The sequence below is a fragment of the Artibeus jamaicensis genome, unplaced genomic scaffold (assembly GCF_021234435.1).
Source record: "Artibeus jamaicensis isolate MK-2021 breed Jamaican fruit bat unplaced genomic scaffold, CSHL_Jam_final contig_685, whole genome shotgun sequence".
NCBI classification, from domain to species: domain Eukaryota; kingdom Metazoa; phylum Chordata; class Mammalia; order Chiroptera; family Phyllostomidae; genus Artibeus; species Artibeus jamaicensis.
In genome coordinates this window covers 14496675-14566526 of record NW_026521924.1, presented here as the reverse complement: position 1 = coordinate 14566526, position 69852 = coordinate 14496675, and the positions used below count along the sequence as shown (strand labels likewise).

General features: G+C 51.0%; 2 protein-coding genes across 4 annotated transcripts; one reads left to right on the top strand and one right to left on the bottom strand.

Moving 5' to 3' along the window:
• Window positions 1-11008: 11008 nt before the first annotated feature.
• Window positions 11009-35891, bottom strand: SLC52A3 (solute carrier family 52 member 3). 2 transcript variants are annotated; one of them, XM_053671001.1, is made up of 5 exons: window positions 35869-35891; window positions 24175-24799; window positions 17790-18292; window positions 15978-16101; window positions 11009-15532 (listed from the first exon to the last, which is right to left on the bottom strand). In XM_053671001.1, exons 2-5 carry the CDS (start codon window positions 24739-24741, stop codon window positions 15320-15322), a joined length of 1407 nt encoding a protein of 468 aa, XP_053526976.1. In that variant the 5' UTR covers window positions 24742-24799; window positions 35869-35891; the 3' UTR covers window positions 11009-15319. The 2 variants fall into 2 exon arrangements, with proteins under 2 accessions (XP_053526976.1, XP_036999052.2); XM_037143157.2 differs by lacking the exon at window positions 35869-35891 and adding an exon at window positions 35651-35704.
• Window positions 35892-55881: 19990 nt separating this feature from the next.
• On the top strand, window positions 55882-67529 carry FAM110A (family with sequence similarity 110 member A). Of its 2 annotated transcripts, none has more exons than XM_037143156.2 (2): window positions 55882-56051; window positions 65978-67529. In XM_037143156.2, exon 2 carries the CDS (start codon window positions 66075-66077, stop codon window positions 66957-66959), a length of 885 nt encoding a protein of 294 aa, XP_036999051.2. In that variant the 5' UTR covers window positions 55882-56051; window positions 65978-66074; the 3' UTR covers window positions 66960-67529. The 2 variants fall into 2 exon arrangements, with proteins under 2 accessions (XP_036999051.2, XP_053527323.1); XM_053671348.1 differs by lacking the exon at window positions 55882-56051 and adding an exon at window positions 62360-62425.
• Window positions 67530-69852: the final 2323 nt, after the last annotated feature.

Here is a 69852-nt window from a genome sequence, read left to right as displayed (position 1 = left end):
AATTTTTTAAAAAGATTTTATTAATTAATTTTTTTAGAGAGGTGAAGGGAGGGAGAAAGAGCAGGAGAGAAGCATCAATATGTGGTTGCCTCTCGTGCACCCTACTGGGGACCTGGCCCACCACCCAGGCGTGTGCCCTGGTGGGGAAGGGAACCACGGCCCTTTGATTCGCAGGCTGGTCCAGCTCAACCACTGAGCTACACCAGCCAGGGCGCTGCTTTAAATTTTTTTAGTGGCTCCCCATCACCATCAGGGCAAAGTGCAGACTCTGAGCTGTTCCGGGCTTATCCCAGCTGTGCCCCTCCAGGCAGCGTCCTCTCTGGCTACTTGTCACCTACTTGCAGACAGCTCAGTACCCAGGCTCTCTCTGTAGTGACTATGCTGTTCCCTCAGCCACTCCTTTCCCGTAAGGCTTAGCTGCTTGGTGAAGCCCTCACCAGTCCCAAGTCTGAGTTGGTTTCCCACCAACCCCTCCCCCACGCTTTTGTGGTCCCCCTTGCAATGTGCCCTCTCCTCTTCCTCATCTGTCCAGACCACCATGTTTACTGATACTCCTGTGAGCTGGACTCCAGGGACCGGGGAGGTGGATGGGAGCCATCCATCCTTAGGGATAACTCCATATCCGTTCCTGGCCCTGTGTGATGTGTTCAAGTCCTGACCCCTGGTACCTGTGAATGTGACCTGCTTTGGAAACAGGGTCTTTGCAGATGTAATCAAGTCTGAAGTCATCCAGGGAGGGCCCTGACCCAGTGACTGGTGACAAGAAGAGGGAAATTTGGACACGGTCACAGGCACAGGAAGGAAGAACGCCATGGAATGACAGAGCTGGACTGGAGTGACGCTCCTGCAAGCCAAGGAGCCCAAGGACGGCAGGCGATGCCTAAAAGCCAGGAAGAGGCAAGGAGCATCCTTTCCACCGCCTTTAAAGAGACCGTGGCCTGCTGACACCACGGTGTTGGGCTTCTGGCCTCCAGATTGTGAGACCAGTTTCCATTGCCTTTAACCTCCAGCCTGAAGTAATTTGTAACTTCAGCCCTGGGAAACTAACGCACACACGACCAGTCAACCCCTCAGACAGTTCTAGGTAGTGACAAGTGCTTTGAAAAGTAAAACAAAGTGTGAAACAGGGCATGAGATAAATAGAGAGTGACTGGGAACGTTTTCCTATTAGCCAGGGTGGTCAGGGAAGGCCTCTTGGAGGAGGCGATGTTCCAGTGGAGACCTGCAGAATGAGGAGCCTGCTACAGGGAGCATCGGGCAGAGGTGCTGCCGGCAGGGGGACGGATGGGCTTGTCAGTTTCAAAAGCTACCGCATGCAGCTCTGACAATGGAAGACATGTAGCTGGCATCTTTGGGGAAGTTGCCAGGAGTGAACCAGGATGGGACTGATCTCCCTTTGCCTCTGTTAGGTCTCAGAACCTGCTGCATGTCTGATGCTGGTCGCCCCTCGGCCTGGGCCGGCTGGCAGCCGATGGCGGAGGCCAGCTTTCCAGCTGACACTCTGAGCTGTAATTGTGATTAACTACCCGGTCCTCTTCCCTGCTTGGGCCTGAGGCCGTGGGTGTGACAGCTGCAGAGTGAAGCAACCAGGCCAGGAAGGGGTTAATGGGCTGCCCCTCCATCTGAGCCCTTCAGACAATGAGAGGAGGTGCAGAGGCCTCTGGTGGGGGGGTGTGTGGCATCAGCTGGGGGAATGAATGGAGGGGACAGAGGCCTGATCCCCAGGGACTGGGCGTGAGTGCTCCGCGGGAGAGGGGTCAGAACCCTCCCCCCTGCTATTATTTTCACCCACCCCCATCAGCTTCTGCCTCACCCCCAACCCCCGCCCAGCCAGCACATCCCAGACAACTGCCCTCTTGGCTCCAAAGTGGGCAGCATCTTCAGCCTCATGGAATTCTGAGGCAGAGCCCGAACGCCAAGGAAGTGCTGCATCGTGAAATGTCACAGCTTTGGGGAAGCTCGTCGATTCCTGTCAGTTTCAAACTTTTTTTGCTTCCTTATTAGCAGTGGAAACCAGAAGCCCCACCCCCCACCTTATTTTCTCCTCAAATAATAAATAGTGTGTGAATTACTTTGAGAACAGACCGGGATCCAGTCTACCTCATTCATCCCCAGTTCTGCCCCTCAAAGCTGGGGCACCTCGGGGGACTCATGACAAATGCGTGAGCTATGTAACCACCACGACAATTGTTATGTAGGATATTCCCTACACCCCAAACAGCTCCCCCGTGCCCTTGGTAGTCAGTATCCAGCGTCCTAACCCCTGGTGTAGTAGACTGAATAATGGTCCCCTAAATACATCAAGTTCTAATCCCTGAATTTTGTAAATGTGATTTCATTTAGACAGAGGATTTTTGCAGTTGCGATAAAATTAAGGACCTTGAGATGAAGATTACCGGGCTATCCAGGTGAACCCTAAATGCCATCACGAGTGTCTTTGTAAGTGAGAGGCACATATGCAGAGGAAGAGGCCATGTTACCCCAGGTGGTTGAGATTGGAGTGGTGTGGCCCCAGGCTGAGGAACGCCTGGGGCCACCAGAAGGTGGAAGGGGCAAGCAACAGCCTCTGTCCTGGGGCTTTCGGAGGGAGAGTGGTCCTGCGGACAGCTTCATTTCAGACTCCTGGCTTTGGAACCGTGGCAGTAAATTTCAAATTTCGGTTGTTTTAAGCTACCCAGCTTGCGGTAGGTACTTCGTTACAGTAGCTCTAGGAAATGGATACACCTGGCAGCCATGACCCCTTGTGTGTCTGCTAGTTTTGCTTTTGCAAGAAGGTTAGGTAAATGGAATCTGACACTTTGTAGCCTTTTGAGTGGTTTCTTTCACCCCGCATTTGAGATTCATTTGAGATTCATCTATGTTGGTCTGCGGATCAGAAGTCTCTTCCTTTTTATTGCTGAGTAGTATTCCAGTGTCTGGTGCATTTATCAGTTGAAAGGTATTTGGGTCGTTTCCAATTTTTGACGATTATATAAATAGTGCTGCTGTGAACGTGTTTGTACAGGTCTTGGTGGGGACACAGTTGCATTTTTCTAGGGTAGATTCCCAGGAGTGCAATTCCTGGGCCGTGCTGTAGCCGTTTTTGTAATTCTGTAAGAAGCTGGCAACGCGTTTTCCAATGTGACTGTGCCATTTTGCGAGCCCACCAGCACTGAGTATTGTCAGTTTTTCTTAAAAAAAGTAGTCTTTTTACTAAGGAAGTAGTGATCATAGGGTCATGGGGTTTTATTGGAAGGATTAAATAAACACATTGCTGAGAACAATGCGTACCTAGCACATCAGCGTGTGGTCCCCGCCTCAGAAGTGTCAGCTCCCCCTTTCGTTGTCACTAGGGGTGGCCAGGATATAACCAGCGGTGGAAAACGCAAATTTCAGGTGGGTGGGGCGGGCTGGGCAGGAGCCTGGGGGGCCGGCAAGCACTTGTGCTTCTTGAGGGTCCTGGTCCCTGGGAACAGACCACAAGATGGAGATTTGGGTGCAAGTGGTTTTCCTGGGAATGCTCTTGACCTCTGCAGGGAGTGAGGAAAGCAGGGTTCGGCAGCTGCAACAGAGGCCTCGGGCAGTCCCACCAGCAGCTCAGGCGCTGGGACAGCCTTCGGAGGTGTCACCATCTGAGACAGGCAGGCAGGCCTCTGCACTGCTCAGGGGCCTGTCTTTGGAATGACTGCCTTGGAATGACCGGGTGTATAACTGCACAATCTTGGGTAAAGCAGCGCCTTGCAGAGCCGTCAGCAGCCGGCACTGAAGGCACATGGGTGCCGGGGCCTGGCCCGGGCGACACCCAGCAGGTGGGGAAGCAGGCCCTAGTGCTCGGAGCTTTCGTGATTTAAGAGCAGCGGTGAAGTTTCATTCTGACGTTGTCCGCCACTTTCTTAAATGCTAGGAACAGCCCGGATTGGTGTGGCTCCGTGGGTTGGGTGTCGTCCCGCAAAGTGAAAGGTCGTCAGTTCGATTCCTGGTCAGGATACATGCCTGGGTTGCGGGTTTGGTCCCCGTCGGGGTGTGTACAAGAAGCAACTGATCAATGTTTCTCATCCTCTCTTTCTCCCTCCCTTCCCCTCTTTCTAAAAAAAAAGATATTAAAAATATAAAATGCTGGGAACTCTTTCAGACTTTTAGACCATGTTGTGAGGAACTGATATACCAGACCCCAGGGCTGGACAGGGCCTGGGGCTGCCCGCCGATGTCCCTGACAGAACAGCTGCTGCTGTCACCATCTGACACCAAGTTAGTGTCTGACTAAGGAGTAAGCTCCGTGGGGCTCTGTGAGGCAGGGACCTTTGGGTTTTGCCCCCCTGGGCACCCCCAGCATGTGGGTCAGGGCTTGGCATGGACTGAGGGAGAGTGAAAGAAGGCAGAAGAACAGAACGCAAACAACCCCGTGAACAAGACTGCAAAGGACTTGAATGGACGTGTCTCCGAAGATGTGCAAAGGGTCAGTGAGCACATGGAAAGACGCCTGGTACTACTCATCATTAGGAGAGTATGCATCAAAATCACAATCACTGAGGTACCACTTCATACCCATTAGGATGGTTATTATTGAAAAAAACAAGCAGAAAAGAACATGTTGGCAGGGGCGTGGAGAGACTGGAACCCGCGCGCCAGGCCGGTGGGAACCGCATGGCCCAGCTGCCGTGGGAAGCAGTGCGGTGGCCCCTGGAACGCGAAACGTAGATTCACCGCGTGACTCAGCAGTCACACTTGCGGGGGTATAACTGCGAGAACCGAAAGCGGGATCTCGAACAGATGGAGTCAGCCCAAGTGCCCATCAACAGATGAACGGATAAACAAAACGTGGTGTACACACACAACGGAACGTCACGCAGCCTGAGAAAGAATTTCTGAAGCTGTGATGCAGATGAATGTCGAAGACGTTATGCTCAGGGAAATAAATCACGCCAAAGGACAAATATTGTGAGGTTTCATCTTTATGAGGGTCCCTCAGTAATCACATGCATAGACACGGAAAGTAGAAGGTGGTTGCCAGGAGCTCGGGGGGAGGGGAGCTGGGGGACTGCTGTTCAGCAGGTACCGAGTCTCGGTTTTGCAGGAGGAGAAAGTTCTGGAGGTGGATGGTGGCGGTGGCTGCCCAGCAGTCCGAGTGCACGTTCTGCTGCAGAGCTTACAGTTCAAAATCTTTAAAACGGTAACTTTTATGCTATGTGTATTTTACCACGATGAAAAAATAAGACAAAAAAAAAAGGAAGGAGAAATTGTTCCCCTATGTGGCAGAGCTCCGAGGCGGCTGCAGTGCCCGCGCCCCCTGCCATCTGTGCCCTGAAGAATCCCCTCGGTCCCCGAACAGGGCTTCCTTGTGGGACAGGCAAGATAATGTAGAAAGGAGACAATGTGACTTCCAAGGCTGGGTCATACAGGACACTGCGGCCTCGGTCTTGCCCAGTCTCAGGGGTCAGGCAGCCACCAAGTTGGGCGGACACTCCAGTAGCCCACAGAGAGGAACTGAGGCTCTTTGATAATGACCAGCCTGGGAGGGAGCTGCCCCGGAAGTGAGCCCTCCAGCCCCACCCGGGTTGGACTTCACAAAACATTCGGGCCAGAGCCACCCAGCTACCCCACCCCTGAGTTCCTGACCCGCAGAAACGGTTTGTTTGAGACATAAATGCTTATTGTCCTCTTAAGCCACAGTTTCGAGTTCATTTGTTATGCAGCACTTGATAACTAATAAGCTTATTACAGAATTATGTAATAATTCATACCTCACTATCCACGGACGATTGGTTCCCAAATCCACAGATGCTCAAGTCTCCCATGTAAAATGACGTCGAATGGTGCGTACAGCTGGCCTGCGTTCACAGATTCCCAAATGTGGACTGAAAAAACTGCGGATACAGAGGGCCACCCGTAGTTCTTGAAAAAATGCCATGTATAAGTGGACCTGTGCAGTTCCAACCTGTGCTGTTCTAGGGTCAACTGTATATTTTATTACACAGGACAATCTCCCTCACACCCACAGCAAATTAATCAAATGTTAGCTTATCTCGGCACAGGGGAGGGAGGCTGCCAGAGGCTTTAAGGAGGAAGCTCCCTTGGGGAAATGGGAGTGTTTAGTAGGGGACTTCTGAAGGGAGCCCCCCCCACCCCAGAGGAGTGGTTCCTGAGGCGGCCAGAGAGGGTGGTGTCAGGGCCGGGTGAGGAGTGTGCTGTGACTCTGTTCACTTCGTAGCACCCAGGGGACCTCACACCGAACAGTTTGGAGCGGCCCTGGCTGACTGTGGTTTAGAGCAGAGACTTGGGAGTTAAAACCCTAGCTCTCGTGCTTTGGCTGTGTGGTCCTGGGCAAGTCGCCCGAACTTGCAGTGCCTTCACTTGCTCTTCTGTTACGTGAGCCTACAAATGTTCATACCTCATAGCACTGTTCTGAGGATTTAAAGAGTTAATGTGTTCAGAAGGCCTGGGGACAGTATTAGCACACGCAGGAATTACATAAGGGTTGGCTGTTGATGATATTATGGGCATAGATCAAATCCAGGCTCTGCTATGGTGCAGTCACTTTGCCTTTTTGGGCTCAGTTTTCTCACCTGTAAAATGGGATTGGCACTATCCACAGCGCAGTATGAGGATTTAAGGAGCTTGTGTATGGGAAGGGCTTGTTCTGGTTTGAGCTTGGCCCTTGGTTATGCAAGCCTCTGTGTCTACATATGTAGGCATGGGAGGCACTCCTATGCCCTGATTCCACCTTCCCTCTGATTGCTGTCTCTCCTCCCTTGAAGGATCCCAGCACAACAACCTTCCAGGCACACACCCCTTTCTCCGCCTCCTTTTCCTGCTTCTGGGGCCGCAGCGCCACCTGCTGGCGCAAAGCTATATGGCACCCAAAGCCGCCTGCATAACTAGGTTAGTGGGAAGGGAATGTACACTTGAGTGCCTCCCGGAGACTGTACATGTTTTATACACATATAAAAATTTCTCTCTATTTTATGAAGATTGAGCCTTAGGGAGGTTACTCAAGGCTAGATGAAATTTAAACCCATCTTCCTTTCCTCCCACTCCAGACACCCTTCTAGGGTGAGTTCAAGTTCTGGGTTGAACTTGCCCTTCCCTCTAGAAAGGAGCCAAGAGCTGAGGTCAGGGGTCCTGGGGAGAATATCAGGATTTTCCCCTGGGGCCCAGATTGCAGAAGAAAGAGCGCTGGACTGGGAGTCCCCAGGCTGGGGTCTCCCTCTGGCCCACCCAGCCACCAGCTGAACAACTTTTGCAAAATGCTTACCCATTTATTCTAACATTTATCACTCGGAAATATAGACACTGTGGGGAGAGCATTTAACATGGGCATTGGGCTCTAATATGAGGAGGAATTATAAAAAGAAACAATTTTTTAAAAGCTCCCCAAAACCTTTTCACTTGCTCATTAAGTGCGGTACGGGCGGCTTTCTGCACATCGTTCCTGGCAGCAGTAAGTGCGCTAACAGGAAGAAAGTGGGCGCGCAGTGGCTGCACGAATTGTCAGACTGTAAGCTTGGGTTCGGCTTTCTCTCAGACGTGTGGCATTGCCACTGTGGGTCCAGGCCCCACTCCCTGCATCTTGCTCACAGTTGGCTGCTGTCCACACATTGCCAACTACACATTCACACTGTATATTGTTCCCGCCTCTCTCTCTCTCTTCCTGGGCACACACAGTTGCCTTTCTGAAATTACGTAATAAAAACAGCTACTATTCCTTGAGCACTTACTACGTACCAGGCACTGTTCTGAGCCCTCTCAAGTTGCACTGATTTGTCTCATCCTCCTAACAGTGCTATGAGATAGGCACTATTATCACAGATGAGGAGACTGAGGCACTGAGAGGTTAAGCAACTAACCTAAGGTCACACAGCCAGTAAATAATAGAGCCTGGGCTTGACACTGGAAAGTCTGAGACCAGAACCCACGCTCTTAACCAAAATGCTACCCATTCAAATGGAAGCCCCATGGGGACCGTTTATATTTCTCTCTGTATTTGTTCTCAGCCCACAAGCTCTGTTACGCAGGCCAGAACCTGGTCTGGGTCACCTTTGCTTCCCAAATACCGGTCCTTCCCATCCAGGGCCCACCCGGGGTGTGTGCTCAGTAACTGAGTGTTGAAACGATGTGTAAGGCTTTCGGAGCCCCCGCTCCTCCATCTGAAACACAGGAATCATACTCAGCACTTCAGATCACCCTAGTGGGAAAGCTCTTGTTAAAGACCCTTTGTTCGCCCTTGCCCACCTCCTGTTCACCTTTCCTTGGGCTTCAGCCTGCCCAGTTTAGTGGCCTGCACCAGCCCAGGGGAGCTGACTGTGTATATCTTTTCCCAACTTTGCACTCAGTACCATTATATTTGTAGCTTGAAATCAGCAACAGTGAGAGTGTTTACACCATGGAAATTGGCAATAGAAGCAGGAGGTATTTTCCCCTTTGGGGATGTTAAAACATTTACCACTGCCGGGAGAAAATGGGTCCTCGAACCATCACCTTCAGGCAGCAGCACAGAGCAGTCATCGTGCCAAGTGGCTCTGGGGCCAGACTTCTGGGGTTCAAGCTCCACCTCTGTCACTTACGGGCTTTGTGACCTGGTTCAGTTACTTAACCTCTCTGAGCCTCATTAGACTCATTCATGAGATGATTACCACCCAAAACCTGTATCATTTTGTTAACCAGTGTCACTCTAATAAATTCAATAAAAAGGGAAAAAGGGATGATTACCTATTTCATTAGGGATTCAATGCAATTATTCATATAAATGTTCTCTCAGTACTTATTAGTATGTATCAGGCCAGGGAATGGGGGAGGGCCTTTCTTGTTCCCGCATGCCAGGAAATGGGGTGATAGGCAGGCAATCTGCAATGTCAAAGAGGAACCTTGAGAAGAACAGTGTGTAACTCAAGGCCAAGGCCCTACTGAAGGACGTCTAGAGCACTGCAGGCCAGATCTTAGGAGTCAGGGCCCGTGCGCGGCCATGATGGCTGGGGGTAAGGGGCCTCCTCCGGTTCCTGGGATGGAAGGCTGCTGTTATCTGGCTCTGGAGCCCGGAACAGGTTTTGGAGGAAGCAGGCGATCTAACTGGTGGTGCCTGCTGCCCCCCCGCTCCCGCCCTTCGTGCGGTGAGCACTCCCGGAGGAGTGTTGTGGGGTTTGTCACCTGCGCTGCAACACGCATCGCAGGAACCGCACGAACAGAGAGGAGAACGAATAGAACTGTATAGGAGTGACATTTCTAATCTCACTGTAATTAAGTTAGTATAATGCAGACTGTAATTAAGTCTGAAGTAGATTCTGATCAGTGAAGATGTATATGGTACGTGTAGAGCATTCATTTAAAAAAGTGAAAAAAAACCTATTAAATAATTAAAATGTTACCCTAGAAAATGCTCATTTAATGTGAAAGAAATCTGCAAAGGGAAAATAGAGGAACAAAAAAGACACAAAATATGTAGAAAATACAGAATAACGTGGCAGACACAAATCCTACTCTATTAATAATAGCATTAAGTGTGATGGGAACCAATAAAAAGGCAGAACTTTTCTGAATTGATTTAAAAATCAAGCTTCCACTGTCATCCTTAAGAGACACTCTAGATTCAAAGACAGAAATAGGTTGAGAGCTAAAGAGTGGGGAGAAATATTTTCTACAAACAGGAATCATGAAAAAGCTGGATTGGCCATGTTAATATCAAAAAAGTCTGATATTTAACACAAAATATCTTACAAAATATAAAGGAGGACATTTTCTGATGTTAAAAGGGTAGCCCATCAGGATGAGATAAAAAATAAACATATGTGTGCCTAACGACGGAGCCCCAAAGCAGTTGAAGCGAAAATGGACAGAATTGAAAGGAGACCTGGACAAGGTGGACGCGTCAATACCCTGATTTCAGTAACAGGTAGAACAACCAGCAGAAGGTTGTGGAGGAGACGGAAGGTTTGAACAACCCTGTAATCAACCGAACCTCGAAGACAAACCCGTAGTACACCCCACCCCGCCCCAGCAGAATCCCCATTCTTCTCAATGCACACGGAAAATTCTCTATGGCGCACACTGTGTGTTAGGCCACAGAATGAATCTCAATAGATTTTAAAAGACTGAAATCAAAGAAGTATCTTCTCCAGCCACTACTTCTAAGAAGTCTGTGGAAGGGCTCCAGGTGAAGATTTAGCCAGAGGGATTTCACGCGGACAGTCTGATAGCCGGAAGCTTCTAGAAAACCTTCAGGACATCTGCCATCCTGAAGGAGCATCCCAGATGTTGGGAGCATTAATGTAGTTAACTCATGGGAAACACTTAGAAAAGTGCCTGGCATGCAGCAAGCACACGATGAATTTCATTTGTTCTTATCCTTATAATAATTTCACGGGGCAAGTTTCATTATTTCTCCTGTTTTCCAGGTGAGGAGACAGAGAGTTGGAGATGCACAGTTAAGTTGAGGTCACATGGATTAAAACCCACGGTTGTTAGACTTCAAAGCCTTGGACAAGTGCAGACAGGCTGGTCTGAGGACTTTCATTATCACATTTTTTTTTGGTACTTAAGATCGGAAACAGCATAGATTTCCATCAACAGGCACCATTCAGTAAAGCCCATTTAGAAGGTGCTTTGTGTTGGTTACAAGAAACAAGGTCGGCCTATACACAGGGGCATGGAGCCATCCTCAAGACATTTTGTTCAGTAAAAAGAACACCTCAAAAAAGTTCTATAACCCACAGGAAACAAAGCCAGATATCCCATGAGATCTAAGTGTGTATGTGTGATCTTCGGAGGCTCGTATGAAGCAAATGAAGGTGATTTAAACAATAGGATCTATTTATAGGAACCTTGCTTTCTTTAGACTTTCTTTTATTGAGTTTTGAAATAACATACACTCAAAGAAAAAAGTCAGAGTACAGCCAAATGTCAAGAAGGGAAAAAAACCCACAGAAATCTCTTCCTCCAGATGAACTAGGCTAACATTTTGATATATATCTTCCCAGGTCTCCTTCTGTGTGATTGTGAATATGTGTGTGAGTTGTGTGTGCATATATATATATGTGTGTGTGTGTGTGTGTATAGAGAGAAATGTACATTTACCAATATGAGAATTTTGCTGTTATGTTAAAAAGTCCCCCACACTATAGAAACTTAACCCAGAGGCTTCTCTGTCACATTAAATCTGAGTCCCAGTAGGAATGGTAGCTCCACAATCATAACCATTTCAAGCTCCTTCTGTATTTTTCCTGCATTATTCTCAGCCTCTGGCTTCCTCCTCATGGTCTAAGACAGTGATCCAGCCATCACGTCTGCCTTCCCACCAGCAGGAAGGGGTGAATGGAAAGTGGAGTCCTGCCTTTGCCTTTTGAGTACTCAAACCCAAAATTGTACACATTATCCTTGGTAACATTTGTCTGAATGTAATCACGTGGCCATGCTTTAGCCTCAAGGAAGCCTGGGAAATGTGTGCTTTTCTCTGGGTAACCGTGTACATGCCCAGCTAAAAGTCAGTGGTTCTGTGACTATGAAAGAAACAGGAAAATGGACATTGTAGCGACTAGCAGGCCATTTGCTGCTTATCTTCATTTTCTCAATAATATCTTTCCTCCTCCAGAGAGAGGGTGCTCTATCTTATCTTACAATCTAACCACTGAGCCCTGTGAGCCGGCCTCCGCCTAGGCCAAATTACAGGTCGCAATAGAGCAACTTTCTGAGGGCACACCCAGAAGCCAGCTGCTTAACCAGCAATTTCCAAACAGGAGGCAGAGTCCTGGCAATGCCAGTACTTGCCATGGCATTTCCCCCAGATTTGACCTCTATAAATAGCACTGAGACTCAGAAAAGGCCATCCTGTTGCAAAACAAGACCTGCAAGATAAGGCTCGCAAGGAACCTTCTCTGGCGAGTTTCAGCCCCTCTGCTAGTCACTCTTAAAGGGATACCGTCGACTGTGTATGGAATCTCATCCCGCCTATGAAAGCACTCATCTCTCCTTTCTTCTTTTCACTTCCAGTGAAATTTAAGTGTGTGTGTGTGTGTGTGTGTGTGTGTGATGGAGTAGAGACCATGGAACTGGATTGAAGTTGTCTATTTCTATTTGAAACCAGAAGACAATGAGCCAAGGGGTACTTCATCTCCGTCTGAAGCTGAGGTTTTCTCCATGGTTTCACATGCTTTGAGACTCACGTCTCTGACACAGAAATAGCATGTGACATAGAGCCTAGGTGACCTGGTTCTGCCGCTCACTGGCTGTGTGATCTCAGCCAAGATGCTTAACCTCTCTGTGCCTCAGTTTGTTCTTTCGAAAAATAGAACTGGTAACAACAGGAAGTTTTTACAGGGCTTCTGTGAGAATTAAATCTGTCAAATCTCAGGAAGAATCCAAGGCATGGGGTGACCCTCTGCAGATGGCTCAAGGCATCTGGTCAACCAGGAAGGGTGGCAGTGGGAAGGCTCTTTAGAGCTATAAAGGTCATGGTCGCCGTGGTGGACATTCGTGACGATGGACAGGGTAGATGCTCCCTTGGGCATTCCAGTGCTGGCCAACCTCAGGGAAGCATGAGGGTGTGACCCTACCAATTCTCTTTCAGAGGCCTTTGTGGGTCTCACCTTAAAGTCCTGGCCTGATTTTATGTATCCAAGTTACTGGGGCCACCTTCCCCCAGAATCACTGTGGAGTGCGGAACCTCGGTGTTTGTGCCAACAGCTCATTAGAAAGAACCCTGGACTCAGAGGTGGGGTCTGTGTCCTGACTTTGTGGCCCATTTCTTGGGGGGCCTCTGGCTGAATCATTCCCTGTCTGGACTACCGCTGGCACCACTTACAGGGCCTGGGACACACACAGAGGCTCCCGCCATATATCTGGAGCATTGAAAGGTGTTAACTCAAAGAAGAACAGGCCTTACAAAGTGTGTGTGTGTGTGGGGTGCTTCTATTATCCCCATTGTACAGAGGAGGCTGCGGAGCCTGATTCACGGTACTAACTTAAAGGTTGCCAATGGCATCAAGACCCCCAAGGATGGCGAGTGAAAGTAAAGCCACAGAGAGGGGCATGGATGAAGGTGCCGTTTCCAAACACCAAGTCGGTCGCCTCTCCCCGTGTCCTTGGCGGAACACGCGAGGGTGACCAGCTCTGTGCTGTGCACACTCTTCTGCGTCTCCTGTCCGTGTGTGTAATTAATCTTGGAGCATCTTCCTGCGTCAGCAAAGATCTTCTTGCCTGTTATTGACTTCAACATTCTTTCTGAGAGGGAATGGCCAGAAGCCACCCATATGACCTTTCAGAGGCAAATACAAATAAAAAGAATTTCTCCTTGTGTCAGGAAGGGAGACATCTCCTCTCCTTACAGCATTTACTTTAGAGAACTTGTAGACTCCTCTGCTCCTTTCAGATGTTTGTCTTTTAAAAAGCTGAATGGGCCTCTGGCCAGCTTTATCACCCAGGAGTGTTTTTCTCAAGGACCCTCCAGCGGTCTCTTTGTAATGTGAATATCAACAAAACCGGGACCCCTAGGCCCAGTCTCGGGGGAGGGTAGGCGCCTACTGCCAGGGCTACGCTCCAAGCTGCACAGCAGCCACCTCTCACAAAGATAGAAGTTTCCTTCCCCTGCGGGTATGGGCAGTTGGCTAACACAGACAGCCACCCCAGTGACCTGGTGAGGGCGGGATGAACCTTGTGACAGGCGGTACGTCTGGTCCTCCCACCCGAGGACTGACTAGCTAACCTTTGAGAGCACAGATGTAATTGGCTGCGTCTGCTTGTGCATAAAAGGGCAGGGCTCCGCATCTCATTACTGGACTGCCTGCCATGTGCCCCACACCCTGGTTTAATGCTTACTCAGTAATACAGCTGTTTTCTTTCTCGTCTACTTTTGGGGAGAGGCTTTCTGGGTTAGTGGGAGATTTTGTTTTTAATTTTGTCTTCAGCACCATCAAACGTCTTTCTGCAGAGGGCTGGTTATAGGAACGTGGCACCTCCGCACAGCGGAATACTATGCAGTCATGACGAAGAACAAGAGCTCTCCCTTCATTTTCATTGTTGAGTCAAAGTGCAAGGTCCACCATCGTTTAGGTCTTTTCTGTAAAAAGACTATATTTGTACTTTCTTACACTGGCTCAATCTCTGGAAGAATAACAAGGGACTCATAAAAAATGCTCACGTGTGTTAAGAGGAACTGGGTAGAAGGGGGAGAGAAGAGGGAGGGAATTTTTTTTGCGGAACACCATTTTATATTTTCTGATTTTTAAAACATGGTGACTGTATTATCTACTCAAAATCAATGAAAAAGAAGGGGTGGTAGCCAGTGGAGAAAAAAAACCACTGAAGAAAAGAAATCTCAGGTCCAGACAGTCTCTAAGCACTTGATTCTGTTTCATTTCTGAGCTCAGTCTTGACCTTGGAACCAACTGAAAACTAATTATGGTGATATGTTTTTTGGGTTCATGGTTGATTTTTTTCTTGGAAGGTTAATCAATGTCTTTATTTTTTAAAAAACGACATAAAGTAAAACAAAAAAAATTAGGTAAAACAAAACTACCAGTAATTAATATACTCCTCCCCCTTCTGGTCCTCCTGCTGCCCAGGGTTGCCTGTGTCGTTTCCAGCCTTAGTGAGTTTTGCAGGGGCCGAGTCATTTTCAGGGGCTCCGTGGAGCCCTTCCTCCATCATCTCTCTCTGCCTCCCAGGAGCTCAGGAGGGGTGGAGGGAAGGGGAGTATGGGACATGATGTCCCACCAAACTGAGGATCAGGGAGCCTCCATGCCCCAAATGCACCCCCTCAGCCTCTGTCTTCTAGAAGCGCCTCTGTGACGAGAGTGGAGAAAAGGGTATGCGGCAGGGGTCACCTCTCAAGCCCGCTGGCCACTTTAGTCTGTGCTGACTGTCACTCTTGTTGTTACTCTGGGGGAAGTGGCCCAGGCGGTCTTGCCACATGCTGGGTGTATCTCCCTTGTGTCCCTGTGTCAAGTCTATGAGGTAGGTGCTATTTGTTATAACCCTCGTTTTATGGATGAGGAAACATAAGCACAGAGACATCAAGCCACTTCGCCAAGGTCACACAGCTTCTAAGAGCCCGCCTGCTCTCTCAGCTGTTTCCCTTCCGGCACCTTAGCCTGCCTCCAGCTGGATGCTCTGTGGTCAGCTCACTCTCAAACGTGTTGGAAGTTTTGAAAGAGTGGAATTGCAAGCACTAGGACTCAGGGTTGGGGTAGGGCTGTGCTTTGGATTTCCAGGACCCACGGGTGGCATTGCTCACTTTAGGGAGGGGAGTTTCTGTTGATGGTTCAAGTCCTCAGGCTTGTGCCTCTGAGACCCCCAACACTTGCCCGGTGATCTTGGACCATTGTCCTGTCTCTCTGGGTCCCAGTTTTCAGTCTGCTTATGTGGAACACTGAAGGCTGCAGGAATCTGCGGATTTGAAGACCTGCCACACGTTGACCAGTGGGAACATGAGCACAGCTCCAAGCAGTGAACCCAGCTGCATCGCTGCCCCGCACCACAAGAGGGCGCTGCGGCTATGGTCGCGCAGGATCACGCCCAGCATCACCTTGACATAGCTCAGACAGCCAGTGAAAAGCACCCACGAGGCCACCTGCGGGGATAGGGTGGGAGAGATGCAGAATGCAGGGCGCTTTGGGGTGACTCCTAGGAACTAAGGGTGTGGGGCGACCTCACGGGGCTAAGGGAACCCCATGAGTTGACCCCTCCCCAAGGGCGAAGGAGAGCCCAGTGGTGTTTCTGTCTCCCATGATCAAGTTAAGGGCCTTGGGAAGAAGGCCACTGCCGCCGTAGACACAGTGGGAAGAGTGTGGCTTTCCACGTACAGGCTGTACCGTCACCTCAGACCAGCCACCTCACCTTTCTGAGCCTCCACTCCCAGATGACAAGCGACCCCGCCCTTACCCCCCCCCCCCCCGCCGCCACCTGGGCCTTCCTGAGGCAGCCACCACCCAGACTTGGTCCACAGAAAGGGCTCTACCCCAGGTCTCCCCAGACCTCGGCGGGGTAGGGGAGCACCTGTGGGAGCAGATACTTACGATGAGGACTTCTCCACTCCAGTGCCCCTGCATGAGGGGGCAGGGGCTCATCACCGCCATGGCCATGTTGTAGGCACCAAAGCCGGTCCCCAACCCTGTGAGGATCCCCAGGAACAGCAGAGATCTAGGACAGAGTGGGGGAGATGGATGGATTGGGGAGAAGCTGACCCCTGCCTTCCCCACTCTGGGAACCAGGGTGGGCAGCATCTCCAGGCTCAGAGGTTAGAACCACGTGGAAACTTCCAGGCCGTCGGGCACAAGTGGGTCAGTGAGGCTCCCGAGCAGTGACGCAGGGCCCGGCACTCCAGCAGCACAACCAGAGTGACTCTGGAGCTGCACAGACCCGGCTCAAGTCCCCGTTCCACCACGGAGGCTTCGGGACTGTTCCCTGTGCCTCAGTTTCCTCACCTGTGAAATGAGGCTGGCAGGACTGTGGGGGCAGAGTGTGCAGGGTCTGGCCTGCTGCCACTTCCTCCTGCAACATGCCCAGACTCGGACGGGCAGCGGGGCTGGAGAGAAGGTGGCTCCGATCCCAGCACTGGCTCTGCTGTGTGTGGTGTGCGGCCTCGGGGGGGGGGGGCGGCCTCCAGTGGGGAGGCTTCCTTCTCGCCTCAGCCGTCCCTGTGCACAGCATGAGGTCTGCATGGTCTGGGGGCCCTGGTGGCCAGCTTGGAGGTGCTCGTCTGGTGGCCTGCTACGTAGAATCCAGGTCTGACGACTGAGGACAGTCCTTCATTTGAAGTTCTGCCCCTGGGGTCCCTCTACCCTATCTTCAGAATACCAAGGCTGGCCTGCATGCTGGGCAAGAGCAGAAGGTCCGCCCCTGCCTCTAAGGACTCTTTCTGCCCTAAGATTCTTGGAGTCCTTGACTCTCGGGCTCTGTCTTTCTAACAGGTCCCACAGGTCTGGGGTCTCTGGTCCTGCTTCCCTGGGAATCTCCAGCCTCCAACCAGTTTTTAAGCCCCAGGGGAGAAAAACAGCTTTCTGGCAAATTGACATTTCCTGTCTAACTCTGAGAACCCTTTCTTCCACCTCCTGGGGATGGGGGAGGTGGGTGGGCAGGGCTGGGGAGGTGGGTGTGGCAGGTGGGTGCAGCAGGGCCGGGGGAGGCACGTGCTGGTTAGAGAGGCCAGAGGGGGCACGTGAGGCGGGGGGGTAGATGGGGTGCTATGGGACCGAAGTTTCAAGACCCCAAGGTGAGTTTTCTCCCATGGGGGGGTCTGAAACCCTTGAGTTAGAACCACGCCAAGTTGCTTATTAAGACTTGAAATCCCAGGTCCCAGTCTAGGCTGGCGCAGTCTGCATTTGCCCAGCCATTGTTTAGAATCACGGCTGTAAGGGAGCCAGCCTGGGCTGGGGGCAGGAGGGCAGGGCTGGAGTCCTGGATATCAGAGCAGGGCCAGCCCTTTCTCTGAGCCTCAGAGTTTCGGGAACCCAGGTCCTGCCTGGGTGCTGCTCCTCACGGGCCAGCGGCTGTGACGGCAGACACTTTGGACCTGCCCTGCCCCGGGCACCGCTCTGGAGACTCTCCCACATTCGCCCCTCTAATGCGCCCACCCACCTGATGGGGTAGAACAGTGACTATCCCCAGTTTTCCGATAGGTATCCCTGAGGCACAGAGAGGTGGACTGACACATCCAACATTGCAGAGGGAGTAAGTGGCAGAGCTGGGATTTTAACCCAGGTAGTCCAGCCCCAGGAAACTGTCTTTTTAACTATTAAACATGCAGCCTGATGGTGGAGTTTGGGATTCTGGCTTTTGCAGTGAAGTGCACCCCCACCAGAGCTCCCCAGGGCCGGCTGGAGGCTGACCTGTTAGACAGGAACATGGAGAAGAAGCAGGCCAGAGGGTTGGCTATGGAGCTGAGGGTGGCGGACAGGTGGTAGGCAACGGGCCCGTAGGGCAGGCAGGAGTAGGTCTGCACGGAGGGCAGCACACCGTTGGTGAGGGTGTTCACAAAGGCCACCAGGACGTAGATGAAGAGCAGGCGGGCCGGGTGCAGGGGGGCCGGTTCCTCCTCCAGATGCTCTTGGCTCTTACTGCCTTCCCCTGGGCCTGGGGAACCCGGGTCCTCTTCCAGGGGCCGGATGGAGTGGAGGGTGACCTGGGAGGCGAGCAGGTCTTTTGTGGAGCTTTTCCAGGGCTCAGGGTGGCGCTGGAGGAAAATGAAGGCAATGAGGCAGCAGGCCATCATGAGGGCGAGCAGCAGGAAGAAGACCAAGGGCGGGAAGTTGGCGGGCAGGTAGCTGCTTTCCAGACGGCCCCTAGAGGGCGCTGTCCCAGGGAGGCCAGGCAGCAGGGCGCTGTTATTTCCCTGGGGAAAGACAGAACAAGGGTCATCGGATCCGCGAGCGATGTTGGGACACGGGCAACAACAGTAATAACGTTCAGTTAGTGTGATGCATTATTAGTTAGTGTGAATAATACACACACACCCACTGAGGTAGTGATAATAAATGCTCACGTTGACTGCCTGTCACTGGGCACCAGCGCTGTGCACCCATCCGCTCGTGCACCTCCTGACGACCCTGCACAGTGGGGACGTTCCCGTGCTTTTAGAGGGAACGGAGGTGTAAGAACTGTTTGTTGTACTTGAGGATTGTGCGGAGCAGGAGGCAAACCCAGTCCACTTGGTTCTTTAATTTTTAAAAGATTATTTAGTTATTTGTTTTCAGAGAGTAGTGGAAGAAGAAAGAGAAGGAGAGAAACATCAATGTGTGGTGGCCCCTCGTGCGCCCCCTACTGGGAACCTGGCCCACAACCCAGGCACATGCCCTGACTGGGAATCAAACCAGAGACAGTTTGGTTCGCAGGCTGGCACTCAATGCACTGAGCCACACCAGCCGGGGCCCACTTGGTGCTTTTTAGCTCAGCTCTACCTCTTCCCACCCTCCAGGGCTGGCAACCATGTTTATGTTCAGAGGCGGGCCCGCCTGGGGAGCTCCAGGGGAGAGCAGCCCTGCCCCAGCTCGCCCGGCGTAGTGACGTGGCCTGGTGTGGTGACGTGGCCTGGTGTGGCCAGATCTCCTGTCAAGACACACACTACATCTAGATTTATATATGTGAAGTTGCAAAACATTTAAATGTCATCAAATAAGTCAAGCACTTAGCGCCTGCAGGCTACTGCAGCCGGGGCCACTGGTTTGCAGCTGCGGCTGCGGTACCTCTGTGGTTAATACCAGACCTGTGTAAACTGTCTGGTACCCAGTGAGAGAAAGTTTGACGTGTGGGCCAAAAAGGGGTTCTGCGAAAAGTTACCTCCCAGGGTGGACTGATCGCAAATTCTTAACTGGGCTGGTTGTGGTGGGTATATAACTTCTTTAGGAAAAGGCTTACTTTTGCCTAAGTAAGCCCCGCCCCTTGTTTCTGTAGACTGAGGTTAATGAGCTTTTGAAATGCCCCCCCCTTTCAGACCCTTCAAGACAGCACAGAATCTTAAGCGTCTTGTAATTCAACTCCCGTCTTGCTTTTCACACATTCATGGATTCTTCCTTGTGTCCCTCACTTAATTTCAAATGCGTAAAAGAAACTGCAAAACTACTGTTTTCCAAAGCCTTTGAGATCTTGGTTCCTGGCTATTGTTGTCAGTTTTGGCTCCAAGAAACTCTTACTAAAAATTTCTACAGGTTTGTGTGTTTCTTCTACTGACATTTACTTGGCGCAGGGGGCAGGGCCCTGAAGAAGCCCACGCAGGACCAGCTGTGGGCCCAGACACTGTACTCGCTATGTTCCTCAGCTGGGGAACTGGAGTGAGTTTTCTATCGGAACCCTGGGTCTCCCTGCTTTAAGGAGCAGGCCATGGCTTTATCTGTGCTCTTCTTAGAAAGACCTTCAGGTGGAGAAGGGTCGAGGTAACCCAGCGAAAGAAAAAAGTGGGTTGCTGCTTTTAGTTTTGTCTTAACTGGATTGCTTACCAAGAGTCTGAACAAAATATTTGCTGGGTGAACGAGATACTGAACACTCTCTGGCTCCGTGAGGAAGGACACTTGTTTCTCCAATCTGGACAGCCATCGGGCCGCAGACCCTGTGTCCAGAGTGGTGGAGACCAGACCAGGGGCTGTCTGGGGTGGCGGGGCAGCTGATTCCGGAGAAGCTGGCGGGAGCCCCAGGGAGGAGGGCAGGGCACCTTGGAATGGGTTCACATGGAGACAGAGGGGCCTGTACTTTGGATAGTGTCACGGCTCTGGTGGCGTCTGGTAAGCTTCTGCTGGCCCTTGCTCAAGAATCTTCGTGGGGTTGTTGGAAGAAAAAATTCCCTCCCGGGGCACGAGGATGTCCCACAGGGCTATCCACTGCCTTTGGCTTGTCTGGGGATGTGCACAGAAAGGCTGGGTTTTCCTAAAAGTTTGTTTGGACTCCACAGGTCTAAAAAAAAATAACTGAAATAAACGTGGGAGGTCCTGCGTCCAAGGCCAGCAAGTCCCACGATGGTCAGCACCTCATCACTGCTGAGGTGGCTGAGATGAGGGTCCTTTGGTGCTTTTTAAATGAAACTTCTGTGTGCATGATTGGAAAAAGCTGGCTATAAAACCAGGCAGAATGAACGGGAAACATATTTAAATGGTCTCTTGAAGCTTCGAAAAGAGGATTTAGATAAATGGATCCACTTGTGATGTTGGTTAGGCGTCAACCCAATTGTCTGAGGTGCTAAAAACAGCCGTCCTTATTTAAGAAAGGGGGAAGGTCATTTGAACTTGACTTCTCAAGGGCAGATACAAACTGTAAATGCCTCCAAAGCAAAATTTGGATTTAACCATTCTTTTATAAAGGAATGTGTCTATATAGATATGTTGTAAATGTGAGATAATTTTCCATATACAGATCGTATTATTAAAATCGATTTAAAGGCAAGCACTTGTAAGGATTGGGGATTCTGAAATTCTCAGAAATATGAAAACTAATTCAAATGTTTGTCACGTTTACATGATCTAGGATTAATCTTTAGTTAATACAAGTTTAAGTTTGTCGGTTTGAGTAGAACACATATCTTCTGAGTGATTAATATGAAACAAAATATTTATATTTTACCTGGGCATACAAAAATAAGTTCATGTTAATAACTGACTTGGATGTCTATGGAATATGTTTCTAGAGGTAACAAAGTGTCTTCATACATTTGCCAAGCTAAGGACTGCTGACTGCTTACTTCTTGATTTTCATTGGAAATTGAGGTTTTAAGGGTTAAAATCTTAATATATGTAGGAATAATTCTGTGGTATTCCAGAAGGGTTACCGAAACACCTCAAGAGTTTTGTTTTTATGTTAAATTGCATGGAAAGTATTGCAAAATAAAGGCTGAAAAAACTTTTACCGTTTGGCAAAACAATGCATGCAAATGAAACCAGTGGGACTATGGGAAGTCCAAGAGAGCTACTTGGTTCTTTGCGGCTCGCTGGCAAACCCCACTTTTTAAGTTTTTGCATTCCTCAGGCGTCACAGTGAATTTAAGCTGGACTGAAATTAGATCCAGGAACTTACGAGCCGACATCATTAAAAGGATACATCTTACACGGTTGCCAAGGTTTGTCAGAGTCACGTCAAGGAAATGCCAAATAGGTAACTGAGTCCTTTCACAGTGACCTCCCAGGAGACAAGACTTTAAGATCGTTGACTGTGACCCGGAGATTTTGTTTTTTTGGAAAGGACATCAGTTAAAAGACACTCTCCCGCCTTGTTGGAAGGGACCTTATTAGGCGCCTAACTGTGAATTGGCTACCCATCTCTGTCTGTGGACATCAGAGACAAGAAGCCACCGACATCAGAGGTAGACAGCTGTCCCAAAACATGGACAAGGCCTGTATCCCTGCAAATTGATGTTTAGCTCAGAAACCAATAGTTTGATAGCCTTTTCCTGTCTGCTCATGATAACAGTCATAATAATAGTTACACTTGTTCTTTGGGTTTTTCTATGTAGTCCAGCTGCTTATGACTACTGAAACTATGGGATAACTTTTAACACCCTTTCTACACAGAAAAGTGAGACGGAAGGCAAACACTTGGGGCAGGAGAGTTCACAGGGTAGAAATGACCCAGAGTGGGTTTTTTTGCCATCAGGTCTGTAAGACCAGACCACCTTCCACTGACCTGTTCTTCCTTTTGGGGGAAAATTGGGCCTTGACTCACACCCTGTGTTTATGGTGTTGTCCCATCACCAGTGACCCACCATTTCTATAACACGACATAGATACTGAGGCTTCTCGGAATGAGCCTTCCTAGTGCTGTGAGGCCACACTATCCAAAAAGTTGGTCACCAATGCATCCTACGGATTGATTTAGGGCAAAAGAGGGAGCTGTGGTCAAAAAAGGGGGTTTTATGGAAAGTAACCTCACAGGGTGGTCTGATCACACAGCCCTAACTGGACAGATCACGGCGGTCATGACCCTCCAGGCGTATAACCTGCTTAGTAAAACACCTGTCTTTGCCCTGGTTGGAATGTTGTCCTGTGCACTGAAAGGTTGCATGTTCAATTCCCAGTCGGGACACTTACCTTACCTGTGGGTTTGATCCCCCAGCCTGGAACGCGTTCCTCTCTCTCTTTCCCTTCCTCTCTCTCTGAGATTAGGAAACGCATCCTTGGGCGAGGGTTAAACAAAAACAAGGCTTATCTTTGCCTTAAGCAAGCCCTGTTCATAGTTTCCGCGCATCTAGGTGAGGGCACCTTGGAACTGCCAGAACACCCCGGGAGAGCACAGTCGCCATCGGGAGAGCACACGTTCTTAACTGTCCTATGATCTAATGCCCACCTCGCTTTCTCTCATCTTCACGTCATCTTCCTCAAATTCCCTCCTGAATTTCAAATGCTTATAAGGAACTGCAAAATCTGTTATTCTACAGAGCACGTGAGATCCTGCTTTCTGACAATTGTTATGAGTCTTAGGTCAAATAAACTTTTATACAATGTCTCTACCAGGCCCTGACTGGTGTGGCTCAGTTGGCTGGGTGTCGTCCTGCAAGGCCAAAGGTCGCCAGTTTGATCCCTGGTCAGGGCACATGTCTGGGTTGTGGGCCAGGTCCAAGGTCAGGGTGCATATGAGAAGCAGCCAACCGATGTTTCTCTCCCTTTTTTCTCCCTCCCTTCCCCTTTCTCTAAAAATAAATAAGTAAAATCTTTAAACAAACAAACAAACAAACAAACAAACAAAACAATGTCTCTACTGGTTTGGATGTTTCTCACATTGACAGATGTGTTAACACCATGATGTACATGTTGAAGCAACAACTCGAGTCTGTGGCTCCGGCTCTGGCTGTACATTAGCATCACCGGGGGAACTGTGAATAGACACAAGCTCACAACCTGTGTTTTGGAATTCTGAAATCCAGGATGCTCAGAACCTATGATTCAGTTGGCAGCAACACTCGAAGGGATGTGAGGCCACTCACAGCCCCCATCTGCCCACTGGCCGGGAATGTCTCCGCCCGGAGACATTGTGGGCGGCGGTGTCACTGTGCTGCATTGCTGTGTAACTCCGGCCCTGGCCCGGTGGCTCAGTTGTTTGGCATGTCACCCTGTACACCAAAAGCTTGCAGGTTCAATTCCTGGTCACGACACATACTGTATTTTCCAGACTATAAGACTCACTTCTTTTTACCACATTTTTTGTTTCAAAAAATTTTCCCTGTTTTCCTCCTCTAAAATCTAGGTGCATCTTATGGTGCGGACCCCAGACACACCTCCATTTTAGGGGAGGAAAATAGGGAGAAAATTTTTGAAGCAAAAAATGTGGTAAAAAAAAAACCCCAAACCCTGCATCTTATAGTCTGAAAAATACAGTACCTAGGTTGTACGTTCAATTCCTGGTCGGGGCCCCTGTGAGAGGCAGTTGATCGATATTTATCTCTCACATCAATGTTTGTCTTTCTCCTTTCTTCTCTCTCTAAAATCAATAAAACATATTCTCTGGTGAGGATTAAAAAATAATAGTAAAAAAACATAAAAGTTGAAAGTTTAGATTTCAAAACACACCTGACTTCCATTGAGGGTTTTGGAACGCCCCACACTCAGAGGCGTATTTAATTGGTCTGGCGGTGGGGGGGACGTGCCCGCTGGTGTGTTTCCGTAGCTCGCCCAGGTGATCTAAAGTACAGCCAGGTCAAGGGCACAGGACTACCCAGCGTTTCAGAAACACAAGCCCCCCACACGATCCTGCCGTGACCAGGCACAGAGCGTGGCGCTGGCCCTGGGCCGCGCTGGGTACCTGTGGGGTGTCGGTCTTCCCAGTGGTGCTGGGGCTTGAGGTGGTATAAGATGTCTCAGTGACGTTGATGCAGGTGGTGAGGCCCGAGCCCTGGGCGAGAGCCACCAGGGCCGGTAGCAGGCCGCTGAGCCCTTCGCCCACAAAGAAGGTGGTGAGGTAGCGAGTGGACAGCCGGCTCATGAAAGGCAGGAAGGTGACGGAGGACGTGCAGTCCACCAGGGCCAGGAAGAAGGTAAGGACCATGAAAGCGATGCTGTGGTAGCTGCCCTGGACCCAGGAGGTGACATTCCAGAGGAAGGCAAAGAGGGTGCAGGTGATGGTGCCCACACTCAGCACGGTGAAGATGATGGGCACCTCGGGAACGCAGCCGGGCTGGCAGTGATGGAGCAGGGTGATGAGGAGCGGGCTGACGTTGGCCAGCTGGATGATCACCGTCAGGTAGGAGGGCAGGTACCAGCTCTCGGGCAGCTCTTTCACCAACAGGGGCAGCTCCACCCACAGCCCGTTGATGGCCACCCAGGAGCCCATCCCGAAGGTGCAGACCAGCAGGTGTGTCAGGAGCGCCATGCTGCTTCCTGCCCTGGGCCGGAAGCTGCCACCTCCCCAGATGAGCCAGCAGCAGGGCCTGCGGAGAAAAGCACCAGGTGAGCAATGTCAGGTTCACTGTCCCCCAAAAGACTGGGCTTTGGGGCCCAAAGTTTTCTGTTGTCCTTCCTTTCTTTGTGAACAAGTTGGCTTTTTATTAGCAGAAAACACAAATTCCTTATAACTAACCTTTCAGTAGGAAACACTTTCTACCCATGACTTGTAAAGCCAGAGACCCCGGATGAAAAGTTAGATGCATTCAAATGCATAAATATCAAAACACAGCAGCAAACAAACAAAAAAATCATCAAAATACTTTCTGCAAAAAAAAAAAAGTGCTGACAATAAGATAAAAAAAGACAGATGATAACCTGGCGGGGGTGGGGGTGGGGAAATATTTGCAAAGTAAACCACAGACAAAGGGCTCATCTTCCGAACACACAAAGAGTTCTTAGAAATTAAGAACAAAAAGACCCAATAGAGAGGTGGGCAAAGGATATGAACAGTTTGGAGAAAAAAGTACAAAGAAGCCTTAAACATATGAAAGGATTATCACCCTCGTTCCTCGTGGGAAATGTCACTTCGCAACGATTCCAAGGTGCCATTGCTCACTATGAGATTGTCCCAAAGTTACCTGCCCTGGACAGAATCATGCATGTAGGAGGTTCTTCTTGCCTGTGGCCTTGTTGGTAATAGCAAAATCTAGGAGACCACCCAAGTGCCTGCGGATGGAGGACGGGCTGAGCGCAGGCGTGTCTGTGAGTTGGGATGCCACACACCCGGCGGAGGGGTGAGGGGTGTGGGAGGCTCCCTGGCTGACAGGGCTGAGCCATGTGGATAAGGGAACAAAATCCAGGGAGAGAGATGGGGCGCTGCCTTGTAGACGCAGGGACCAGGAGGAGGAACACGTTCTCTTTGCTCGTGTTTGCTCAAGGTGTCCCTTGAAGCACACAGGAGCTGCTGGGGGGTTGTGGCAGCTCCGCCAAATGATTTGGAGACCATTTATTTTAAGATTCTATTTATTTATCTTTGGAGGGGAAGGGAAGGCTAGAGGGAGAGAAATGCCAATGTATGGCTGCCTCTCATGCGTCCCCTGCTGGGAACTGGCCTGCAACCCAGGCATGTGCCCTGACCGGGAATCGAAGCACGGTTGTTTGGTTTCCAGGCCCACGCTCAATCCACTGAGCTACACCAGCCAGGGCCTTTTTACGTAGTTTTGACTCGTGAACCATGCAAACGTACTGCCCATTACAAAAATACGGTCGCTTGACATAAAATCCCAATCTGGCATTTTTCTCCTAAAATTATAGAACTGCATAGCCGGATGGGCCCTTGGAGAACACCTGACTGAGTCCCCACCCCATGGAAGCTCTCTGCCACCTGCGTGCCACCTCCCCAGTGACCTGTCATTACACCTGAGCCCTTACTCTCTGCTCTCCCCTCAGCGCAAGCAAAAGTATCGGAGAGGCCAGAAGGAGGCTCTGGAGCCAGCTGCCTACACTTGAGCCCAGCTCTGCTGCCACTTAGTAGGGCAGCCTCGGGCAAGTGGTTTCACCTCCCGGTGCCTCCCTTCCCCCGCCTGCATCTCGTCTCACCTGTAAATAAAGGACAATGAGATGCAAAGGTACTACCGAGTTTCCGCTGCCTCGGGTGCACCAAGCACACAGTAAGCACTCAGTAAGGGTCGGCTGGCTCTTCTTATCATGGTGAAATGCCAGGTCTGGTGACATGGCTTTTCCCCCTAGTTCGTGTGGAAATGAACACATGACGATTCAGACGGACAAGGGGAGCACAGTCACCGGTGGCACCATTTTGGGAGAAATGTCCTTGAGAGTGAAAGGTCCACTGGGCCAGTTGCCTCCTTTTACAGATGGGAACAGGGCATGCGGTCCTGAAGCTGGGAGGTGGGATTGGGAGCCGGTGGGTGTCCTGGGCTCTCGGCTCCCTGTACCCTCCCATAACTCCGTGGGGACGCCGATCCCTTGGTTCTACTCAGTTCACACTGTCAGTCTTTAAGGCCTTGTTTCTGTTCTTCCAGAACATGCAAGGGAGTCTCCTGTGGCCTTGCCTGACCCAGGAAAGTCTTAACACCACAGCAATCGATTCTCAAGTATTCCACTCCCTTCCTCCTCCCTCCTGGGGCGGGGTGCGGTGGGGTGTGGTAGGGCGCAGTGGGGTGTGGTGGGAGGGCGGGGGTGGGGAAGAACCAGTCCACCCACTCCCAGCATCACCTCTTTTCCACTCTGGGAAGCCTGGAGCAGGGCGCAGCCTGAGCTGCTTTCAGTCCTGCCCCACCACCCCTGTCTGTGGCCTTAGCTGAGCCACTGAACTCTGTTCTCTTACCAGGGAAGCTGGACTGACTGACAGCCCAGGACAGCCTGGCTTGGGTGCACCTACAGGTCCCACTGGAGAGGTGCAGCCCCCCACAACGGCCGCCTGCCTGGCTGCTCCCCACTTTGCCTGGGCTCTGCTCTGAGCCTGGAGCATACCCCACCCCCTTGCCCTTCCTGCTCCTTGCATGTCCAGCCCAGCTTTCTGCAGGACACCGTCTCCAGGAAACCTCCTCTGGCTGGACAGCACTAGGCTCCTTTATGTAAAGTGTTCTGGTGGGGACACAGGCAGGCAGGTTTCTGGGGAGACTGCAGCTCTACAGGGCAGACGGCTGCCTCGGATCCCGGCATTCTGAAGGCAGAAGAACTCGACAGACGGCTCAGCTCAGGATTTGTGAGCCGGTGACTCCTGGGCCTCGGCCAGGCAGCAGAGGTGCTGTTTTGGTTTGCCGTGTGTTACAAACAGTTAGTTACATTCAGTAACAGTTAGCTACTGAAATCCGCACATTGGGAGGTGGTACATGACATGAGATTTCTGGTTTCTGAGAATGTTATGTCAAATCTCACAATAAAAGTGTGGGGAGATGTGTATTTTATGTCTTGAGTTAAATATTTTTCAGCCCTGTCTGGTGTGGCTCCGTGGATTGAGCTCGGACTGCGAACTAGATTGCTGGTTCGATTCCCAGTCAGGGCACAGGCCTCGGCTGCACGCCAGATCCTGAATGGAGTACACGTGAGAGGCAACCACACACTGATGTTTCTCTTCCTCTCTTTCTCCCTCCCTTCCCCTTTCTAAAAATAAATAAATAAAATCTTTTCAAAAATTAAAACAAAATTTCATTTCTCTAGTAAATCTTTTTTACTGTAAAAGTAAAAATGTAAGAGTTTGTAACAGATTGGAAATGAAGACTGGAGCTTGGCCCTGGGGTGGGGGGGCGGGAAGATTTCTGGTTTCCCAAGAATATTCTGGAATACCCCACCAGGCCTTCATGCCCACACGGCAACCCTCAGTCTTGGTCCTCTTTAGCTCACGGTACCTGCCTGGGCCCCGCTGGCCCCGTAGGCACAGCGACCCCTTATTTTTTCACGTGTCCTGACCAGGATTCCTCAGGAGCCAGGGGCAAAGTAGGGGCTGGAATCCAGCGTAGGGCCTCTCTCAGCCCCTCTGGGCTGTAGGCACGGCCTCCAGCCACCTTACCACTCTCTCCTGCAGTAAAATTTGGAGGCAGCCCCTGAGGTTCAAATCCCAGCTTTAATCCTTCCAACCTGAGCCAGTGACCTAAACCTCCTGTACTTGATGCCTCTTCTGCAAAATGGGGAGGCTCCCAGTACCAACCCCAGGAGCTCGCCGAATGCCAGAATGGAGCCTGGCAACAGCAGGTGACTGCCATTTCAGCAAACACAGGCAGTTACCCCAAACACAAGTAATTCCTGATGGCAAAATTTGTCATCATTTTCTCTTAGTCACCCAGCAGGGATTCTTAAGCACCTGCTTTGTGCCCAGAGCTCTGAGAAATGAAAGAAAAGCCACAGGGACTGTTCCCAGAGAGAAGTAGGAGGAGGAGGTGCGTGGGCAGCAGATCTCTGGGCGAGAGGAGGGGCTGCTGGGACTAGCCGGGGAGACAGCGTTTCTCACCCTACCTTGGCCAAAGCAGGTGCTCAGTGGCTACAAAAGGGGAGCAGGTCTTCCTGGGGGGTGAGAGGGGTGGAGGAGGGAGGGGGTCTCTTTCCAAGGCCAGGAGCTTTGGTGCCACTTCCCAGGTTCCTGCTGTCCTGTCCAAGAAGACCCAGAAACTCGCCATAGCTGCCCACCCCACCTGAGAGCAGAGGCTGGTGCAAAGCAGGCAGAACCCCACGTTTAAAAAGCTGCCCTGTTCAAGGTGGATAAAAGGCTTAAATACAAGATACAACACCATAAAAGTCCTGGAGGAGAACACAGGTGGGAAAACCTCCGATATTGCACACAGAAATGTCTTCACCTAGACATCTGAGACAGGGCAAGGAACATAAAGGAAAGAATGAATGCATGGGACTGCATCCAAATAAAAGGGAACCAGCTGTGTGGGGAAATATATTTGCCAATGACACCTCGGACAAAGGCTGGATCTCCAAAATATACAAAGAACTCACGTGACTCTGCACCGGGAAGATAAAAAATCTAATTAAAAAATGGGCAAAAGACCTGAACAGACACTTCTGCAAGGAGGACATGCAGAGGGCCCCGAGACATAGGAAAGGATGCTCAGCATCACTAGCCATCAGAGATGCAAATTAAAACCATAATGAGATATCACTTCACACTGGTCAGAATGGCCACCATAAACAAATCGACAAGTGCTGGCGGGTTGTGGAGGAAAGGGAATCGTAGTGCACTGTTGGTGGGAATGCAGACTGATATAGCCACTGTGGAAAAGAGTATAGAATTTCCTCAGAAAACTAAAAATAGAACTGCCTTTTGACCTGGCAATTCCATTGCTGGAATTATGCCCTAAGAACCTGAAACACCAATTGGAAAGAACCTATGCACCCCAATGTTCATAGCAGTGTAATTTATAATAGCCAAGTGCTGAAAACAGCCTCAGTGCCCATCAGTAAAAGAGCAGATCAAGAAACTGTGGTACAGTCACATAGTGGAATACTACGCAGCAGAAACAAAGAGGGAACTCCTATCCTTCCGACAGCAGGGATGGAACTGGAGAGCATTAAGTGAAATAAACCAGGCGGAGAAAGACAAATACCATATGATCTTACATATAAGTGGAACCTAATGAAAAAAAAAGAAAAACAAAGCAATGAGCAAAATAGAACCAGAGACATTGAAGTACAGAACAAACTGACAGCGACTAGAGAGGAAGGACAAAGCGCATAACGGGGGACAGACGGGGAAGGGGCAAATCAAGGAACGTGAGCAGAGGACTCCTGGGCACAGACGAAGGGGCGGGACTGACCGTGGGGGAGAAGGGCAGGGGAAAGCAACAGGGAAAATGGTGGGATAACTATAATTGAACAACAATAAAATAAAACAATATATCTGGGAGAGGGCAACCAGCAGAGTGAAGGGTCTATAAAAAACCCCAACGTTTTTGAAGTATATATATAAAAAAACTGCCCTGTGCCAATGCAGGCAGAGTCCTGACGATGGACAGGTTGATGAAACAATATGCAAGGCGAGAACAGGTGGAGAGCCTGGGGTGATATTCCAGGGCTGAGGCTGCCCGGCGCTCCCCACTAGCCATTCTTTCCTTCTTCCTTAGGTGTCACAGAGGCCAGGTTTTTGGTTGGGTAAATGGCCACCAAGCTAACGAACTATATTTCCGAGTCTTTTTTGTGACTGGGCATGGCCCTCTGATCAAGCCCAGGACAATGAGCTTGGAAAGGACTTGAGAAATCTCCTTAGAGATAAGGGGGTGTGTGATTCTTCTCTTCCTTCATCCTGCTGCCTGGAACTCAGACACATTGGTGAGAGCTCCAGCAGCCATTTTGCACTATGGAGGATGGTGTGGGGGCTAGCCGGAGACTGACCCTCATGTGGACTTTGTGGCACAGAGCTGCCATCCCAGCTTTGTTCTGCCTGCAACTGTTGTTGAAGTTGTTTAAGTTGTAAATAAGCTATTTTGTTCAAGACTTTTATATACAGCAAAACACTGCCTAAGTGTAAAGAAATATATATTCAAGCATATATTTTGACCAATTGGAGTAACCAAAAACTAATGATTTGTACATTTATCTTCTTTCCTATTAATGCTCTGACTCAGAAATGCAGGTCCTGCCTCAACCAGGATTTGATCAAAGACCAAAATCAAACAAAATTGTTTCTTGAGAGACATCTTAAAGAGCCACCAGAAGGTTAGGAATGAACTTGGGGGCAAAGGTCTGTTCCAGGCCTTGACAGCAGAAAGTGGTAGATATAGAGGAGGCGATAAGTGATATGCCTAATAAATGGGAATAAGTAAATAATTAAAGGTGGGAGGCACATTCAGAGAAGCCAGTTACCGTTATCATCTGCAAAGCTAATCAGCTAATGAGAGAGTTCAGCGAGGAGGCCAGTTACACATTTACAAATGCGTAGTTTTCCTGCAGAGGACCAGGCAGAAAGTAAGACCTGCTATTGAGTTGCCATTTGGGAAAAGCCAATGAAGCTGCGTCTCTGTCTTACTTCAAATCCCCTCCCCTCCCCTTGAAATCAATTCCAGCTGGATTAAATGTTTGTGTCTTAAAAACAGCACAGTCACGCGCACCACATAACGATGTTTTGTCAGTACCCGACCCCACACACACAGGTCCGAGTAAAATACGATGGAGCCGAAACATTCCTGTTGCCTAGTGACGCGTCGTAGACGCACTCTTCACGGTCTGTGATGCTGCGGTTGCAGACGCAGCCGCTGCGCCGCCGGCCCAGGCGGCCCGGAGCACACAGATGCGCGTGTGGTACCCAGTGTCTGACAGTGATGATAAAAGACTCTGTTACTGGTTTATATACTATACTCACTATTACAGAGTGTACTTAGAAGAGATTTTATTTATTTATTTTTGGAGAGAGGGGAAGGGCAGGAACGAGGGAGAGAAACATTGATTGGTTGCCTCAATACTTCCAGCTGGGGATCTGGCCCACAATGCAAGCATGTGTCCTGACTGGGAATTGAACCAGTGACCCTGCTGGTTCACAGGCCAGCGCTCAATCCACTGAGTCACACAAGCCAGGGCTTAGGGTGTATTCTCTCTACTTACTAAAAAAAAAAGTTTTCTCCCCGGGTGGTGTGGCACAGTGGATTGAGCACTGGTCTGTGGACCAAAAGGTCTCTGGTTTGATTCCTAGTCAGGGCACTTGCCTGGGTTGTGGACCAGGTCCCCAGTTGGGGGCACTTGAGAGGCAACCAATTACTGGATCTCTTGCACACTGATGTTTCTCTCCCTCTCTTCCTTCCCTTCTCTCTAAAAATAAATACATAAAATCTAAAAAATAAAAACATAAAACGTTTTCTGTAAGGCAGTGTGCTGTGTTACGTCGGCCACAGCCTCATGCATCTTGTGTTTACTGCATCTCTTGATTGGATTGTTTTCTCTTGAGTGGGATTTAATTTTGTGAGACTTTGTACAGTCACACACCGTATAGGCTTGTAGCCTGGGAGTGATAGGCTGTAACTCGTACCCTAGGTGTGTAGGTTATACCGTCTCGGTACGTGTAAGTGCACACTGAGACATTTGCACAACAACAAAATCACCTGAGGATATGTTTTCCAGACCATCTCTGTCGTTAAGTAGCACGTGACCGTAATAAAAATACCAGAAGAGCAGGAACAGATTTTGCAAAGGACCCAAGGGCAGAAATGAGCCCGGGCCAGTCCGGCTGGAGTAGGGGGCCTGATGGGAAAATAAGGGCGGACAGAGCAGGTAAGGAGCCTGGATTTTACTCACGTGCAACAGCCCCCATGCACTGAGGGCCAGAGTCCCCAGGCCCCACAGAGCTGAGCTCTCTGGCTCTGCTCTAGGCCCCGGAACAGCTGTGCAATTTGAGGGAAGGGGTTTGGCTCTTTGAGTCTCTGCTTCCTCATCTGGAAAACAGTCACAACAGAGCTACGGCCCAGCACGACCCAACTCCTTCATGGCTCCCTGGCCCTGACCCACTCCTGGCTGCCCACACGGAATGCCATGTGCTCCTGGACTTAGGGGGGGTGGGGGGGCAGGGCAGTGGGGCCCAGCCATCAATGACTATGTGTTGGGGGACATCCTGGGGGCCGGCACTGCATGTGTAGAGGCCTGGCTGATTTTGGACAACTTTCCGAGTGGCTCCCCATAACTAATCCTCAGAGTATGTTTGAATGTATTCTTTAAGTGAACATCTCTATTTGCTATTTTTTTCCCTGTGGTGACCTTACAGGTTTTGCTTATTCAACTGACCTGTGTGGGTTATTTGCCACATGCTGGATAATAATCTCTGCTGTCAAGGAAGTGCGAGAGGCAGTCCCAAAGCAAACTAACAGAAATGTCAAGCAACTCAGTCACTGATAAGGGCTGTGGAAGAAAGGAGCTGAGGGGAGCCGCCATCATGGAGGTTGGCCACCATTATAAATGGGCTTGTTGGAGGCAGCACGAAGGAAGGGTGGGAGGAGCTATGTGAGGGGGAGGAGTTGTCCGGGTGAGGGAACAGCGTGTGCCAAGGCCCTGGGGCACAGCCTCACCTGCCATGTTCCAGAAACAGACCTTGGTGTTGGAAGAACAGCTCGGAGGCCACTGTGGCTGCAGCAGTGTAAGCAGAGGTGGGCAGGTCCCACAGGGCCTTGTAGCAAGAATGGGGTGTTTCCTCTGAGCCAAAATTCTCACTGCGAGACAGGACCAGCTCTAATTTAGTTTTTAGCAGAATCATGCTGACTGTTGCGAGGAGAACCATGTGGGGCCAGGGTGGAAGCAGGAGTGAAACCTGTCAGAAAGCTGGCGTAGAGTACAATACAGCAACAACAATAACAGAATGTATTACAGTATAACAATGACGTTAGTAGCAACAACAACGATAGCCGCCTTTAATTAATGCTGCGCGCATTTTACACACAGTATCCATCAAACCCTCTCAACAGTCCTGAGGTAGGTGTTATGATTATCTCCACTTTATAGATGAGAAAACTGAGGCTCGGAGAGGGGAAGCAATCTACCTGAGGTCCCACAGCTGGTCATTTGGGAGCTGAGATTTAATCCCAGAATGTCTGAATGTGGACTCAGCCCTCTGAAGCAGCCTGGAGGTGAGGGCGTTATGGAGAAGCTGCAAAGGCCAAGCTGAGCAGGACCCCTTTTCACTGACCCCAGCACTTGGGCTGGGGAGGGGAGGCGTGGGGTACAGCCCCCAGAGAACACAAGGGGGCTCTAAGATACCCCTTCCTCTTGGGGCCCCTCCTGCCACTGTGGGAGACCAGAAGCCTATGGCTTTGCATGAGGCACTGAAGGCCCTCATTCCCGTAACAGGTGGGAACATAGAATCCGGGAGGGCCCAGGACAAAGGTGTCTCTTTGCCTTGTATCTTTGCATCAAAGGCTGGGATCCCAGGCTCATGAGAATGAGGGAATGGGGGAGGAGTTCCTGCCCAGGGCAGTGCATGGCTGGGCCACATCCTCTGCCACCTGGCAGGAAGGGTCCTGTCTGACCTTGACCATCAGGGCCCAAACAACCTCCACCCTTGGCATTCTCTCCTGCTGTCTGCTTTATTCCTTCACAGTATGCTGGTGCATCAGCTCTGTGGCCGGAGTATATTTGTGTCTATTGGTGGAGTGATGGTCTCTCCCACATGGAATATCATCTCTATGAGAGCAGGGCCCTGTCCTCTTTCTCAGTGGCCAGGTGGTCATCTGGTTTGCCAACGCCTGGGCCACCAGTCGACCCTGCCTGAGCCATGCCAGCTCGGCTGGCCAGGGTGGCCCTGGGCAGTGCAAGGGTCTGATGAGGTCTGGACAAAGGTCTGAGTCAGTGTTGTCCCAGGTTTGTTGTCTGGGCAGGAAAAGGATGACTTAGAGTCTCAACAGGACAGGGAGACCCAGAGGATTAAAACCAAAAACCTAGAGGGAGAAAGAGAGAAAGACAAACATGGAGACCAAGGCATGAAGGGGCAGGAAGAACCAAAAGCTGGGAGAGAAACAGACAGAAAGGACAGAGGGACATGGGCTGGGCAAAAAGAGGAGGCAAGCTGAGGGGGAGATGGAGGCCGAGGAGCAGCTGGGTGAGTTGGGTGCCTGGCCAGGTCCGGCCACTCAGCTGCTCACAGCACTCATCCACAAGTATCAAGAGGCTTCTCCTCCCTGTCTCCGAGTTCCCCCAGGACCTCATCCAATTCAATGTGCCCATTTCACAGATGTGGGGAAACGGAGGCCCAGAGATGAGGCGGTACTTGCCTACACCCTCTCCAGCCCCCAACCTTGTTTCCAGTCATCTAGCCCTGTGCTCACTGCTGTGTGTCCTCAGGCCAGCTGTTCACCCTCTCTGGGCTGAAGTTTCACCAAAGGTTGTGAGGATGCCCAGGCTTGTTGGCCTTGGGTGTCAGGGAGGAAGCAAGGAGATAACAGGAGCCCAGACTGGCTGGGACTGTGAGTTTCTGTCCTCCTTCTCCTCCCTCCTAGGGCCTGGAAGAGCTTCCGTCCTCCCACAGGCTGTCCTTGGCTGGCTTCCCCTCCCTTCAGTGCCATCCCAACCCCCCACCCCAGCTCCCAGCCCCTGTGCCTGGCTGGTGAGGCTCCAGCCCCCTCCTGGCAGAAGCAGGCGTCTACAGTTCCTAACCGCGTGGAGATGCAGCCGGCAGCAGTCACTGGGGGTCCGGTGTTATGGCCTGGGGAGGAGAGGTCTGGAATCCACCCAGAAGGTTCAAGGTAGCTCACCTCCCAGAGAAGAAGGCCCTTCTCCCTTCCTATCCTCCTGACCTAGCAGCCTGAAACTAGGGAAAAGGCCACGAGCCACCATCTGTCCTCAAACCAGTACCTCTCCTCCGCCCTGTGCCAGGTGCTCCCCTCCCTGCCAGCAGCTGGCTCCTGGTACCTCAGGACTGTACCCTCACAGGCCTGAGCCACCCAGCTCTGCCCGCTTACCTGCTGGCGTAGTTCTCCAGCGGCTCTGTATGGGAGGGGCGGGAGGCCACTGGGTTTGTATTAACCTGTCCCCGCCCCGCAGTGAGGGAGAGTGGGAGGGGCTCCCAACACCACCCAGAGCCTACTCACTGTGTGCCTGGAAACTGCCAGGCAGCCAGTTGTCTCCCGTACAATCGGGAGTCACGGTTGTCAAAGGAGGGTAACAGTAAAGGGCTGACCTTATCCAGTGCTCGGGGCCATTGAGCTTTCCTGAGGGTTGACCTTCAGAAGGTAAATAACCTGCCCAGGTGGATGGCTCTGGCCCCACCCTGTGGCTGTTGGGTTTCCTTTCCTCCGGGAACCTGCTCTGGGCACAGAAATGCTTGGTTCAAAGACGGGCGCTTCGTCAAGTCCCTTGCAACATGGCAGGAATAACAGCACCTCCTCCTTAGGCAGAAATCATGGCAGCCAGTGTGTGGTAGGCTGAGTGTGTCAGGCACAGCGTGACAGGCATTTAGTCTTCATCACAGCCTTTTGGGGAGATACTGTAACTCTCCCCATCTTATAGATGAGGAAGCAGAGGCCCAGAGGAGTCGAGAGCCCTGGCAGGGCTGGTCTCTGGCATCTGCCGACAAAGACTACCCTGACCCAGAGTCCCCATCTGATGGAATCTCTCATTAGGCCTGGGCAGCAGGTTGGTGCCACTTTTCAGGCGGGGAAGCGAGGCTCCATGTGGCTGAGGGACCTGCTCAAGGTGCTAGAGCCAGTATTTCGTGGTCAGGATTTGAACTCCGACTCAAAGGGGCGCCCCAGTGGAGTAAAATGAACCGCACAGGGCCTGGCACTTAGGAAATGCTCCCTGGGTGCTGACCTCTACCAATAATTCTGGCTCACTTTTTGCGTCATTTTCCAAGTCATGCATATACTTACCAAGCAACCCCTCTCCAGGCGTATGGTTGGGATGAGGAGTGAGCAGACCCTGGACCCTGGGCAGGGGCCCAGGAAGTGCGGGTAGCAAACACTTGGATCAGGAGAATCTGCTCTTGGGGAGCTTGAAATATGTGGCCCTAGCGGACTCTCTGGCAGCGAGGGCCCCCAGGCCCCGCCTCCCGGGGATGCTCCCCTCCCGACTCCAGCAGGAAGTGCTCCCTCAGGAGGTGGCCTCGCTCTGGCCATCTCACAGTTGCCTCTTATGTTATTTTTAATTAAAAAATGTATCTTTGTTATCCACTTTCAAAGACTCCTCTGTTGCTTACCGCATCAAGAAAAATGCCTCAGCCTCACGTTTACCCCCCCCCCCTTTTTTTCTCAGCTGGGACCAATACTCCACAATATTATCACTTTGTCTTTCTCAAGAGGAGCCTTTGCAGCCTGAGACCAGAACTGCTGACCATTCTATAAGTATTTATAGTACATCTGCATCCGCCACAATCTCCACACTGACCTGTGCATTAGAATATCCTTTCTGCCCCATCTCTTCCTGGCACAATCCCACTCATATTTCAAAGCCAATCTCAAATGTCACTTTCTCCAAAGGACCCTTTATCGAACATGACCAGTGTGTGTCAGGAGTTTAATACATGTTGGTTGCATACACGAATGAATGAGACCCAACCAAAGTGTTCTCCTTTTCTTTGTCCTCTCCAGAAAGTTTTGTAGCTTTTGTTGTTGTTTACTTAATAGACTTTTTAAAACGGCAGTTTTAGGTTTACAGGAAAGCATCCCACCTGCATTCTTTACACAGCGGGGTGCACCGTCCACGTTGACCTGAAACTGGCCTTTTTAGTTAATATTGGTTAGAGATCTTTTTGTGTCCCGTGCCATGAATGAGACCTCTATCACGTGTCAGCTGCGTGTCAGGCACTGTGATATAAAATCGAACAAAATTCACAAAGCCTTTCTTTGGAGAGCTGACATTCTCGTGGGGAGAGATGGGCGACAAACATTATATAAATAAGGACATTGTGTGTTACGATAGAAGATATGCTCTGCAGAAAGAAGGAGGAGGAGGACGAGGGGGGCCCGGAGTGGCTGAGGACTGAGTAGGAGCAGGCTGCAGAGTGGGGGGAGCCAGCGGAGACTCTCCGCGGGGGACAGAGTCCCAGGCTCGGGAAGGGCTGGATCTAGACGTGTTCCATCATCCGAATGCACCCGGATGAGTGTGGCCGGCCCGATTGCTGGGCGCATATAACTTGCCATCGAGAATGGCAACAAACACCCAGGCAGTTTGCCTTTTTGTCCCCGTGGACTCAGGTCCTAGCGACAAACTGCAGCACGCTTGGCAGGGACCACCCCCTTGTCCTCCAAGGACTCTGCCTGGGACCATGAGTTTCCCACAAAGTGCTTCCCCGAGCTCTCTTAAACAGGCATTCTTGAGATTCTTCTGGTTGGTCAGGAGGGCACTCACATTCCACCAGGAGAGATGCCAGGGCAGAGATGAGCTCATCTGCGGCCCGCGCCTCCCCGCCGCCTCCCCGCCGCCCTTGGCAGGTACAGGCAGGTGTCAGTGTGGGTTAGTACTCCTGAATGAGTTGATGGGCAAAAGGCTTAGAGGGCTGCAGTTACGCATAGACACCATCAGGCGGCGCAGGGAGCCCCAAACTCAGGACAGGAATGTTTTCAAGGGCATCTGGTGGTTTATGACCTTCTCACAAGGGAGTTGGTTGTGTGGGGCCTAAGTGCGGGGGTGAAAAAAAGTGGCAGGTGGGAGGAAGGACAGCTGGGGAAAAGGAGATGGGAGAGAAGAGAGTTAGAGGGAGGGGCTCCACCAGGTGCCTCCAGGCCAAATAGGGACCAGTTTGCTTCCCGTAGTTGTTCGCAGCCTGATACGGCTCCCCACCGAACTGAATACCATCTCACATCCGTGAACTGAACTTGAGAGTCCAGAACACAGTGGAGAAAAACGTCGCAGGATAAATACGTACGGTATGATTCCACTTTGTAGGAAAACAATCCTAAGAAAATGCTACATATTCTTCAAGGGTGTGTGTTACATACACATAAAAAATCTGCAAGAATGAACTTCAAGTCGACAACAGTGCTTCCCATAGTTCAGGGGGTCCAGGAACGGGGTGGAGAATGGGGAGCAATCCAAGAGGCCTTTAGCCTTAACTGAAATATTTCTATTTCCTGGGAGTCTATAACGCTGCTGGATGTGTAACGTAAAATTAAAAATTGCTTTCAAGAGAGAAACAAGAAGAGAAAGAAATAAAAGAAACATCCAATGCCATCTTGTGTTGCATCAATAGAGGTCTTACACGCAGCTCGAGGGAGGTGACAACCCCTCTGCTCTGCTCAGAACACGCCTGGGACCTCCTTTCCTCTGCCCGGTTGGGTTCTGTGTAAAGAACAATGACAGCTCAAGGCACCCCAAGAACTGAAGGTGGGAGGGGTCACGGCGCCCTCTGAATGGAGCACTGGTGGAGAGCACGCCCTTTACCCCAGCCGGAGGAACTGGGCTGGGAGGGAGCAGATTTCAGGTGTGTGTGTGTGTGTGTGTGTGTGTGTGTGTGTGTGTGTGTGTGTAATGGATTCTTGCATGTAGACCTCTGCTTGGGGGCTCTGGGGCAGGATTCCAGGAGTGAAGGATGGTGGAGATGCCAACCCACAGGCGTTAAAGTTTTCCCATCTAGCTAAGAAAGGATGATATGGGCTAACTTGGGTGTTTGGGGAGTTCCTAGCCCTGGCATGTATGCAGGCCCAGGCCGTACGACGCTTCTGCTTCCTAGGAATGTAGGAAGGCAGGGAGCGGATTCCCAGCATCCCATTCAGAGGGTCTGGGGGATTCCCTTAAAGGTCCATTCAGTTCTGGAAAACAATAGCTGGGAGGACAGAAGGGGCGGCCGCTGAGATGGAGATCAGACCTCAATGCCTCTGTATCTTCATCTGTCAAGTGGGAGCGGCGGATGGTGGTGCTGGCGGTGAAATGTGGTCTCCGATTCTGCCCAGCTGGGAATCTTCCAGGGTCCACTATCCGTTCCTTATCGCTGTCAAGTGGGGGTTGCAGTTTACTCATTAGCCACCAGAGGTCGCCTTATGACAAGGTTGAAAAAGGGGGAAAAAAACACCCTGGAAAAAAACAACCGCCCTCAAACCCAGTCTGGTCTGAAGGGAGAATCTGAGTCTGGGATTCTCTTTCTTCCTTAATTTGCTCTTTCTCTTTCATTAACTATTAATTGAGGTCAACTCTGTCCTGTGCACTGCGGATAGAGCAAGGAACCATGGTCCCCGCCCGACTCCTTTTTTCCCTCCCACACGGACATCTGATCCCTTAGCAGATCCAGGATTAGGCCTCTCTGTGCCCCTCCACCGCCAGCCACCACCTCCCTGCCTTTACGTCTTGTCTGGACTTCTGCAGTAATTTCTTCACTGGACATTCTACGACTGCCCTTTGTCCCCTGCACTCCATTTCCAGCAAAAGGAAAGCTGTTGTAACCTAAGTCTGAGCCTGTCCCACTTCTGCTTGGACCACTCCCAGGCCTGCTCAGTCCCTCCTCACGGGACCCCCTTAGCCGGACCAGCCTCCGGGCCTCCACCCCTCACTCTCCACTCCAGCCACACTGCCCCCCTTGCTGCTCTCTCAGAGGCCAACTCACTCCCTGCCTCAGGGCCTTTGCACTTGTCATTTCCTCTGTCTAAGGCTCTCTTTCTCCAGGTAGCCCCATGGCTCTGCCTGCTCTTTATTCCAGTCTTTGCTCTACCTGATCCCTTAGAGGTGACCCTCTCATTCAAATAGTCTCATTGCTGCCCCTCTCTGACTCTTCATGCCCCTCTGGTTTTCCTTCCCGTGCCCTTGATAGTGTGTCAGACATTCACTTAAGCATCTTGTTTGGTGTTTCCCATCAATGACAGCTCACCAAGGATGGGGCTGTGTCTGTTTCGCTCATGGCTGCAGCCCTGGCACCAGGTTTGTGCCTGGTGCACAGAATGAGCTCAAGAAACACTTGTCAACAGACTGAAGGGAAGGGGAGAGCTGGAGGAGGGGCAGCTGACTGGATTTGGGGCTGAGGGAGAAGGAGGAGCTACAGGGACTTGGCAGCTCCTGCTGGAGCAATCGGTGGAGGGGGCGGGCACCTCTCCTCGAGCTGGGGAGGCTGGGGCTGCACTGAGGGAGGCGGCATGACTAGGGAGGGGGGAGCCCTGTCCTGCTGGGTGGGTGCATGCACTGACCCCCTCACCTCAGAGATGTCAGATTCCCGGGGTCCTGTCCTCTACCCTCTACCTCTGACCCTGACTCCTGGGAGCCCGAAGCCTGCTTCTGACCCTTCCTGTGCCCTGGGCCTTCTCTCCACCTCTTTCTTCTGCGAGATTGTGTGTCCTTGGTCCTTAGGAAGAGCATCGGCCTTGGAAACAGGGGACCTGGGTCAGGCCCTGGGCTCAGTTTCCTGTCTGTCCAACGAGAGTGATAGCAGGGGGACAGATGTCCAGGCCTGGGCCCAGGAATGGGCTGTGTCCTTCTGCCCCCTTCTCCTTCCAGGCACTGGTGGGAGTGGCCAGGCCTCTCAGGGCTTGGAGACAGTTGACTATCTCCTGCCTGGCCTTGAACCTGAGGGCAGATGTATGGAGGAGGGGGGATAATCAAAGGCAAGGTCCACCGTGCCACGTGTCAGTGCTAAGAGAAGAATCAGGTTGTCCCAGGGGAAGGGGCTGCAGACAGGGAAGGGACGCACAGGGCTCAGGAGCCTTGAAGACACAGGGCTGGATTTCCCAACCCAGAAGGTCCTCCCTACCGTGCCCAGTCTTCCTTCATTCTTATTTCACCTTCATAATTTTGGCCACTCCCAGGGCCCTTCGCAATGAGTGTTTCCTAATGTTTTAAGTCAACTGACTTAGATTGAATGAGAATAATTTTAGATGCACAGAAAACTAGGGAATCCCATCATGGAGTCTATACCCAACACCCAGATTCATCATTAACATTTTCCAGGTTTGCGCCATCAACTTCTTTGTGAAGTATTTTAATGGGCATTATAGATAGCATGAATTTTCACCCCCTCATTCCATTTCTACGTGTATCTGTTGGCCATTTGTATGGGTTTTTTTTTTTTTAGGAAAAATATCTAATCAAGGATTGTTTGGTGTTTTGCTATCGAGTTGTGTAAGTTTTAAAATATATTTTGGATATCAATTCCTTGTCAGATACATGACTTGCAAATATTTTTCCCATTTCCTTTGCCGTGTAGAAGTTTTTAGTTTGATGTAGCCTCACTTGTTGATTTTTGCTTCTGGTGCCACATCCAAAACCCCACCGCCAAGATCGATTGTTTTCTTCCAGAAGTTGTGTGGTTTCGGGCCTTGCATTTGCTTCCAGTTAATTTTTGCGAGTGGCACAGGGATCCGATTTCGTTCTTTTGCATGTGGTCACCCAGCGTTTCCAACACCATTTACTCCATCTTATTAATTAAATGTATTGAGGTGACATTGGTTAGCGACATTATGTAAATTTCAGGTGTACGGTGGTTATGATTTGACATCTGCATGTTCCATTGAAGGGACCATCCTTCCCCCGTAGAGCGTTTCCAAGCCCCCCTGTTAAGGACAAGTTAGCCACCTATGCATCGGTGTGTTTCTAGGCTTTTGATTCTGTTCCACTGGCCTTTGTGTGTTTTCATGTCAGTACCATGTTGGGTTCTTTTTATCCTCATCCTAGGACATTTCCATTTGCTTTTGTTAGAGAGAGAGGAAGGGAGAGAGAGAAGCATCAATGTGAGAGAGACGCATTGATCAATTGCCTCTGCCCGCACCCAGACTGGAGATCTGTGCCTAACTGGGGTGGGGGTGGGGCTAGGGGCGTAGGGAAAGAAAGGAGGAGGGGGAGGGGTTGCAGGCACCCGTATCCAGACCCCCACAATCTAGGTGTGTGACCTGACCAGGAACTGACCCCACAAGTTTTCATGTACAGGATGACATGCCAACCACTGAGCCGCCCTGGCCAGGGCAATGCCAGTACCGTGTTGTTTTGATGACTATAGCTTTGTAACACTGACTTCTGTTTTAAAACTTCTGCTTGAGCTGGAGGGAGGATGGGGAGGGGGAGACAGGGCAGAAGTGGCTCAAGGTCTGATACAGCAGCCAGGCAGAGAGGTGGGTCAGGTGAGGCCATTTCATGCCCCTGCTCTAATGCAAGGGGTCTGAGGAGCTGGGCCTGGGATGTGGGCCTGGGGCTTCAGTGTCCTGGGTGGCTGGACCTGTGGGATGGACCCCAGCAGGAGAGAAAGGGAGGCTGAGCTCCGAAGCAGCAAGGCTCATTTGCATCTGGTTTGCATGTGGAGCGGAGGGGTCAAGTTGAAAGCTAGAAAGGCCTGCACCAGCCCCTTGGGTGGAAGGTCTTGGCTGTCAAATTTCCACAAAGATTCTGTCACCAGGCTGTGACCTTCCAGTTCAGGAGGTGCCCTATTTCCCTCACAGCCCTCCGGCTTGGCCCTGCCATATGGGGTTGCAATGCTAGGAGGACAAAGGCCCCTCACTCCCAGAATCCTCTTCCTCTGCAAAATCCCATCTGTCAGGCCCAGCTTCTGACCTTGGACGCAGAGTGGGGGAGGGGAAACCCTCCAACCCTCAGGGAGGCCCCAGCCTGTCCTCCCAGCCCCCGCCGTCTGTTCTGGGCAGCTCAGTCTTCTGCCACCTGCTCCATCTGATCCAGGCCAGTCACCCCCCCTTTTCTGGGCCTTGGTTTCCCTGTGTGTCACATGCAGAGGTGGGACTGGGTGGCTTTTCCCAGTGATTTGTGTCCCACTTACGTGATGCCGTATCCATGATCCACTTGTCCTATCAGTGACTTAGGGTTTTAAAGGGAAGGTACACCCCTTAAACAGATTTAATTTAAAAAGAAATTTCATACTCTATTTCTAAGTTGCAACTCATTATCATTTGCATAATTAGAAAAACATGGGGAAAATAATGGAATGGCAATACAACAATGCTGTTAAATTCTAGTCTAGCTTCACGTGAAAGAAGCCAGGCACATATTTATACGAAGTTCCAGGAAAGGCAAAACTAGGGAGAAAGAAAACAGCTCAGTGGGGGGCAGAGCGGGGAGGGGGGGGCGGGGACTGCCCGCGAAAGGGCAGGAAGCGGTTTTCCAGGAGGTGGGAACGATTTCTTGATTGTGGTGCTGATTACAGAATATAGACATTTAAAAAAAATCATCCAAGTGTATACTTGGTGAATTTTATTGTATTTAAATTTATCTCCACAGACATTTTGAAAAGAGACAAAAATTCCAGTTTAGCCCTGAGTCCGAAGCCCACTGTCTTTGTTGAAATTAGCAAGTGTAGGGAGCAGGTAACGGAGTTAACACCCAACCTTTTTCTTTGAAGCAAACAGAGACAGTGAAAGACAATTGAAGAGGGCCCTGCTGGGTGTGGCTTGGTGGATTAAGTGCCGGCCTGGGAGCTGGGGGTCACTGGTTTGATTCCAGGTCGGGGCGTGTGCCTGGGTTGCAGGCTGGGTTGCTGGTTGGGGGACCGGGCAAGGTGGCCACACCTTGATGTTTCTCTCCCTCTCTTTCTCCCTCTTTTTTCCTCTCTCTCTAAAATAAATAAATAAATAAAATCTTTTAAAAAATCAAAGAGGAAATAACTTTGACTCTAGAACTATACTATTGAATACAATCGCCACTAGCCTGGTGTGACTATTTTAATTTAAATTATTTAAATTTGATAAAATTTATGTCAGTTTTTTAGTTGTACTAGTCATATTTCTTTTTTCATAGTTTTTTTCATTTATTGATTTTAGAGAGAGAAGAAGAGAGAGAGAGAGATTTGCTATTCCTCTTATTTACGAATTTGCTGGTTGATTCTTGCATGTGCCCTGACTGGGGATTGAACTCACAACATTTACATATTTGGACGATGCTTTAGCCAACTCAGCAACCCAGCCAGGGCCCTGGTCATATTTTAAGGTCTCAGTAGTCACATGTGTCTAGTGGCTGCTGTACCTGACAGATACAGAACATTTCACCCTCACAGAAAGTTCTAGTGGACAGCACCACCCCAGGGGATTTATTCGGTGCATCTCATTGAAAATAGTCATCCCTCCATTCTGCTACTGTTAGGCCCGGAATTAGATAAAAGTAGCCAAGAGGAACCCGAGGCAGGCTCCAGACTGTCTCAGCAAGGAAGATAGAAAGTACAGAAAGTACAAAGAGTGCCGAACAAGATAAACCACCTGTGCATGACCTTGTCTTTGCAGAAAAGTATCCATTGTTGCAAGCAGAGAGCATAGCCACGTGTGTTCTCTCGAGATAGCCAATTGCTAACAGCTACGTCTGCTTCTGTATTTGCTTGCTTGCTCACCCCAATAAAAACCCTAGGCTGTAAGCGCCAGGCGCGACTCTCATTTGCAGCCATTTTGGCACCGTGTCTCCGGAGACACCTCGAGAGTTCGCCCCTGCGCAGGTAAAACTTTGGCCAGTAAAGTTCCATCTTAAAATCCTGAAAGCTTCCGACCATTTGTTGCTCGCGTTGGTGGATGCTACACTACCCAGCAAACACTGGGTCTGATGTTAGCCCCACTCTGTGAGGGCCACCGTCTCGTTGGGCGCTCTGACTTCCCCTGGTGTCAGTGATGACTAGGTTCACTTCTCTTCCTTTTTAAAAAACATATTTTTTTATTTTTAGAGAGAGGGGAAGGGAGGGAGGAGGAGAGGGAGGGAAACATTGATGGGTTGCCTCTCACACACCCACAACTGGGGATCTGGCTCACAACCCAGGCGTGTGCCCTGACCGGGAATCAACTGGCAACCTTTCGGTTCGCAGGCCGACCCTCAGTCCACTGAGACACACCAGCCAGGGCATCACTTTCAACTCTGAGAGTCAAGTGTGGTGGGAGTCTAGGGTTTTTAGACTGAGAAGATCCTAAAAATTTAAAGACCTCGGCCTTAAAATATTCTAGGGTTTTCTTTCTTTCTTAAAAGATGTTTAAAATTATTTTTAGAGAGGGAAGGGAGGGAGAGAAACATTAGTATGTGGTTGCCTCTCGCATACCCCCTATTGAGGACCTGGCCTGCAAACCAGGCACGGGCCCTGACTGGGAATGGAACCAGCGACCCCTCAGTTTGCAGGCAGGAGCTCAATACACTGAGCCGCACCAGCCAGAGCAGATTCTAGTATTTTCTGATTCAAAACTTGTTTCCGTTCCTGGGACAGGAAAGCCTTGGGAGTAGAGAGCTGATAGGGCTCAGCTGGGACCAAATCCAGCCTGTTTCTCGAGCTCATCGACTCCCGCCAGGTGTCCCTTAGCTGCCAGCCTGTCTGTCCCTCACCCACCTCCCAGGAGACCTGGAGCACAAGCGTGCGGGCTCTCTGCCGGGACTTGAGATCTATCAGGACCCCTCAAGGCTGTGCTGCATAGTCCCTGATATTGTCGTTAGCCTAGGGCACATTCATCAAGCCAGACCCTGGCCAGGTCCTGCGCGAAGAGCTTTGCTGATATTACCCTAGGGACTCAAGGCGACGCCTTACGATGTAGGTGAAACTGTTCTTTCCACTGAGGATGACAGAACTGAGAGTCCACAGTTTAAGGAACTTTCCCTGGTCAGACGCCGGCAGGTGGTAGAGCTGGCATCGGAACCCTGACAGGCTGCCTCCCGGATTCCTGATCTTGACCTTAAACTGCTGTTTTTTATGTTTAAAATCTAAACTCCTCCCTGAGGCCTCCAGACTCTCAGCAGTTTAATGTCAGTCTATTCCTGCCTCTCTATTCCAGCCTCTGGCCTTTTGGCTCAAACATATCAAGCACATTCTTGCCGCAGGACCTGTGCCCGGGCTGCTCGTGCTCAGCCTTCCTCTAGGCCGCTGCCCGCCTCGCCCTCCCTGTCCCAGCTCAGAGGACAGGCCCCCCTTCCCAAGCTACACAGAGCAGTCCCTCTCCCATCTTGCCCATTTCTTTACACGGCTTTATATTTGTTTATAACATTTCTCACTTCTTGATTCACTTCCTTGGCTATGGTTTTGTCTCCCTCACTAGACTGTAAGTCCTGGTGCCCCCATCTCTCTTCCTGGGAATTGGCACACTCCAGGGGCCCAGATATTTGTCAAACAAGTAAACACATTTGGAAACAAGCCAAGAGGAGGTGAAGGGGGGTAGTCTGCAGGGGCAGGGAGGCTCGCCGGAGTCCTCGCCCCAAAGCTGTAGCCGCTGTTTCCTAATTGTCCAGGCGGAGAGCTGAGGCCCAGAAAAACCCAGGGGCAGAGGGCTGCTCAGCCCCAGCAGCAGCTCAGTGATAACAGCCCCACTCTGAGAGCCCCATTTTTACCCTTCCCAAGCCCTTCCTCTGATGGTTTCCCAGGAGCACCCAGGGGGCTGGCTGGGAGCTCTCAACGCCTCCACTTACCTGATGGAATAGCTGGGGCCTGCAAGGTCAGGAGACCTGCTGCAGCAGGCGGGACAAGCTGGTGCTAGGATGGGGGTGCAGAGGGGATCCCAGGTTTCTCCCTCCACGCAGGGTGCAGGCTTTACTCTCAGCCCTTGCTGGGGCAGGAGGCTGAAAAAAGAATCTGGGCCCAACACTCCCCAACAAAAGAGAAAGGGGACCATGACTGATCTAGTCACACATAGGGCTTTGTTCTGATGGGGCAGCCCAGGGTTCAAAGCAGGAGCTTCGTAGGGGACCCATGTGGGAATTTCAGCCTGAGCTATAATAACAGTGGTTCTAATATTTAGTAGCAGTGATAGTAATCAGGTTTCTCAATCACCTACCATGTGACAAGTCCCATGCAGGAGGCGGGGTGAGCATTATCTCGTTTGATTCTAATAGCGTCCCTGGGAAGCAGTGTCGCCATTCCCCGTGTGCAGTGGAGGAGCCGTAGCTCAGGGAGGCTGGGCCTCTTTCCCAGGACCATGCCTGTAGGAGGGTGCGGAACCAGCATTAGAACGCATGTCCGTTAGGGATGCTGCCCTGTACCACGTCACCCCTCTGAAAGTCCCCTGGGAGGAGAGAAACAGGGCGGACCAGGGGCATACAGGAAGCAGACTTCGAGATGTCTCAGTTCTGTTCCCAAATGTCAATGAGTCCCTGCTCTGTGCGCCTGGCTGGGCGCTGGGCTGTGGGACATGGAGCAGGCCAGTCCCTCCTCCACCTGACATGCTCATTGTTGCCTGTGTGAGGGGGAGTGGACTTGTACGTGAACATGTGCAATACAATTCGATACGATAGGAGACACCCAGGAGACTGTGGGAAATGGGAAAGGGTCCCCTGGCTCAGCTGGGGTTGGACAGGAAAGGCTCTGGGGAAGCGACTTCCACAGGACACGGTGGAGGGGCCGGGAGAGAAAGGGCAGGAAGAGCACTGCAGCAGCGGACGCTGAGCGGGGCAATTGGTGGTGGTGTGGAGGGGCAGCTCCAGGCAGCTGGATGATGCCGGGTGGCTGCACAGGGCAGGGAGTTGGGGTCTGGAAGCTGTGAGCGCTGGTTCCACACTGGACCCAGAGAAGAGCCCGAGACTGAAAATCTCCCTCCCTTAGCAGAGGGCAGGGAACAACCAAAGAAAGAGGCTGGTCACTCCAGCCTTGTAATTAAGAGTTTATTAAGGGAAACTTACACATGAGACTGTCTTGAGCTGCAGGACAAATGGGGTCCCTGCGTAAAGGAAAGGGGGGAACAGTCACGGGTGCTATCACGTGAAGGCTACCTAATATGCAAATTACTTCTCATGCTTGACCAGGTCAGGACAATGACCTGTGCCAGGAACCAGCACATAGCAGGAGGCAGGGCAGGGGTGCTGAGCGACATCAGAATGAACACCAGTTAGACCAGACTGTCTTCAAGAGGGGTTTGCAGGAGGCAGCCTCCGACCCAGCCCAGAGTCCAGCTTGCAGGACAGACAGTGGTCACGTCTGTCTTTCCTCCACAGCTTGGGCTCTCAGGATGTACCTCTGAAGCCGAGCCCTCCCCAGCTGTGTCTCCTGACTGCACGCTTTTCCTGGAAATCAAGATGGGGGGAGTGGGCCCCCTGAACTCCAGGTGATGGTGACTATATCTTGGGCCTTGTGCTTGTTCTGATTATAGAATCAAAAGCTTCCTAAGGACAGAAACCCAGAACCCAGCTTGGGTTGTGCATTCAGGGCCCCTCCCCAAGTCCCCTTAAAGTGAGTATGACTTGCCTCCATTGTACAGATGGAGAAATTGAGTCTCAGAGATAAGAGGGGCCCAGCCAGGGTCACGTAACCTGGCAACTAGGGGGTAGCAAACATTGCAGCTGAGCTGGCAGTGTGTGTCCTCAGACCCGGAACGTGACTGCGGCAGCCGGGCCTGATTCTTTGGCAGGGGGAAGCCGGCCGTCTGGAGGCCTCCAGCTGGTTTAAGAAGCAGGGACTGTGGGACTGGAGAGCAAGAACAGGCCCCAGGTTTGGGCCCTGGTCTCAGGCTAGGCACCCTGCACTTTTCAGGGGGCTCTAGCAGAGGAGGAAGTGTCCTGTGTCACATCCTAGAGACCCACCCTCTGGAGACAGCATTTTCACTGTTTCTGTGGGCCGGTCAGTGAGGGTTGTGAAGGCGCGGGGCTTCAAGGCTGGCTATGTTTGGGAAATAGTGGAGTGAGCAACGAGAAATGTTCTGACCCAGGCTGTTTGGTTTCTGACACAGGACTTCTGAGAGCCATTACTCCACGTTGTTTGAGAAACGTGACTATGTTGTTACCTTAAAAGGACATCCCAATTGACCTCACCTGCTGTGTTTGGAAGGACATATTTGGGCTGAGTTGTCTTTTTTTTTTTTTTTAAGAGAAAGAGCAGAAGGGAGGGAGAGAAACATCAATGTGGCCCCCACTGGGGACCTGGCCTGCAACCCAGGCACGCGTGCTGACCGTGAATCAAACCAACGACCCTTTGATTCACAGCCTGCGCTCACTCCACTGACCTACACTAACCAGGGTGTCTTTTTTGTTGTTTTTTTCATCCTAACTTGAGAATATGTCTATTGGTGTTTAGAGAGAGAGGAAGGAGAGAGAGAAACATCGATGTCAGAGAGAAACATTGATCGGTTGCCTCCTGGATGACTGGGGATCGAACATACAACTTAGGTATGGTCCTGACCTGAAATAGAACCTGCAATCTTTTGGTGTACAGAGTGACTCTCCAACTAACTGAGCCACCCAGCCAGGGCTGGGCTGTCTTTTAATTCACTGCCTTATTTTGTTCTCTTATAGAATATCCTTAATAGTGTCACCTATTTTTTAAAAATAGATAATACAATTATTTTTTTCATTTTTAATTGATTATGCTATTACAGTGGTCCTGATTTCTCTCCCTTTGCCCCTGAGCATTGCCCCTACTCCCTCAGGCAATATCCCCACCATTGTTCATGTCCGTGGGTCCGGCATCTAGCTTCATCGGCTTCTCCGTTTCCCACACTGTACTTTATGTCTCCATGGCTATTTTATAAGTACCTATCTGTACTTTTTAACCCCCTTACCTCTTCACTAATGATCCCACACCCCTCTCCAATCTGACAACCATCAAAATGCTCTCAGTATCCAAGATTCTGTCTTTGTTCTTCTTGTTGGCTTAGTTTGTTTTTTTAGTTTCAGTTTTTGATAGATATGCATTTTTGCCACTTTATTGTTCATAGTTTTGATCTTCTTTTTCTTAAGTCTCTTTAACATTTCCTATAATAATGGTTTGGTGATGATGAACTCCTTTAGCTTTTTTTTTTGTATGGGAAGCTCTTCATCTGCCCTTCTATTCTAAATGACATATTTGCTGGGTAGAGCAATCTTGGCTGTAGGTCCCTACTCTTCATGACGTTGAATATTTCTTGCCAATTCCTTCCAGACTGCAAAGTTTGTTCTGAGAAATCTGCTGACACCCTTATGACAACTCTCCTGTAGGCAACTAACTTCTTTTCTCTTGTTGATTTAAGATTTTCTCTTTGTCTTTAACCTTTGGCATTTTAATTATGATGTGCCTTGGAGTGGGCTTCTTAGCATCCATCTCGTTTGGGACTCTCTGTGCTTCCTGGACTTGCATGTCTGTTTCCTTCACTAAATTAGGGAAGTTTTCTTTCATTATTTTTTCAGATAGAGTTCCAGTTTCTTGCTCTTTCTCTTCTCCTGGCTCCCCATTCATGTGAATGTTGAAATGCATGAAGTTGTCCCAGAGGCTGATTATATCATCCTCATTTTGGGGGGATTCTTTTTTCTTTTTGTTGTTCTGATTGGTTGTTTTTTGCTTCCTTATGTTCCAAATCATTGATTTGATTCTTGGCTTCATCCACTCTCCTATTGTTTCCCTGTAAATTGTTCTTTATTTCAATTAGTGCATTCTTCCTTTCTGACTGGATCTTTTTTATGCTGTTGAGGTCCTCACTAAGTTCCTTGAGCATCCTTATAACCAGTGGTTAACTCTGCATCTGATAGATTGCTTATCTCCCTTTTGTTTACCTCTTTTTCTGGAGTTTTGATCTGTTTTCCCCTTTGGTCCATGTTTCTTTGTCTCCTCATTTTGGCAGCTTCCCTGTGTTTGTTTCTATGTATTAAGTGGAGCTGTTTTTGACTCTGTGCCTTGGTAATATGGCTTAAGGTAATAGGTGTCCTGTAGGGTCCAGTGGCTCAGCCTTCCCTATACCCAAGCTGGGTACTTGAGGTGTACCCTCCATGTGGGCTGAGTACACTCTCCTTTTGCAGTTGGGCCTTGGTTGCTGTTGGCAGAGCAATGGGAGAGATTTACCCAGGCCAGTCAGCTGCAGGGACTGGCTGTGACTACTGACCACCAACCTCCACCCTCTATAGAAGATCAGGGTTAGGATGGTGGTACTCAGATGTGGTCTGTAGCTCTCCACTGGGTGTGCTGGCCTTGGGGTTTCCTGGGTGGAATAGGCCAAGGTCAGCCCTGTCCTGTGTTGCCTGGGGCTACTCTGCCTCAGCAATAAAGCAATCTGAAATGCCTGCTACTCGTATTGGGCTTGGAGATTCCCAGGTGAAGCCAGGCTGTGAATCAAGGCTGGCTGCTGCTAATGCTGGGTCTGGGGCTCACTGAGGCCAGCTGCTGCTTGTTTGAGGTGATTTAGGACTTTGTGAAGCATCAGCCAAGACCAGCCATTCATATGGAAAAGCAACTTGGGTGGGCCTGTAAGTTGGGTGGGGCAGAATCTCTGGGGCTCTCCAAGGTGGGTCAAACAGTGTTAGCCAGGTTAATGGACTCTCAGTAATGGCACCAGCTTGCTGGCTCTGTGGATCTATGGGGGGAGGGTTTAGAAAAGGGACAATGGCCGCTGCTCACCTTGATGTCAGACACTGCAGTTTCTCCCAGTATGCCGCTGGTGCTTTTCAAACTGCCTCTCTGGTGCTGGAGCTCAGAGGGAGTGAGTTGGAGTAGATGAATCTGTGTGTGGGTTTTTAAAGAGGAACTGCTGGGGGCTCTAAACATTTCTTCCATTGACTCAATCCCCACTGGTTTTTGCAGCCAAAGTTGTGCGGATTTATCTTCCTGGAATTGGAACCATGGGCTGGGGGGGCCTGGCATGGGGCTGGGACTCCTTACTCCCAGGATATCCCTCCGAAATTTTTATCCACCACACATGTGTAAGGGACTAGTCCATTCCACACCTGAGACCCTCCTACCAGTCTGAATGGATGTGGTGTCTTTAATTCCATAGTTGTCAGACTTCCATTCAACTCATTTTCTGACAGTTCTGGGTGATGGTTGTTCTATATTGTAGTTGTAATTTTGCTGTGCTTATGTGAAGGGGCGAGCCATGTCTGCCTACGCCGCCATCTTTACCAAACAGGTAATACATGTATAAGGCACAGAATCCAAAAGGTATAAGAAGTATTTTCTAAAAAGCTTTTCTTCTTTCCCTGTTCCCTAGTCAGCTCAGTAGCCATCACTGGGACTAGTTTCTGGTGGGTCCTTCCAGAAAAGCTCAGATGCAAGCCAATTTGTGTAGAGGGAACACCCTTTACATCAAAAGAAACAAAACAAAACACAGCCTTGGGTTGCACAGAAGATAGGGAACTGACATGTAAGGCTGATTTCATCTTGGTTTCGAGCTGAGTCCTGAAAACACTGCCAAGGTCCAGGTGCTGGAGGAGGTGGGGGAACAGCTTCTGGCCCGTCTACAGGGCGGGATGTTATTGGTCAGGATGAGGTGGTAAGAATCCTCCAGCTCCCTCTGGTCCGGGCACACTAATGACAAGCTTGTCCACCTTATTTTTATGGGCTCTCCCTTCCCACCCCTCCATGCCCAGGGAATGAAAGGACTGGGATGCTTTCAATCTCTCTAATTTGGCACCAGGTACTTAACAAATCCTTGACGACAGAGGACATCACCAATACGCTGTTGGCAGGTGAAGATGCTGAGAGACCCGGAATCAGAACGTGCCCAGATGACCTCTCTTTGGGAGGCCTAATTCAGAGTCTCCAGGAGGTTCCTTTTGCCCTCTGTTTGCCTCACTTTCTGACTCTGGGAATGAGGCTCAGCATTTTTATGTTGTTTTATGTTGTTTTAAGCTCCAGGGCATGCAGGGCAGAGACAGGCTTTGGAGATGCCAGGGCCAGCAGACCTTTACCGAGGCATCTCAAATATCTGCCCACCCCTGGTGGCAGGTGTAGATCTTAGAGAAGTATCTGACCGCCACACCATTGCCATCATTCCCGACCTTAAAATGGGGAAGCTGAGGTCTGGGAGGCACCCTAGCCGTGTGTTCACATGGTCCTATGCTTTTGTAAAATCTGCCACATCAAGGTTTTTTAACCTTACTTTGCTAAAACCAACGTCTCCTTTCACTCTTACTTCCCTTGTGGCAGATGACATTGGAGGAGTGCTAGTTAGCATTTTGGGGATCTGGCTAAGAGGACCTCGACATTTTGTTTGGGTTTAGTGGTTTCATTTATGTTGTTTCCCGTCACTTTTGTGAATAAATTATTACCAACTGAGCTGGCATTGGAGTGACCCAGGACTACCCCTACCCAGCACACTGAGCTGACGCAGGTGGGCCTGTGATGTGAAAGCCCAAGTCAGAGGTTTTATTTTCATACGTGTGAGTGCTCTTCCTAGTCTGTCGAAACTATTATGGAGGTAATTCATAAAAGTGATGCTGTTTTTGTAGATTTTATAATGTTTGTGGAACTTGTCATTTGTTGTGGTTTATCTTTCTAACCAAAGAATCACTTTATTACCTAATTTTATGTTTGTAATTCTGTAGCTCTTTTATTAAACAAATCTCCCTAACTTGTATTTGCCTCAGAAAGCATAAAGTTGGGATGTGCCCCTGCTCGGTTTTCTCTGTCTTTTAGGATCCAAAACCTCTCCTTGCCTTTCCTTACAGCTTCTGCTGAACAGGTCTTGCACACAGGGATGTAACAAAGCAGCTGAGAGGACTCCTGCTGGGTCCAGACAAACCTCTGTTTTCTCATGTATAAAACAGAAAGAATGGAGTCTGTCTTCTCAGACAGAAATCACATCAAGTGAGAAAATGTGTATAAGGCCGCAAAGTACAGTCCGTGGGGGGTGAAGTTCGTGCCAGGGTGACATTTAGCCGGTCCTCACATATACAGGCAGATGCCCTGTCTCCGACAGGGTCTGTTCTGATTTGGTAGGTGCCCGTGCCACAACGTCCAATCACGGTTAGCTACTGGCATAGACTTATTCATTTATTTTAAATGGACTTCATTGGGGTGATGTTGGTTTGTAAAATTATATAGCTTTCAAGTACAATTCTATATTACATCATCAGTATATATTTTCTCTTTATTTATTTATTTTTATTTTTAAAAATTTATTTAATTATTGTTCAAGTACAACTTTCTGTCTTTTATTCCCACCCCAGCCCACCCCCCCCAGTGCTCCCCACCTTCTACCCATTTCCACCCCCCTTAGTTGTTGTCCCTGTGTCCTTTATACTAGTTCCTGTAAATCCTTCCCCTTTTTCCCCTGAAATTCCCTCCCCTCTTCCCTCTGGTCACTGTCCCCTTGTTCTCTATTTCAGTGTCTGTTTTTATTTTGCTTGCTTATTTGTTTTGTTGTTTAGCTTCCTGTTAAAGGTGAGATCATATGGTATTTGTCTTTCAACACCTGACTTATTTCACTCAGCATAATACTTATTTTCTCTTTTTTTTTTCTCAATTCCTCCACCCCTGCTCCAGGCCCCGCTCATCTCATTGGTATATTATTATTTCCCTCCCTTACTACCCAAGGCTTGCATGTGGTATGTGCTCAGTCATTGGCAATCCTGTCCAAGAAATTAAAAGACACTGGCTGGAATAGAAAACAGGCTGGTTCTAAATTGAGCAATGCCCTAGACTCAAACAGTGACTCACAGCTATGAAATTTCCTCATCTCCAAGAGCCTTTGAGTTAACTTATTCTAATCCTCTTAAAAATGATTTTTCCTTGACATGCTTAAGTGTCAGAAATTTGAAAAATCCATAAAAGCACAAAGAAAATTAGCTACTATTATCATAAATGATTATGCGTCTATACCTGTGATACTATAATTATGTATTTAATACATATTTATGTTGTGCATAGTGCTTTGAAACATACTTTTTAAAAACTAACTTTCTTAGCATTTCCCCTACACTTTAAATATCTTTTAACTACATCATTTTTAATTACTGCATAATATTCCTCCTCAGTCAGTGGGGATAATTAAAAGTACCCATCTAAGGGGTTATGCCGTGAGCACTGGCGAGAGTCATGCCATGTAAAGCTATCTGGCATGTAAAAACTCAATAAACTTAACTCCCACAGAGCGGATTTGTATAACCAATCCCCTGTCGCTGAGCACTGAGGTTATTTCCATTATTTTGCTAGGATAAATGATGCTGGGCTATATTAATCTTTGATCCTATCTTTGGTCATTTCCTTAGTAAATTTCAGGACTGTTGGCTTTGCACATATGTTAAAATGAACTCACTCATTTGTTGTGCTGTTCAGAGAACAGGGAGGGAAAGGGACTTGCATGGAATCATGCAGCGAGTTAGTTGTGAAGTTGGGACTAGGAACCACTCCGGGACCCTAAATAGTGCCTCATCCAACTGAAGGCCCAGGATGAGCAACTTGGGATCCGGGCTGTGGCAGCCAGCGTGAAGGGGCGCGGCGGGGCACGATACAGAGCCACTCACCCTCGGAACCAAAGTTAAACGGTCGCCTGGCAACCTGGGCGGCGCGGCGTTCGAACGGAAGCGAAGAACCAATCAGGATGTCCGGGGCAAACCATTTCCGTGATGGGGGTAGTGGTGGGCACGCTCACTTCCTTTTCCTCTGTGCACCGGGATCTGCCTCGCGGTGGGGACACTCTGGTCCTGAGGCTCAATTTGGGTGCGGAGGACAGCTCCGAAGAGGTTCCTGCGGGTTCTCAGGCACAGTTGCCTCCCCCCCGCCCCCAGCGGCGTTCGGCGTGGCCATTCCGGACCGCGTCGGAGCTGTCAGCCTCACCGCGACCCGAACTTCAAGTCCCGGGACTCACCTAGGGTGGGCTCCAGGTGAGGGCGCAGGTGGTCTGGGGCGCGAGCTCGGGTATGGGGGGCTCCATTCAACAAGATCCTACGGCGTGTGTCTTCCCTGCGTCATAACTGCCGGGAGGCAGTGATACCTCATTTCACAGATGAGAATACTGAAGCTCATAGAGGAAAGTGTCGTAACCTGGCGAGGTCTGACACAGAATCCAGTTAAGGTCTTTCTGCCTCTCGCCGTCTCTAGCCTGGCTACAACTAAATTTGCCTCGGGAGGGGCAACTGGTGGTCACTTTTCCAGCCTCTGAGCAGCAGAGACGTGGCCCATGGAGTTCTGGCAGACCCCTCCTGCCCCTTCCCCACAGCATCTCCACGTGCCTCTTCTGGGTATCTGTCTTCTCCAGCACGCTAGGAGTTGGACTTGGTCCTTTTGCCCATGGGCTTCTGAATTACAGTGCTGTTCCTCTCAGCGGGCCACTCTGGGGTTATCTGGCGGGATTGACATTTCTGGGCTAGGTGCCGGGTGGGCAACAGGTGCTCAGACCCTGGAGTCACTGTTGGACTTCTGGGAATCGGGCCGGATTGGGGGAAAGGATAGACACTGTCCCTCAACGGAAGCCACTAGTCACTAGAGCCTCCGGAGACTTTGGAGTTGGGAATGGGGCCAGGACTCTTTCTGGTGAGCTAGCTTCTGACCTAGACAATGTTTTGCCTCTTGGCAAACCACCTCCTCCCCGCCCCCGCCTCCTGCCCTCAGGTTGCTATTGTTGGTTCCCTTTTGCAGCTGGAGAAACGAAGGTTCTAACAAGACAAGCCCCCTTGCCCAAAGTCACACAGTCACACTCCACACCCCTGGGGTTGGCTCCCAGTCTTTCTGCCTTTAGTCTTAGAATCCCAGACACTCAGAATCGAGGCATCTGAGAGTCTTAAATTTCTCCAAGGGAAGTTATCTTCCCTCCTCCCAGCTCTCCTCCTGGCTCTGGGGAGAGGAGCTCTGGGAACTCAGAAGAAAACAAGTCTTTCATTCATACTTTCAACAAATATTTATTGACTTCATGTGCCCTGCCCCCACCTTGTCTATTTTTTTTTCCAGTAGCATTTGCTCCATCTGATGTCCTATATATTTCACTTTTTAGTGAGCTTATTATCTTCCTCAACTGGAATGTGATGTAAGGACGGGGTTAGGAGTGGGTAAGTGAGGTACTTGCCTCCAGTGCAAAATTGAGGGGTGTCTAAAAACCTCTGTGCCCCAAGTAACTAAAGCTGACATTTCTGGACCATTTATGGTGTGTTCTGCTGGCCGAAGATAACTCATAAGGCTTCTGCAGAGCACAGTCGCTCCATGTCTGTCACAATTACAAGTGCACCCCTCAATCCAGCTGCCCCACTTCCGGGAAAGGCGAGGTAGGTGCAGTTTTGTTGCATTGGGGTGTGTAATAGGGAGGGACTGGACACAGTTAAGTGGCGTCAGTAGGGGCTGATGGGCTCTATGCACTGAGGTGGCACAACATATGTTAGTCAACAACGTAAATTATTAAGCATATTAATAACATAATTAATATATCGATAACATATTATTAAGAACAACATACATTATTGAATAAAAAGAACAAGGTGAAAACAGTACACACAGTGTGTTGCTCTATATGTAAAAGAAAAGAAAGACTGTGTGCCCGTTATTGCTTGTTTCTGCCTTAAATTTCCCTGGAAGGACATAACTGGTTATGGGTGGCCAGGGACAGGAGTGGGAGGGAGTTTATTTTTACTACATTCCCTTTTAGAACTCTTAAATTGAACCTTGTGCATATATGACCTGGTTGAAAAGGTACATGTCTATATGCTAGATTATATATTTAATCAAAAGACCAGTAGCCTGTGTGTGATCTGTCACTGGTGTGTGGTGTGACTTTGGGCAAGTTTCTTCACATCTCTGGTCCAAGATAAGAAGCCATGATGGATGAGCTTGGGCTTGGGCAGAGGGCAATTCAGGACAGAATGTGGGCTTGGCTGTGGGTCTACCATAACCCCCACCTTCCCAGCCTGTGTGCCAGGTCCTTCCCTAAGGCTTTGCATGTGGCATCTCTCACGTTGTCTCCACCGCAAAGCCCCTTTGTCCCCGTTTTGCAACCTCAGGTGCACGTGGAGGCTCAGAGAATTTAACTAGTGGAGGTGAGCCTTCAGCGGGCCACATAGAAGGTCGCTGCCTTAGGGGACTGCCCCCACAGCCTGCCCACAGCCTGCTCACCTGTGCCTTGCTAAGGTTTGTGCAAGGCTGACCTGGGCAAGGCTGACGGCAGGCGGGTCAGGGCACAAGCATCTAGGGAGACTCCCAAAATAGCATGAGGCCTGGTGTGGCCCTGGAGGAAGCCTAGCTCTCTGGGTGTTTCTGACCCTGACAGCTGGGCTGAAATTGAGCTGGAGCTCTGCTGTCCAGCCCCCTCCCTGCTGCTTGGAGCCTTCCTGATCCGCCTTTGGGGCAGGTGAGGGCCTCCCTGTCTCCACCCAAGTCTGGATTGGGCTTCTAAGGAAGAGAAGGAGATAAGCAGGTGGAAGGAAGGGATGGAGGTGGGGTTACAGAATGTCATGGGAATTGTAAACATCAGAAATCTTACTTCCTGCCTCTTCAGCCAAGAATGAAAATCACTAACCCCTCCTGAGCTCTCACTGTGTGCTAAGTACTTTATAAATACGAACTCATTTAATTTGCTCAGTACTACCGTGTAAGAGAGCTCCCACTGTCATTATTCCACCTCACAAAGTGAAGCAGCACAGGAGGGGTTTGGTGACTTGCACAGGTCACCTGGAGCTGGAATTCAAATTGGCGAAGTCTGGCTCCAGACACTGCCCTCTCTTTTCCTTCTTGTGATATATTTTAAGATAACATGGACTGTGTTAACCATTTTTAAGTGCACAGTTCAGTGGCATTAAGCACTTTCACATTGTTGTGCGACTATCACCACCATCGTCTCCAGAACTGTTTCATCTTCCCAAATGGGAATTGTATACTTGCTAAACACTAACCCTTCACTCTCCTCCCTTCTCGCCCCTGGCAACCACCATCCTACTGTCTGTTGTTATGAATTTGACTACTCTAGGTGCTCATATCATTGGAATCACACAGTATTGGTATCTTTGGGCCTGCTTATTGCACCTAGCATAATGTCTTCAAGGTTCACATATGTTATAGCATGTGTTAGGATTTCTTTCCTTTTTAAGGCTGAATAATGTTCCATGGTGTGTATATATCACATTTTGTTTAATCCAGCAATAGTCTCTTCGTTGCTTCCACCAGGTGGCTATTGTGCCGATGCTACCCGAACACGGGCATGCACATATCTGCTCCATTCTCTGCTTTCAGTTCTTTGGGGTGTGTACCGGGAGGTAGAATTGTTGGGTCCTGTGGTAATTCCACTTAAAGATTTTGCCTAGCTGCTACACTCCTTCCACGGTGGCTGCACCATTTATGTTCCCAACAGTGTGCAAGGGTTCTAATTTCTCCTCATCCTCACCAGTTATTTATTCTGGGGGGGGAGGGTTATTTGTTTTTTGTTGTTATTATTTTTGTTTTTGGATAATAGCCATCTTAATTAATGGGACATGGTTTCTCATTGTGGTTTTGATTGATATTTTCCTAATGATTAGTGATGTTGAGCATCTTTTCATGGGCTTATTGTCTGTATACCTTCGTTGGAGAAATGTCTGTCCACATGACTGCAGCCTTACATTTACAACCTCTGACAGAACTGGGTTAACATTCTGGGCTGATGAAGGCCTCAGGCAGGAGCTGGGCACTGGAGCATCTGGTTGGTTTAATAGTTACCACAGCTCACACTTCGGTGGCATTTGTCACGCATAGGCCTCATGCTGGGAGGGGGGCACTGTTAAGAGTCCTGTTTTACATTTGAGGAAACCAAGGCATGGGGAAGTTGAATAGCTGATCACTGGTGGGGCTGGGATTTGAACCCAGGCAGGATGATCCCAGAGTCCATGCTACAGAGGTGGCTGGGGAGGGGGAGTGACAAATGGCACTGCAGGCAGCAGACCCAGTGCGTGCGGAGGTTTGGACGTGGCGTCTGGAGAACAGAACAGGGCTCAGCTGGAAGCGGCCAGACCCCACCTCGAATGGGGGCTACTCGAGGCCGGAGGAGGACTGGGGCAGGTGGGGGCAGGCCTGGGGCAGGGGCAGGGGTTGGGAGGCGGCTTGGTGCTGAGGGGCCTTGGCCTTTGAGGTCAGCTGGTTCCAGTCTTGCCGCTTGGTCAGTGGTGTTTCCTCCTGTGTTTGGTCCATGGAGGGAGACAGCACCGAAGAGTGTGATGGAGCTCCCAGCCCAGTGGGGGAAGTAGGACGCAGACACGTGACAGTGAAACTAACCAGGCACAACGAGTGCTTGGGAGGGAGTAGACCAGATGAGAGAGTTTGTGGGAGCCTCAGAGTGGACAGGGAGTTCTCTCTGAGGAGGGGACATTTGAATGGGACATTGAGGAGATGAGGGAAGAGGTTCCAGGCAGAGAACAGGTGGAACAAAGGCCGGAGGTAGGAGAGACAGCGGTGAGCTCTGGAGCAGCTGGGAGGGCCGTATAACCGGAGCGGGAAAGGTTGGCCATGAGGCGGGAAAGGAGGGCAGGGCTTGGATCTGGGAGGGCTGAGGGCCAGGTGGAGAGTTTGGATTTTCTTCTAAGGTGATGGGGAGTGACAGGGGGGTTTAAACACAGCAATGATGAGATCTGATTTCTGTTGGGAAAACATTTCTATTATTGCCCCCATTTTATAGCTAGGGAAACTGAGACCCAGAACATAGCCTAAGACAGCTTCTCCTGGGTTCCTTTGGTAAGTGGCCAGAGCCCAATGCTGGAGACCTGCTATCCCTCTTCCCCCCTAAGACCCACACCCGGGTTCAAATCCTGGCTCTGCCACTTATCAGCTTTGTGATTTCAGGCAAGTGCCCCCCCCCTCAGTTTTCTCAACTGTAAAATAGGCACGCTGGCAGTACCTGTTCCACAGGTGGGCGTGAGGCTTAAATGAGTTAACATATACAAGGAGCTTAGAAGAGTGCCAGGTACAGAGAAAGCCCTTAAAAAATTCCTACCTACTTTATTATGAAAGTCATTATTGTTGATTTGCTTTTACTACTATCTGTGCCTAACTGAACCCTCCCCGCCCCATTGTTGCCTTAGTGGGGGGCAGTGGTCTAGTTGCCTCTCTCAGCCCTCTAAAGCCAGGCCCCAGGGTCTGGGGCGGGTGGGGGTGGGGGCTCAGGGTTGACTCACTCCAGGGGTGGAGAGCCGTTCCCTGTGTCACTTCCTGTTCCCTCAGGCCCCGCAGCCCAGTTCTGTCAGAGTCCTCTCCAGGCACAGACATGGAACTGTCCCCTCTTCAGCTTCCCAGGGTCTACAGCTGGGGGCCCTAGGATCCTGGTGGAAAGTGGCCTAATCCAATGTGCCACCTAAAGTGACATACCAGGTCTTAGGCTGGCAGCGGAGACAATCACCTCCCTCCCTCCTTCCAGCAGGGCTACCGTCTGTCTCCTTAGAAAGTGGGATTAAATAGTTCCTCCTTGGAAAGGGGTGGGGGGGGCGGTTATCCAGAGATTTAAATTAGTACAATGCCTGGTACTCACATATTGTAGTTATTATTATTACTATTATTGCTGTCGTTTGGTGTTTACAGCTTGCTCAAAGCTTCTGTGGGCAGGCTCGGGCCCTAAGAACTCTCACTGAGCTGGTCTGGAAGGTGGGACTCTCCAATCCTCACTTGTTACAGTGGAGGGTTAGAGGGGTCCAGGTGGCATCGGGGTTTGGTCTGGAGGAAAAGTGCCCAGGTCGGACTCCTCAGGGTGACTGGGCAACTGATTCAGCCTGTCCCAGCCATGGATTTTATTAGTCAAGGGGGATAATGCTAGATAGAGCTCACCTCGTAGGAGACCTGGGGAAGATTAAAATGGGTTAATTGCTACCAGGAAAAGCACTTTCTCATGCCTGACACAGGGAGCATAACCTGGCTGGCATTGTGGCTTTGGGGAGGAGGACTCAGTTTTTCTACCTCCGCAGTGGGAACGCTGGCGGGAGTGGGCCACGGGGACTCCATAGGCCAGGCCTGAATTTGAGGCCCGGCCTGAGTGTGAGGCCAGTGCTGCTGTGGAGTGGGCGTGCCCGGCTCGCGGAAGAGCTTCCTGCGGTGAGCCCTGGGCGGCTGGGACCAGGTCCTGGCACCGAGCCCACTGCCAGCGCGTCTGGGCTCGGGTTCTGGCTGCTGCCCGGCTTCCGTTCACTCTTTTCGGGTAACACCTGGGTCGGCGGGTTCACCTGCCTCCTGCCGGTCACCGGAAGTTGCGCAAACGCGTGTTACCTGAACCCCAGGTGGGCCGGGCTGGTGGAGCTCAGTGTAGCGGCGCGGGTGCAGCCAGGTATGTGCGGGTAAGGGCTGGAGAAGCAGGGTCGGGGCAGGGGACAGTCCAGCAGTCCTTACTTCTCGGGAAGTCGGCACTGGGCAGGAGGAGTTCACCTTCCGTCCTGGATGGAGACCACAGAAATCGTACCGTCAGCCCCCTCATTTAAGAGCCAGGCCAACCCCGGCTCAGAGAGGGGCAACCAGCGCGGCTGGAGTCAGCGCGCAGCAGGGCTCACGGTTATTCCCCATCGCTGGGAGTTCCCAAGACTGCCCTGAAGTAGGGAAGGGTAGAAGCCAGACCGGGATCCGAGCTGCCCCTGCTTTCTCTCTCCTGAGGCTGCCTTCAGGGAAGCCGGTGGGGAGGGGCAAGTTGGGGGCGTATGCCCGGAGATGCCAGCAAGAGGAGGCCCGGCCGGCGCGTTTATGTCCATTTGTGCATAGTAGCATTTGGAATCCGTGAAACCCGTGGGTGATGAGAGGAGACTCAGAGAGGACGAGTCCCACCTGGGGACTGGGACCCCTGGCTTCAACTAGCAGGAGCCACCGCACTTCCGTTTGCCCACCTGTGAAATGGGGCTTGTTTAGATCTGCTGACGGATTGGGCTCTAACCTGTGCCTCCCTCCTCCGTGGCCCTTCGGAGCGGGCTTAGAGACCCCTGCGAGGAGGGAGGGGGGATGGTCTTCGGAGTTGGGTCAAAGTCCTAAGAAAAACAGGGAGTCCTGTTCTTGTAGAGCCGCCTTTTTTGGCCAGATGCTGAAGAATGTCCTCTACCTGTTTTCTTTCTCCATCCTCACGGTGACCTGGAGGCCCAGGGAGGTCTATTTTTAACCGTATTTCTCAGATAAGGAAATGGAGTCTGTAAGAGGCGTGGCTGCTCGCCCAAAGCCCACAACCAGGTGGGTGGCCAGTGGGTGGCCAAACCCCAGGCAGGTGGGCCAGTGGCTCCAAAGCTGGCATGGCTCTTCACATCTGTTCCTGGGAGACGCCGGGGTCAGGTCCGGCCAGAGCGGGTAGGGGCCTGAGCGGCGGTGTGTGAAGTGTCTGACCTTGCCTATCTGACCTCCTTATTCCCGGTTTCCCCGATAGTGGGATAGTGCCGGGGAATCCACCGTAGCGGACGGGTTGGACTGGTTTGGGAAGTGGCCACCGGGAGGTGGGGCAGAGTCTAGCTACTTCAGCTGGGCTCAGCAAGGCTGCCTTTCCTATCAGACCCTTCCCTCTTGAGGTCTCCTGGAGTCTGCCTTGAGTGGGGCAGCCTTCCTTTTCCACTTACTCCATCCCTTCTCCTCGGGGGCAGCTCTGGCTCTGGGCCAACAGTGCCCCAGGTTCTTTTCTCAACTTTCCTTGGCAGCATAGGCCTCACACTGGGGCTGGGGGCCGATGGAAGGGCGGTGGCAGCAGGCGCGTTTGCAGACCTGCTTTGTTTGTTCTGCACATGCAGTGTTTTTAAAATAATAATGATAATAATTATTAATGAATATGCTAACATTTAAGAATCTAGAGTTTCCCTGCACTTCTGAATTTCCAGCTTCCTAGAATACCCTACACTTGCCACGTTGGACTCATTGCCTGCAGCAAACTGGGCGCATCCCTCTTAGTTTATACCTGGTCTGCCCAGTCACATTTGGCCCCCATAGGCATTTCACATCGATAAGACTGTTTAGAATACCTACTAGGTCAAGATCAATATCTTAAAACTTAGATGCAGTGAACAAAGCAGATACCCCCATGCCCTCATGGAGCTGGTATTTTAGAGGCATGGGAACAACTAAGAGTAAAACTACTATAACCATAAAAGGAAAATGAATTCTGCTTCAAATGACTTGGGCCTCATTTATCTGCTCTGGGTCCTATGTTGGTCACTTCTCTGATTCTCAGTTTCTTCATCTATAAAATGAGGTGACAAGGACCCATCTCACTGGCTTGTTGGAGGATGAAAGGAGAAAAAGGCATTTGGCGCACAGTAGAAACCCCTGCCTCCCCAGCTCAGTCTAGACTTGCCCTCCCGAGGTGCTGGCTGTCTAGGTGGGGCTGTCAGTACAGCTTTCTGCTAAGGATGGAAGTGCTCCGCTCTGTGTTGTCCATTGTCACGACCACTAGACACAATGGCTTTTGAGCTCTTGAGATGTGGCTAGTATGATTCAGGAACTGAATTGTAAATTTTTATTTAATTTAAATTTGCCCTGGCTCGTGTTGCTGGGAGGATTGAACACTGGCCTGGGAACTGAGGGTCACCAGTCTGACCCCTGGTCTTGGGTACATGCCTGTGTTGCAGGCTGGGTCCCCTGTTATGGGCATGCAGGAGGCAGCTGACTGATGTCTCTTTCACCACCCATCGATGTTTCTCTCCCTTTCCCTCTCTCTAAAAACAAATAAAAAATTTAAAAAATAAATTTAAAGCTAAGGTTGTGGCTAGTTGCTGTTGAATAGACAGCACAGCCCTAGATGGCTTGAACTACAAGTCCTCTTGGCTATCACACAGACAAAGTCCTTGCCCCCGCCCCCCCCCCCCCCCCCCCCCCCCAGTTAGTAGATGAGGAAGTTCAGGACTTGGTCTGCAGGTTTTCTTTTAGCCCATCTCCAGGGAGGCTGCAGGGGACACTTTGTGGCCCCAGTCCTTCTTTGGAAAAAAGGCAGGGATGGCCCGATGATGGCACACCAAGTTCTAATGCCCAGGTGATTATGTGGACACTTGTGCATGCAGGTGTGTCTTGCCTATGGGTGCCCATGCTATGGCTGATGGCAGATCGAGGGCTGTGTGATCTTTGGCATTTCCAGCCCCTCTTGGAGCAACACAGCTTAGGGCTGATGTTTCCTTGTGATGGGTGTTCATGGAGCACCCTAGTCCTGGAACTGGAGTCCCATACTGAAATCGGATGACATCTGCACTCCACTTGGTGGGGGGCGGGTGGCATTTTCTCCACTCCTCCCCCACAAGCTCTCCTACTGTGCCTGGGGCCTGGCAGGTCTAGGCGGGTGAATGGCACAGGGCGGCTTCCTGCCTGGGTGGGTGAGGGTTGGAGGAGTTACCAGGCTCCCAGTGGGCAGTCCAGATTGAGTTGGAGCCCTTTTTCTTGGTCGTCTAATCCCAAAACTTTTGTGTCAGTGCCTCCTTGCTTGGAGGCAAGGAGTAGAGCCACCAACTTGCTGAATTAGCTTAATCAAGTTGGTTGCCTCCCTGGGCTTCCGTTTCCCCATCTGCAAAATGGAGTTGTTAAGAGGACCCGCTGAGATTGAGCTGGCTGGTTCCCAAAACGGCTTAGAGCCCACTTGGCTTCTTTTAAAGTGTGCCTTGCTCTGTCTTTTCTGCTTAGGCTGCTCCTGTCTTTTTCTTTGGCACCTTTTCTCTCCCTCAGCCTCAGCTGGGCCGCCTGGACCTCAGAGCGGGGCGGGGGTGTGGGTGGAGCCACAAACCCCACAGCTGCTGCCTTCTGCCTTCTGATTGGCTCCCTATGAGTCAGGGGCGTGGCCCTCACTTTAAATGGGAAGCTTCTGCAGCCTCTTCCAGTCTTTGCGGAGCCTTTGTCTGAACGGGTTCAGCCTTCCTTTTTCTTTCCTCTTCTGCAGTCGTCGCCGGCGTCCAGCTGCCAACTTTCTGCCCGGACCGCTGTCTCCTCATTTCTTCGGTCTCCTCATACAGAAGGCCTTGGAATATGTAACAGCCATGCCTGTGGACAAGCTGTCTGCCGGAGCCCGGGACACCACTGCTCTACCTTTCCGCCTGCGGACCAAGGTCCCCGGCTACCTGCTACGGAGGCCAGCAGATGGTGGAGCCCGGAAACCTAGTGCTGTGGAGCGCCTGGAGGCCGACAAGGCCAAGTACGTCAAGAGCCTGCATGTGGCCAACACCCGCCAGGAACCTGTGCAGCCCCTGCTGTCCAAGCAGCCACTCTTCAGCCCAGGGACTCGCCGCACTGTGCTCACTTCAAGCCGCCGAGCCTTGCCTGGCCCCGGCCGCCGGCCGCACCTGGACCTGGACATCCTTAGCAACCTCATCGACTTGTGTGATAGCCCTGTGTCCCCTCCTGAGACTAGCCTTACTCCCGGACGGGCAGAGGGAGCCCACCAGGACCCCCCAGCTACGCCCCCACGCCCGCTGCCCAGTACGACTGCAGTCCGCCGAGTAGATGTACGTCCCCTGCCAACCTCACCTGCCCAGCCCTGCCCATCACCAGGCACGGCTGCCTCCAGTCCAGCCCGGCCCCCAGGTTTGCAACGCTCCAAGTCAGACCTGAGTGAGTGCTTCTCACGGGCAGCAGCTGACCTGGAGCGATTTTTTAACTTCTGCGGCCTGGATCCAGAAGAGGCACGGGGGTTGGGAGTGGTCCACCTGGCACGAGCCAACTCAGACATAGTGTCTCTGGCTGGGCCCAGTGCTGGGCCAGGCAGCTCCGAGGGGGGCTGCTCCCACCGCAGCTCTGCCACTGTTGAGGAGCGGGCTGTGGAGCGCGTCCCCTATGGCGTGTCAGTGGTCGAGCGCAATGCCCGGGTGATCAAGTGGCTGTATGGGTTGCGGCAAGCGCGGGAGACTCCAGCGGCAGAGGGATAGGCCTCCACCGGACTTGGCGTTCGGCATAGGACAGATCTTAGGCAAGTGGTCCATTGACCTCTCCTGCCCCCTTTCCATGGTTTGGGGTAGACCGGAAACTGCAGCCATTTGTGAACTTGGTCTAGAGGCAAAGGCTCAGAAGCTGGGCCAGCATCCATCTAGCAAGGACTGACCCTGGAGAGAGTTGATTCTTGACCTGGGACCACTCCCCCGTTCCTCACATGTAGTGGTTTTGACATGACTGTACCTCTGCTTGGTTCCTCTCATGGGTTTGGGCACTTGGCCCTCTTCCCTGGGAGTGAGGGACTGAACATCTCTACCAAGCCTGTGTACCCAGTGGCTCTGTTTCTTTCTTCCTTCCTTTGGCGACTTCCTCTTCCTTCCTCGGTGGGTCCCAGTTCCCTGGGAACTCACCCTGGGGTGGGGGCAGGGGAGAGGGGTCTAGCCACTATTCCTTCCAGGCCTTGGCTGCCTGGCCGAGGTGGGTAGACTACAGGAGGAACTGGTAGGAGTCTGCACTGCTCTGGCTTCCCTTCCTTTGGTTAATAAACACAAATGCTTGTTTTTCAAGGGCTGGATCATCAGAATCTGTGTTCACAAGGGGCAGGGTGGGAGAAGTCTTGGGGTAGGGCCTTCCAAACTCAGTAACTGTCTTCCCCAGGATCTGGTGGGCTGTGAGGTCAGTGGCTGGCCTAGCTGAGGGATCCTCAGGGAGTCTGGTGCACTTCCTCGGTAAAAGAAGAAACGGTCTGGGCTCTGAATGAGTTGGGTTAGAGCTGGGACTGGGACTGGGGCCTGTTCCCTGGACCGGGAAGAGGAACCGCAGGGGAAAGGCCAACATGGTCATGGACCCTCCCGGCTATGAGTGTTCGGGCTTTCCCCGCCCCCTGCCCAGTTTCAAGGGAACAGGAAGCTCAGACAGGGCAAACCCTAAACTTCAGGTCACACAGGCCAGAATTGGGGGTGGGAAGTGGGAGTTCTAGGAGGAAGAGGGACTTGGGGTGGACAGCACAAAACGAGTGGACTTGCTTCCAACTCTGGTTGACCCTGGTCACGCCAGTCTCCCTCCCTGGGCTTCAGCGGAAGAGTCTGACAGCACAGTCTTCTTTGGGTTGGGGGAAGGGGGAGAAATTGGCTGGCACTAGGCTCTCAGCTCCTGTTCTCTCCCACCCAGGTTAGTTACCTGTTAGGAGACCTCACTTTGGCTGGTAGAGCAGCCAGCGCTAGGGTCGGGGACACAAGGGATGAAAGCCCGGGTGGCTTCTGCCCTCCCTTGGGTGGGAGAGGGGACGGGCCATGTGGTGCTTCCTTTCACACTGGCTGCCTGGGCTGCAGTGCTCAGAAACAGGAAGCTCTAATGGGGGCCCTGTGACAGGTCTGATGTAGGTGTTATTTTAAGCATAAAGAGGAGATTTCCGCTGGGCTGTTGACAAACATCCAGGTCAACCCAGCTGTCTGTCTGTCTCTGAGAGTCTAGAGCCAGGCCCCTGGGGATTGGGCTAGGCCTGGTAGTTCAGGGAAACACGGGGAAATTGGGCTATTGAAGCGGAGTCTGTCAGAGCCCTTGAGAATGGAGCCCACCTCTCATGATACAGAGGAAGAGACCGAGGCACAGGGAGGGCGGTGACCTACCCATAGGTACCCAGCAGGTTTGATAACGTAGCATCTGGGCCTCCCTCCCGGTTCCTACGTCAAAGGAGTGATAGTCTGGGCAGTCTCTGCAGAAGTGCTATCTTTTGAAATGTCAAAGCTCCGCCCCTCTGGGCAGCCTGGCCAGAATTTTGTGCTAAGTGTTGCCCCTTGCTGTGACCTGCCAGCCCCCAGACACACGAGAAGGTGGGCTGCATTTTACATGTGAAGAAATTGCGGCCAGGGGCCCCTTGTTCCTTGAGGAGGCTTAAGTGTTGGACCCTTTTACACTTCTCCTGTCATTGAATCCTCAAGGTGACCTTTTGAGGGTTACCTTAGAAGGTCATCTCTTGTCTTAGAGCAGAAGGGGTAGTGGCTGGTGGGCTGCGTGTGGACACCCTGCAGTCAGCGGCACTCTGGCTCCCTGACTGTTGGCACATGCCTTGCCTCTTCACCATCCTGGCTGCTTTTCTTCCTGGTCTCTTTATTGAGCACCCACTGGGTCCCTAGCAGTGGGTAAGAGAGACGCAGGCCCTGCTGTAGTCTTGGGGTGGGGGGGGGGGGCAGGCAGCTAAGCAGTAAGCACATAGTCATGTAATATGGAGCAGGTATGGTTAGGAACTTCTGCCTGAAGACCAGTTCTGTTCCCGTGAGCTGGGCCCCCGGGGAAGCTGAGAAGGGCATTGGGAGGGTCTGTTGGGTAGAGAGCAGGGAGGGATTCTTAAAAGTGGGGAAGGTGCCAGACTGAGCCCTGGCTGCTCCAGCAGAGGTTTCCTGGTTCTGCAGGACTTCCCCTCTGCCAGGAGTTTGGAGCCTATCACCTTCCCACGTGGGGGATCTGCGGAGGGAGCAGCTGGGGCTGCCCCCGCTCCCCCCTATCAACGTACCAGCCCCCACAGCCTCACCTGCCTCTGCCTTGGGGGATCTGTGGAAACAGCCTTTCTATTGTTCCCCCTCCAGTTGGAGTGTGAACGGCAATGAGCGGCAGCCGCTGCCTTTCAGCCCCTCTGAGGGTCTGCAGCTGCTGCCCAGTCCCCAGGGGCTTCCTGGCCCCCATAGCAGCTCCCCCAGGCCAGACCGGCCCCAGCTGCCTAGCCCCTAATTAGGCAGAGATGAGATCTGCCCCCTGATCTATTTCCCACCAGCTAATTATATACACGTGGGCTTGGGAGACCGACAACCTGGCTGTTCACTTCTGTCATGAAAGTGTGATGGGCCCCTGGGAAAGGCGCCTGACCCCACTTGCCAGACTTCAGTTTTCCCT

Coding starts and splice junctions, on each gene's coding strand:
- SLC52A3 (XM_053671001.1), bottom strand. CDS start 24,741: ATGGCGCTCCTGACACACCTGCTGGTCTGCACCTTCGGGATGGGCTCC. Junction 18,293..24,174: donor GGAAGACCGACACCCCACAG/GTACCCAGCGCG, acceptor GTCTTTCCCCAG/GGAAATAACAGCGCCCTGCT. Junction 16,102..17,789: donor TCCATGTTCCTGTCTAACAG/GTCAGCCTCCAG, acceptor ACTCTGTCCTAG/ATCTCTGCTGTTCCTGGGGA.
- FAM110A (XM_037143156.2), top strand. CDS start 66,075: ATGCCTGTGGACAAGCTGTCTGCCGGAGCCCGGGACACCACTGCTCTA.